Here is a 72,089-nt window from a genome sequence, read left to right as displayed (position 1 = left end):
CTCACAAGGGAAAGGATCAATACTGATCAAGATGAATTGGATTTGAACTGACTTAGATTTAATGCGATGACAGATGGATGGGCAGACAGACAGCGACTTAATGTGCTCTTCATTTTCAAGCTTTAAAATGCTAATTATTTCCAGACAGCACTTACTTATGATTTATGCTGGCAGCTCGCAAAAGGGGCTTAAATAGACCAAGTGGTTGGCTATCATCCATTTAGGATAATATTGTGAACCAACTGTTGTGACATGCTTCATTTCTAATGGGAGACCCCAAAGAGCTGAGAGTAATATTTCTCCTCGAAATCGGTCTGTCAGGCCGGCATGTCTTACACAGGTTTTAGTTTTCCTCTGTTGTCGAAAAGCGAGTTATGTTTTTGTTGATGTCGTTGGACTGCTCAGCAGTCAGAAGAAATGAAAAAATACTTGTAAAAAGTCCCTTGGGCTTCCTTGCATCCCTCCAGCCATATGTTCTAGACAAGTGGCGACAATCAAACAACCATTACTGAGTAAAATTGCTTTTTTAACGAACAGAGGTTGGTATCCTTTTGTAAATATCTGCAAGCAATAGATACTGTATTCTCTGTACTGATGTCGAAAATATCACCTCAACCACCCTCTCTATTGAACCCAGGTTGAAAGCTGTTCTGAAACGTCTTGCAAATCTGTATCTCGGTATGATAATGATTATGATGATTTGGTGATTATTTGCCATCACAAATTCCAAACCTCTCGCTGGGTGGTGGTTTTTAATTGTCTACCCAATGGAAGCTTGTCTTGGCTTGATGTCTAGATTGCTAGTTAGGTCTCAAGCTTTGAATGAGCTCAGACCCAGGTCTTGTGCTAGACAAGATTACTCTGACCTTGGCCAATCAAAGCTATAAGTAAAACCTGCAGGACCGTAACTCTTCAGCCCTGAGACCTTGAGAGGAGAATAAGTTGGCATTGTTTCCTGAAGAGTCATCAGGTGAGGAAGGGAGGCTTTCACCTGGGACAAGTTCATAAGCTCTCATCAGCCTAGCACACTCAACTCTCTTGGGCCATCTGCAGTTTCTACCTGTTCCTACTACCAAGCTAGGTGATGAGGAGGGGTTTTCCAAACCCAGTGGAGACACTTGCATTTACATTTTGATCACAGCTGCAGCTAAAACCAATTTATTGAACTCTGTTGAGGATGTAAATGGAAAGAAAATATTAATCACTACCTTAGGGAAATACTTCATCTGTATCGAAGAGGAGCAGTGGTACTTTGATACAGAGACTGCGTGCTTGCAGATCCTTCCCAGAACAGCTGGATACGTCTGCAAAGAATGTTTGATGGAACAAGATGGTTGTGGTCAAACAAGCTTTGAAGACCATTGAAAATGCCCTGAGGACAAAATACAGAATGAGACTCATTATAAATTAATACGAATCTGTGGTGAGACCAGTGAGAGATTTTTACCAGATGAAAATATGTTCTGTATATGTCAGTAGCATAGAATATATTGTGTGTGCTACTGTCACATGTAGTGTGTGTCAAAACTGTGTGCGTCGATAATAAGGCTCACAATTCTAGGGCTTTTACCCTCCAGTATGAACCTCAAGAAAGTAGTTTTCACTTCTGTGTTCTAAGGTTAAAGAAGAAATCTTTCTCAAAACACTGATAGGATTAAAGGTGTCAGATTTTTAACCTTTAACCAGTTAAACATATTTTTTTAATATGGTTGTTTGAAATGTAAACATATAGTAAATTATAAGATTAAATGTGTTGTACTGTGTGGATTCATTCCTTATACTGAAGATGCATTTGACAAAATTGGAGTTTTAGACATTTACAGTGTATGTTCCTAATTAGGATATTTCACATATGTTGTAAGTAAACTGAAAAAAGTGAAGATTGCATGAAGGTTATGATGGAAAAATCTTTTAGAATACTTTCTTATTTTACTGTAACAATATATCTCTCAGAGTCCTGCCAGAACACTGAACAGTTGCGTGTTCAGTGCAAGATATTTAGAGCCATCCAAGGCATTTCTGGATAACTAAGACAGCAGAAAGCTTCTGGTTCAATAAAAATGTGCTGTACTACACCTTCCACCCTGTCTCAAGGTCCCCTCAAGAACGATCAAATATTGACACTGGAGTCAAATTTTTATTGTCTGAACTACGCTCCTCTCTACAGGAATAAAGCTATCGGCAGCAGTTTAATTGGTTTATCTATTTGCCTATTTGCTGTGAAAAGGAGATGAAATTCAATATCTTTTATTGTGAAACCTGCAGTCTGCCTGCTTCATTTATCTGTAGAAGGGGGCCGGAAAGAAAGCTGGCTTTGTACCGCAAAGCAATTAACCCAAAACCAGAGAGCAAGAGAGAAAAGGAGGAAGCCATCTCCCTAGTTGGTGGGTTGTAATATAGCCATTGCAACACGTATTTCAATTATCAATATTGCTGTTTTTTCTGTGTTTTTGCTTCAATTACACCAACACCCACCTGAATAGGAATGCACATCGTTGCTGCGTCTGCTGCAATTACAGTAAAACACATTTTAGGCAGGGTAAGTCTAAATCTCCTGACAAATGCCATTGTTCAGCTTCTGCCTGTTTTATTCTCAGAGCAGCAGCAGGCTGTACAGAGATTTTATTATTCAGAAGAATGTCGCACTTCTGCTTAACTCTGGTGAGCTTGGTCAACCCACCTGCTATTGTTTTTAACTTATTCCATATGTATACAGACATGTAACAATATTGTATATTAACAAGTAATACATAATTTAACTATTAGCTCATATTTGAACAAACAAAAGAAACACTGTGCAGTTGTTCATATTGGTGCTAACCTGAGGTTTTTATCAGGTGAGAAGGGTATTGCTGTCTCCAGACTTTAGCACGTGCTATTTATGATATCTTAAGCTGAAGCTGAAGAGTTATCTTCAAGTGAAGGTATAGCAATAAAAACATCTGGAAAAGTTTTGCCTTGTAATCAGTCAAACATTCCTAAAAGAGGAGATCACCATTTAAACTTTGTAATAGCTCCATTCAGCAGGACTCTCTCTTTGGTGTATCCCTAACTCAGAAACATCCAGACGATTTAGACTTGGGGTGGGTTCTGCATCATCCAAACACCACTTAACATTCTGTCCAAGCAGATCGGAGAATAGGTACACAGGAGGTTTCATACAGCTGCCCATCCTTCTCATGTCACAGTACAGCTGTCCAAAAGTCATATGAGTGTTCAAGTACACCCTACCCTGCAGAAAATTACACCATTGCTACTGTGTGTGTGACAGCTTTCAGGAGAGCGGGCAGTATCTGGAAACACGGCCTTGGGTATTGTACATGGCCTGATGGAGATGCTCATACAGCAGGCCGATGTTCCTGCCACTAGGGTCAAAGAAGGGGTGAGCACCCCCTCTTTTTGATGGCTGTAAATGGTTTCTGGAGAAGTCAGTCCCTTCCCTGATCTTAATCAGACCACATGAGAGTCGTGTATGCTCCAGTCCAGGGTGGGAGCACTTTACTGGCCATGCCTGCTGGTTTTGCAACATCTATTAATACTGTATGTATATATATATTCCTCATACATACCTGTATATATTTATATAAGCCTTATAGATTATATAAACACGCAGGCCTCATATTTTATATACAGTATAGATTTATATAGGGTCATTTATTATATACAATGTATACCAGTATAGATTCATATAGGTCTCATATAGTATATGTACATACCAGAATAAATGTATATAGGCTTCATATATTATGTATTGATACCAGAATTTATTTATATAAGCCTCATACTGTATATTAAAATATTTATATGGGGCTAGAAAAATCTAGGAACCTTACTCCCTGGGTAGGTGTTCATGTAGAATATAAATGCAAAGTGTCTGCATTTCATGCACGTTTCACACCATAGGTGATGCAAGGGCAGAGTATTATTATATATGACATAGAAGAGAAGATGTGCTGCTTTGTGATGCTAGAAATGCAGAATCTCACTAATCACAGGGCAATAAATGCAACATCTATGAGTTGCATTCTCAAGATTTGAGAAGCTAAGACATCTTTGGCGAATGACCTCCTCACTAGTTTCCAGCAGTAAAGACTGTATCTGGTAGTTTATTTAGCCCCAATAGAGAAAAAGAGGTCAAGAGGACCATTTTCAAAGCATTATGATCCAGTTTCCTTGTCTCATGTTAGATTATATATCAATTTAAAAAATGCTGTTCAAGCAGTAGTCATCTACATTTTATTTCTGTGTTTCATTCATAGTCTTCATGTCTCTATTTCCTTTTTTCTTTCCACTTTGTATACTTGCTGGACCTTGTTTTAGCCTCACACAATTGCAGCTCTGTTTCTTCATCTAAATTTTAGAGGCTATCCCAGCTCAATGCCAGGAGTCCAATCTTTCAGAAATGATGGGCCAAATGGTAGAAACCGCTTAACATGAACATTTGTATCTGAATATTTTAGACTAGTGTTTCTGTTGTTTTTTTACTGTCACAGAGACTAGAAAGAATTAACCATTAATGAGCATTAATGAGCATTAATGATGTGCTGTGTTTAAGGCTTTTAACCTGGAAGGACACTAGAGGTTACACCACTGAAAGCACCCAAAAGAAATGGCAGAGTTCAAGAAAGTTTAAGAAAGCACTGTTCCCTGACGCTGATAGCAATCTCTGATCAATGCCTCCGAGTACACAAAGATGAAATGGCATTCCAAAGGCACAGGAATGATTTGCGATAGCATTTTATGGAAACAGAGTGATAATATCTTCAGAATCTACCCGATTTAATTTAGTGTACAGGGCGCTGATGATGAGTAAATTATTTCCTTTCTACTGTATAAATTGGAAAATAACGAAGGTGGCACCTTGAATCTCGGTGATGGATATGTAGAAGGATTTGTTATGGAATAAGAAGCAACAGAGCTCATTTGTAGGCAGACTGCAGCAAAATGATTTGAGATGGTTCCTATCACTCTTAGGAAATAGACTATGGATTTAGATGTCATCGCCTGTGCTGATATAAAAAAGCAGAAAAGGTGATTCCACTTCCTGTGTCACACAGACAAGGACAAGTAGGACTTGTTGATACTCACCTGCATAGGAAGAAATTCAAGAATAGGTCTGTGAAATGCAGATGTGATAAATGCAAAACGAATGACCATATTATTAAACAACATGTCTGCAAATCTGTTGGCATTACAAAATAAAATTAATTCAATGCATTATTCATTTTCTTCACAGTTTATTTCTTAAATACTAAATATTATTATATAAAAATTAAAATATACTAATGGCTGGCATGGTAGTGCAGTTGTTAGCATTGCTGCCTCGCAAGCTGGGGCCCTAGGTTATATTCCTGGGGTGCTATCTGCAAGACGTTTGTATGTTCTCCCCCTGTTTGCTTGGGTTTCCTCCAAGTGCTCTAGTTTTCTCCCACAGTATAGCGACATACTGGGAACACTGGCCCTGGTGTGAGTGTGTGCGTGTTGCTGTGTGTGCCCTGCGATGGACTTGTCTTTCATCCGGGGTGTCCCCTGCTTTTTGGGTGTTGCTCTCCGGGAGAGACTCCTGCTCCACTGCAATCCTGAAGTGATTACAAAGTGAATGGGTTGAACCCAGTGCCCCCAAGCTGAGAAGCAGCAAAGCTAACCACTGCACTAGCATAATAATGTTAATCATCATCGTCGACATCAACATCATCAGATGTGTTGTGTCAAGAAAAGGACTGAAATGAAAATAGGTAGACAAGCTGTAAGGGCTGGTTTATGTTAAAGGCAATTTCTGAAGAAACAGTGCACCTCCGTGATAAATGTTCATTATCTGCCAGTGGGTACATTTGAACATAATTGTTCTGCAAGAGGACTGAGGGCTTTCCTGTAAAGGACTGCTTTAAGACAGCTTTGAATGCATCCAGAACAACAGTTTAATGGCATTGCTGCTCTTGTGAAGAGTTGTGGAATGACTGAATTTTTCAGTATGATTTAGACTTCCAACTTCGACGTTTAACAACAGCTTTTAAAACACTAAAAAGCAATTGCAAGTTATTCTGTTTGTGTACTCATTCAGGTGCTCAAAAAGTTACAGAACTGCCGAAAGTTCCCAAAACCCCATTTCAGTCAAAATGCAAATCTTCTTAAGCAGATTGTGCAAGCTCATCTGCTTGGAAATTTGAATGGGCTGAACAGTTTGAGCACAGTCCAACATACTTTTTGTTACTGGACCATCCCAGCAGCATGCAAACAACTTTAGAAGCCATTTGAGAAGCCATTGAAAAAGTCACCCAAATATATTTCCCTGCTATCAATGTGAGAGTAAGGCAGGGCACATAAACTACCTGGGATATGTGGAAATAGGTAGAGTATGCTGTCAACTGTGAGAGAAAATAGTGGGATATCTTCCTATCAGGATTTTTACCTCCATCTAATTCATCCTAATACCAAGACAACAATAAATAAAGGTTCATTTGGAGACTAATCCGTTATAGTGTCATAGCTTTAGCTGAAGTAGATATTGATTTGTAATCTAATTCACAGCCATACTATATATTTTTTTCCTTTTCAAACAAAAGATTCCTCGCTGTGTTTTTCCCTAGTCACATTCCACAGCTTGTGGCACAAGAATCCAGTCTCTTACTGTTAACAGAAAGTTAGTTTTGCTTGAAGCTGCAATGTTCATAAGATGGGTTTTTATATAATGCTGAGATGCGGAGACTATTTTCTGTCACTTAGTCCCCAGAGACTGAGAAAGTGTCTGCCTCATACTCTGCCATCGTCATTTTTGGTAATGACGTACACCTCCTTCTCATAATCCAAGGAGTGACATCACTGTCTTTCCATCTGATTGGTCGTCCCGGACAGTCCTCTCACCCTCAACATCCATTGCCTTTTTAAAATGAGCAGCCCTTTAAAATACATGGGCAATCACAGCAGACACCTTCAGCACAACTGCACATGTTACAACAAGAAAAGAAGCATGTTACTTTATTCTTGTTCTGCTTCTTAAGTCCCTCTATCATTAATTTCTTCTAAAATCGCTTGGCGATCACAAGACACGAGATATTAATAGCCATTCCGTGGCTAGTAAGAGGAATAGTTTTGCCAGACCACACCAGGATGTCATGAAACAGCTCTGCCACAGTGAAGATTCTCGTGAGCCATCAGGTGGTCCCTCCTCTGAATTACAAAGTCCTCGTTTTGTCTCTGCGTCTATGACTGACAGCACCTGAAAGGGAATCAGTAGAACCTCCCATGCGCTCTTGTTATTTCACCGTGTGCTGTAACTCAGGGCGACAGCATCATGAAATTTTAAAGAGTGTTCCCTCCCCTCAGTCACCCCACACACGCTGCTCAGCTGTCACACCCTCTGCAGCCAGAGGGCGCTCCTACTCTGTCCTGTCCCTAGTTTCCTGTGCTCTGCTGTCCTTCCGGTGTCTCTATCTCTGGGGCTATATATTTCCGGGTCACTCTTTCACCTTCGCTCAGCATTAACGTTTGGATGTCCTGAGACCCGCCTAACACCAGGTCGCTGCTCCGTCCGTGACCTGAGGGCATTGGTTTCTATGCAGCAATTCCAGAACTCTTTGCACTGCTGAGCCCGGGCTAACTCCCTGTTCCGTCTCTTCGCATAGGGTCTTTTTCCGCTCTCCTGCCTCTCCATGGTTCGTCCTTTCCGACATCCGTGACATCAGCTACAGCACAACCATGATTGACTTCCATTGCCACGTTGAGCGCTTTGTGCCACGGCTTTCCCTTTGACACCTCTCCGCTTGCCAACCCCAACAGAACTTCTCTGTTCTCCCGGCCTCCGGTCCTCTCAGCGCTGGGTCCTGGCTCCCTCTCACGGGCCACTTGTACGTCGTCACGGGGTTGGATACATCAGCCGCAATCGGCCGTCCGTCAGCAGGAGGAAGGAATGGAAGACGTCTCTTAATCCCTTTGGTTCACAATCCCCACGGATTGACTCTGGGCCAGAAAAAGGAAGCAAAAAAAATGGCTCTAAACCACATTCTTTCAGTGCAAAAATGAACTAGTCCCGGAAAGCTGGATGAACTAATTTTTTCATAGCTAATGGCAATGCAAGTCGTTGATCATTAAACAATGACGTGCGGGTTGAACATCTGTAACAGCTTTGTGTGAGTCTTTGAGGAGGCAACCAAAGTTCATGTATCAGGAAGACACTTTTTTACCCTCTAAATTCACTGTGAAGAATGATGCCTTTGTATTTACACAGAGTGCTGTGGAAGTCTTTATGCTCTTTTTGAAGTAAATGTGCATCCAGCCGGATTTGAGAATGTGTGTGGGTTCTGGACTTTTTCATGAAGACTCTAGTTGATGTGGGAATTGTCTTTTATTTGAAGGATTTTTTATTTTGCGGTTTTTCATGATACTAGTTCATAATCGTTTCCCCTTTGCCATTAGAAACCCCAAAGAATATTACAGTGGAAGACTGCTGATTTTTCAAATGCTCACACAGAACAAAGCACCACATGGAGAGTAGGATGGACCACAATAATTACAGTAACACTTTCCTACCAGTAAATTAACGTTATTGCTGAAACACCGTTTCTAAGAACTCAGTTTATAAGAAATGTAAGAAACCTGTTATGCAAACACTTAGGTTTACATATTTATTCCAGGAATGGGATGGCACACAGAATGTAACAGAGAAGAGATGTCCATTTACCCTGGGCATGTGCCCAAACTGTAAGGTCCCCCTGTCCAGCAGAGGGCTTTATCACTCAGGGTGAAAAGAGATCTTTAAGCTTGCTGGAACAAGATCTGCTCACCCAGAAGGCTCATGTTGCACACTCATTGTCTCTCCCTTCCAGCTATGGGTGAAACTTGGCCACAGAATATCCAAAACTTCAGAGCTTGTTGGAAGTTTGGGTCATACAGTGCCCACTGTACTGTATATCCTGCATGTGTTGATGAAAATTTGCTTGATTTTAGTTCTTATACGTTTGCCAGTACAATCTTCACTAGACAACCATGTTGTTTGTCTTTTTTCTCACATTGTCTAGATGTCAGCATATGCATACATTGTCTCTTCTATCACAGTTTTCCATTTTGTGTTGATAGTTTATGTTTTTGTTACCTGGATATAAAGTCTTGCACTTGTCTATATTAAAAGTCATATGCTAGTTGTTTGCAGATGTCATCCACCTTTCCAGAACTTCTATGTTCTACTCAAACTTTACATTCTCAAAATATGATTGCAGTTCCCTGATGCCTCCCTGTTTCCTGATGGTTTGAAAAGACAAGATCTGTACAAGGATGTTTTCTTGCAGGTTCTCAGACAGACTGGGGAAGAAAGCAGTCATGAACCACATCTGTCCATTTCGGTTTCTGTTGCTGACAGCCTACAGATTTTCTCCAGTCTAAGAGGGGAAAACTGGAGTTCCCCATTAAAACAACTTCTTAATTTGAAAATAAAGTATTAATTACACACCGTTGCATTATGATCGAAATCTGTTTAGGGTGGTCTGTAGCATGTTCCTTACTCTGTACCTTCGGCATGTTTTTCTCTAATTAGTCTGATCTATGAATCGGGAACTCTTGATTTCTCTAGCTTTAGTCCCTGAGCCTAAATATTCTTTTTGAAATATAGTTAGTGTTCCCCTCCCCCTCTTTTATATTTCCTGTCTCTCGGGAACAAAGTGTATCGACTTAAATTACATTCCTCTCCATCATTCTCAGTTAGCCATGTTTCTGGGACTCCAGTAACATCATAATTGCCCGGTAATGTGGTAGTTTCTATCTCATCTCATTTGTTTCTAATAGCTGTTGCTTTTGGGTAGAAGCAATTAATTACCTGATCATTTGTTGTGTTTTTCCCTGTTGTTTTCCCTTGTTTTTTGCTCCTTGTGTAATTTCCTTTTCAGTTTTCTCTGGTTCCCCCCATTCCTTTCTCGTTTAAAGGCTTTTGGGTTTCTTTGTGGAATTTTGTGCCAAGATAACCAGTGAGAATCTCATTTAGCAGTAATCTGTCACCTTTGCTTTGGAAAGGTTTTAGTGGTCAAGAAAGCAGAAGCCTTCTTCTGCACACCATGTGCTCATCCATGTGTTGTGTTGGCAGATTAACACTTGGATGTGTTCACCTTTGCCCAGGCTGGTTGGATTCCTGAGAAAACCACTGATTCAGTCCTGTACAGTTGCTTGCCAGGTTGTGTGAATTTGTCGTGGGTGGAAAGTAAGCTGTCTAGTTGGGCTGGCAGTGTGACAGTAAATGTGGTTTGGGCACCTGTGGGTCGTGCAGTAAAAAGACAGCACATGGTTCCGACAAGTGTGTGTTTCACAAGAAAGCATGGCTATTCCTCGCCCTTCAAGGCACGAACGAGGTACGATTTCGGCTGACTTTTTAATAGACGATTCCAAATTTGCAAAGCCTGCGCATAAAAACAAACTGGCAATTCCGAATTTTAGAAAAACAAAAGTGCTTCAGAAAATACTATTTTGAAGCCTCAGTGCAACATTTATGGTGTCTCTAGAGAGATTAGTCACCCACATGCACACTTTCTAGCAATCATAATGTTGCTCTCTAGATAACTGATCTAGCTGACAAACTAGAAATTTGATGAAAGCTCTTACATCTTACACTTTATACTAAGTCTTTCTGTCTGTTCTGGCAGGCTGATGAATTCATAATCATGAAAAGCATTAGGAGCTGAAGGCAACAGTTAGCGAACAGTTGTTTGTTTACTTTTGCCAAGGGATGAACTGCGGGGTTCTTATGAAAGATTGGATTGCTAATTAAATGTGTCAGGTGCGAGGACAACATAACAGCTGTTTTTATTAAGGAAATCACACACAGGAAAAAATGAATCTGAAATAAACATATATTATATAAATTCAGTGACAGTGGGACAATGAAACAGAATATAAGTAGCAATCGCTATTTCTGAATGTTGGTACTGATTTGATGTCACTAAATTATGTATATTTAAGTCTGTATTATGAAATTCTTTACTTAGCCATTTACAATTTGAAAGAACAATAAAAAAATTAAGATCTGTATGTTTACAGGGAGCTACAAAATACCCAGTGAACAAACATCTGGAAAATGTGCTCTAATTAAGCAAACAACTCCAACTGCTCAAGCCATCGTGAAATCAAGCTGAAGCTGGAGAGGTTGGCTCTTCCGATCCCTGAGGTTGTGCCCTATTGTTTTGCCGCGACTGACTTCTCCGAAGGGACCCTGTCTGGGACAAAACGGGGAAACAGCAGGCCTCAGGCACCAAAAACGTCCCCCAGCTCAATACAACAGCTCTCCTGCAAGGTTTCTTCCCTGTGGCCAAGAAGAGAAAGCTGCCCTCCTGGCTACAATCCAAAATTTTTTTTTTTGGCGTTATTGCTATGTTTTATATTGCTAATCAAATCTCACCCAGGAAGCAATTCCCTATAGCCATGGGGCCTGCTGTAAGTTCCTGCTGTAAACAATCGCCGATAAAACGTGATTGTATGGCATGATGGCCAGGAGTGATTAAGAGAATGGGGACCATATCTGACCACAATGCAAGTACTCTGACACTGATTCTGTTCTTATGGCTCTGAGGAGCTAGAGTCCGCTTTCTGTGGGTAGAAGGAAAACATGAATAGGGACAGCTGTCATTTAGCTTCTGCCATTCGCATTCCAATATGGTCACTGGGCCAAGGTCCACCCTAGAGTGACCCCTGCAGTATGAAGGTTTTATTAGCAAAAAAAAACTGTTTTTTTTTGGATCAGCAAACATTCTGCTTCGTTAGAAGGCAATTGACAAATCTCCCTTTTGTTGTTTTTTTTTATTTATCAATACTTACATACTTTGAAGCAGAGTTTCTCTGCTCTTGAAATATTTTATTCAGACAAACGTTTCCAAAGTAACCAAGCGCAACCTGCAGATTTTGTTAAGAGTATTCAGGCAGGACACCCGGTGACGCAGTAATAGATCCGGCGGCTTTAACTCCCGGTTATTGAGAGTAAAACCCCATGAAATTCAAATATTACAAAAAAAAAAACATAACCAATCTTACAATCCCAATACGAGTGGGGCAGAGTCCGAGAAAGGTCCACCGAAACAAAAAGCACAAGTAGCCCCCGAAGCGAGAACAGATGCCGATGAGCACGGCTCCCCAGAGAGAGAATTTGGCGACGTCGAAGACGTGAGTAAAGCCTTCCGGGCGATTTACGCTATTGGGAAAAAAAAAATGATCTTAAGACGGAGATGAAGAAGGAACTAAAGGAGTTCAAAGGTGAATCCAAAAGAGACATTAAAGCAGAGCTGAACGATCTGAAAGACTAAATAAACCAGAAGCTGCAAAAAGCCATTAGTGACAGAGTAGTCAGGCGCCTTGCTCTGCTCCACAGGCGTTTTAATTCAAAGAGACTTACATTCGCACCCATTTCTCCAGCTGGGTATTCTACTGGAGCTGTGTGGCTGAAGTTCCTTGCTCAAGAGAACAGCAGCAGTGTCCCAACCAGGGTTAGAAACCACAATCCTCCATTTTTTATAACCAGAACCCTGACCACAGCTCCACACTGCCACCCTGAACAGGTGGAATATGGTCATTAAAATGTATCCACTTTTTAACTGTGGGATATTGCCTATGTGCATGAATTGCAGTGTTTATTTGCCCATCAATCTTTGTTTGGTTCGTGTGTAATTTACAGCCGTACAGTTGGGGAGTTCAGAAACATTTATTAATTCCCCAGTGGCATTTTCTCATCTCTGAGAGCACCTCTCAGGTAGTCAGAGTAACAAATTACATTAATGTATGTTTCCCAGCTGCTTATCAGTTAAGCGCCAAGCGAGGAGATTTAAACTGAGGTACTTCTCTTTCTCAGTCTCTCACCGAGAATTAGTTTGGGCTTACTTAATTAGTTTCATATCTACCCCAGTCTCTCTCTAATGTATTAATCTCTGCCTTGCAGTCAGTTTTGTTTTTATACTGTTTATTGTAATAATCACGATTTGTTTCTTTGGCAGACTGAGGGGAAATGTGTCACTCACAATTCAGAAGCCTTTCCCCCTCTCTCATCTGTAGTTTTGCAGATGGGTAGATGGTAGGACCCAGGGTTAGATGGACAAAGAAACCAAAGTTAAAATTAATATAACACCAGATTGGATTGTTTCCCAGATAAACGGGAAGAACACAAAATGTGGTTTAATTCTGTTCAGATCTTAGAGCACTGCAGGTTAAACCATTTTAGATAGCAATTTTAAAAATGTATTGCTGGCTAGAGTAACTGATTTTTTTCCTAGAACACTCTTGTGTCTTTCTGAGCAGACTAAGATAATGCAATGGGTGTCATTGTGTTTTCTGGAAGGCTGTATCACTTTATCTTGGGATGTGGTACTTATGGGGTGGTACCATTGTGGAGAGGCACAACGGTAGGAAAAGTGTAAGGATTTTCACATTGGCCACAAAAAGGGCGTAATTAATATACATTTATTCCTTCTTTGACTTATTACCGGCTACTGTCTTTCCTCATCACATGACTTCATGTTTCCTGCTTCTCTTGACTGTTTCCCGACGACAAAGGTGGAGATACAGTACAGTACTTGAAAAGGTTAGCTAGTTAGCAGGTTTGCCAGCTAGTCCACATATTTTCCATGGTTACAGGAGTTTAGTCTTTTTTTTTATTGTTTTACATTGTAGTGCTTTTTGGTCTCATTTTGCCAATAATTAGACTTTTTGGAGACACTTTGTTGAACCCATCCTTATGGGACATGTAATGACAATGAGTCCATTGTTTTCAAACGTTATGCAGGGAGAACTCCTAGTCCATGCATCACCAATGATACAAGTCACAGGTAGGATTTGTTTATTTCTCTGCACCGCTTGTTTTGTCCAGATGTGTTGCAGTGTGGCCTATGGTTTTGGTTTATTGACTTTCCTATATTGGTAGCCCGAAACCTAATGAAAATGCTTATTATTTCCTTAGTAGCCATTTTATAGAACTACCCCCAACTTTATTTTCCTTATGTAGTGGAACTAGTGGGGTGACGTCAGCGCCCTCACTGCGCGTAGGAGGGTCCTCAGCCGCCTGGGTTGAGGGAGGTCTACTTTAGCTCACCCGGCTGGTGCCCTGTTGCGTTACGCCGGAGACCTGGGTTCGCGCCCCAGGTGTGGGGGCCAGAACGGGCGGCGGGGGGCACGACCCCGCGCGGAACCGAGACTGTCACACTCTCACATAATGCCTGGAAATAGATGCTCAGATCAGCCATGGATCCTTTCTGTGGAACAATGCTCTCTGTTTCCCTATGGAAATGTGATTTTAAAACATGTTAAAAGCCCAGTTTGACAGGTATTTTATGACTGGTTTTCATTACGATGTACAGGAATTGTTCTTCATTTTCAGCTGTGAATCTGTCTCCTCCTCGGCACCTGATGGACTACAAGTCCTGTCTAGGGACACTTGATCCAAACTTGGCTCCAGGAAAGGATAGGCCGTCTGTTCAATCTGTACCATTTTGTGCAGGTAAGATCAGCCTTGTTTTATTCCTTTTTAGCTGAGAAATGTATGTTATTTATCATTACGTCTTCCTCATATGAAGGGCTCTTGTAAGGCCAGCACTTTTGGCTGTGTGGTTCTGAACAGATTCTGTGCGGAAGAACATTTTGCCATGCAAGGACTTTCGAGTTTCCGTGTGTCTCTGCTTGTCCCTAGTCATTTTCCATCTTAAAATTCCCTCTATGATGTATTTTACCTTTCTTATTGGTGATTGATTTCACTGTGTATACACTGAGTGCCTGTAGCAATGGCAAAGTGAGCAGTGTCTATAAAGAACAAATCCCCCTTTTCATTTTGCTGTCGAGACCTGAGGTTATGTTTCTATTTTGGCTTTCTGTTTTGGATTGGCTCGTGTGCTTCTCAGAGAATCGTTCCAGGCTTGTTCACTTGGCAGGGGAGTCCAAATCCCCGCAATTTAATTTATAACAAATGCAATTACAAGTACCACAAAGCAGAAGCCCCCAGTCAAGAGCAGAATGGGAAGAAAAACTGTTTAACAGTTAAACAGCATAAAGTAACAATGGACAAATAGTGCAACACAGGCAGTAAAAAATGGACAAAAACGCTAACAATATTAGCATTTTATTTATTTTGCAATGCCCCACATATAGAGACAATATTGCATCATGTAGGACTTTAAGAATTTCATGCCATTTCTTTGTGTCCAACACTGAGCATCGCCCTGGAAGAAGCAATTGACATAGATGAGTGTCATTTTTTTTCTGCAAATATAATCTCTTCCACTGTGCTCAGTGCTTTTCCTATTCTCCAAGGGTCAATATTTGACATGTGAGAAATGGCTGGCAAATGCTTGGTCTTTTATAAGGTGGTGAAGCTTAATGGCTGTTATTTTGCACCTGCAAGACATCCCATAAAATGCTATTAGGCTGCCTCAGCAGTGCAGATTCACAGTCATGATGGCACCGCCAGCCCCTCTGTCCGTGACGACAAGGCAAAACAAAACTCCTTCATGTCCTTAACGAGAAGCAGCGATAATGGAAACGCAGGGCTGGACCTCTCCACAAACGATGGCGTGCCCATGCAAGCAATCACTGCCTGTCAGAGTTCAAAGAATGGGAGTACAAAAGAAAGAAGGAAATATCTAATAGCAGGAATTCAATAAAAAGGCATCATCGGCATCATATTCCTTTTTCTTCTCGTTCCCTCTCCCCTCAGAGTCATCAGTCTTTCTTCATGCCTAATCAAGCTCTCTTGTTTGTCCTCCTCTGTTAAAGCTGCAGCTTCATAATGTGACTGTCAATTACAGTTGCAAAAGCCCACCTTAAAACATTAACCTTTTCACACCTGTATGCTATGACTGCTATCAAGCTAGGCTGGGTCTGGCCAGTTACTCTCCACCTCGATAAAGCACCACAAGCAGTTGTATTTCGCTTGATTTCTAACTCTGGACTGTCACAAATGTTGATTTGACTCACATCAAAAGGCGTGTGCTTCATTCTGCGCAATCCTCCGGCCATCGTCCAGGTGGGGCTGCACACCGGTGGTGGTGGAGGGGATCCCCATTACCTGTAAAGCGCTTTGAGTGGAGTGCCCAGAAAAGCACTATATAAGTATAAGCAATTATTGTCATTATTATTATTATTATTATTATTATGACATTATTATATCCAACACCACCCCCGCCGGTACCCTCTACCCCCTGTGGAGGACACTAGTGACATCCCTGTGGATAATCCTTCCCCAAGATGCTTTGTCCCCACTAGCGCACTGCCTCATGGGAAATGTTTAAAAGATGGGGGTGAATGGCTGTGAAGCCAAATGAACAGAAAGATCTGGCCCGCACAGTGCCCAGAAATGTGCTTCTCTAAAACATACAGCAGTCACAATGAATCAGAAGCACCGCATCCCCTCACCAACACACTCCAACCCAGCCTTCCTACAGAAAAAAAAAAATCATTTAAAAAATTCATTTAAAAATGAATATTTTGGTGATCTTTTGTCCAGGTTGTCTTTTCAACCTAACCTTGGAACACAAAATCCCAGCTGTGAGTAATAATGTATCTGTGGACTAAACAATGTAAACATTTCACACCTCAGATTATCACAGTGATGCAAAGAAAGGGACAGACAGCAATGGTCAGCACTTTGAATTTGTGTCAACTTGCAAATTGGCTTTAGTACTGAAATCAAAACCCCTGCTCTGCTGTTTTCTGTTGCTGTGGAAATATTTCTCAGAGCTGTTTTGTCTGTTCTTACCTTTAAGCAGAGTATGCTTAGCCCACACATCTTTCTTTTTAGAAAACACATAATTGTGTCTAAAGATTGACGCCTTTCTTTCGTTTTTTGTCACTTGTTTTCTGCTGATGTGTCCGTTTAACTGGTTCGCCTTGAAGCTCTGGTTTTGTGTATGTGCGAAGGGAAAAATAAATCCGTTCAGTTTGAATCACTTTTTTTGAAATCATTTCATTTTGAATCGAAGATGCCTTGTCCAATAAGTCAGTCACTTGTAACTTGCCAGACATTAAAACTCAAGCAATATCCCAGAAATACTGAAGATTCACATATTTCATGCAGTTCATTATAATGAGCTACATTCTTTGGATTCTCACAGGGAAATCATGGAATTGGCTGCACCTGGTGACTTCAGCTCCCTAAAACTGCAGTTCATGAGGCCTTTGCCACAGGACCTTTCCACAGAGTTTTTATAAAGCAGTGAGCATAGCGGGATGAGGTTACGCTAGCAGGCATCGGTTGTTTTCCTGGTTGGGGAGCTGGTAAGTCAGAAGGCGGATAATGAGCGCACCTGGCCAACCGGAATCAACCGAGAGAGGTGACTGCCGCTGCTGTCTGGGTTGAGATGCTCACGGGTTATGGAAAGATGATGTAACAGTTCATGTGGGGACCCCCTGGCCACACAACCCAATAAAAGGGGGGCTCTCCACATCTGGTGGCAGCGGTGGGATGTTCCCATTGGAAGTTACGGTTCATGTGGAAACCCCCTGGCCAAGCTACACAATAAAAAGGGGGGCTTCCACGGGCCCTTTACATATGTTGGAGGGCACCTACTTCCACTTCCGTCGAAGTGCACCAGGGAGACACACAAGTGACCATTCTGCACCAGCAGCCCCACCTGGGAGACACACAAGTGACCATTCTGCACCAGCAGCCCCACCTGGGAGACACACAAGTGGCCATTCTGCACCAGCAGCCCCACCTGGGAGACACACAAGTGACCATTCTGCACCAGCAGCCCCACCTGGGAGACACACAGTGTTCATTCTGCACCAGCAGCCCCACCTGGGAGACACACAAGTGACCATTCTGCACCAGCAGCCCCACCTGGGAGACACAAGCGGCCCCACTAGACAGCAGCAGAGGTGAGCTGTGGATAAGGGCTGCACCTTGCTCATAAAATCCCTTCGGAAGATACTTTTCAGTAGTTCAGTTAGATCCTAATGTATGTGTCAGAAGACGAATGTGTATGAAGTATTTGGAGTGTCTTGCCTAGCTCAAAGAATGGTAGTTTAATTGACTTCTGGGAAAACTGGCCTTAGGTGAGTGTATCTGTGTGTGTAAAAGTTAGAAAATGTTGGATGTCTTGGGAGTTAGAGGAAGAAACAATATTATTTACTCATTCTAAATTGATAACTTTAAATAGATAGCCTAATTTTTTTATCATTCTAATAGTGATGGTGCCGAACCTGCCTTCGTTATTTTCATAAAGTTGTTTATCTGGGGTGTGTGCATGTGTTGCTTAGTAAAAAAAAAAAGTACCTAAGAAGTAACTTTCTTATTGTTTAGAAGGTCTACTGCTAAAGGGGCTTTTAAATGTTTATGACTTCAGAACAGCTCATTAAGATTGCTGCTGCACCTTAAAAAAGTGTTGAACCTGAAACTGCTTACTTTACTACAGTAAAATGTTGAGGCACTGATCGTACAATTCTTGAATTTGAGGAATGATTGCACTTTAAAATCTTACATTTGCCACTTTTAATATGCAAATATCCTAAATTAACACATGAGGAATACTAACACCCTCTCCATCTGTACAGATGTCCTAGTAAAAGGAGGATATATTGGTCTGCCCTCACAGAAATCTCTGTATTGTAAAAGAGGGGCCAGCTGTCTGTTCTGTTATAGGCATGACACTAGGCATTACAATGAAGGAGAATAAATAAGGGGCACATTCCTCACCGTGTTTCTGAGTGGGATATTTTAGGCAGACTTTCAGACTGTAACCTACAGCTGGCCCAGTGATCGAGGCCTAGAATCCATCAGGTTTTTCTAGCTCTCTTTGATTCACCAGCAGCTGAAATCATTCGATTGGTCCGGTTCCGCTAACGATGAGCTCAGTAAGAGCAGGGGTGGAAAGAAAACCAACAGGCAGATGCTGCGCCCCTGCAGCACCGTTCTGTGCTGGTGCTCGAGGGAAGCCAGTGCACTTACACTGATGTGCCAGCGCACTCCCAGTCAAATGCCTGGCTCTCATGCTGTGTTTCTTAGGACTTGCTGATCTACAGGCCTTGCTGTGTTGATTGCAGTCTGTTGTCCATTGATTGCGCCCAGGTCCCCTTGAAATCAGAGCTTCTCTTTTGATGGATAAGCTTCTGATGATCATTAGGTGCACTGGTGATAAAGGAAGCAACTAAAGAGAAAGGTAAACATATTTCAGGCCCAGTTATTTGATTTTTAATTCCTAAAACCAGACTCACCAGTATGTTTTTTTATTTCTGCCCTCCCTCAGTTTTACTGTCATCAGCTCCGCTTTTCCAGCTCAACTCTGGTCCCAGCATGAAGGGGGAGGCATGGAGCATACCATTTGTTCCCTATTGTGAACCCCACAGGGTCCAGAGCAGACATCGAGCAATGCAATGCTACAAAGCTCATGGATGTCTCAGAAAGTCTGGTTCATCAGTAAGCCAGGAGCCAAACCCATCCCAATCTGGCTTCACCCAGCCAATCAGGAACTGGCCCTTGGGGAACCTGAATCACTGTCATCTAATGGCGTAACCTGAACCTGAACCTGCAGTGCCTGGTCTGTGAATCTCAGACAAGGTGCCTTCAATGTTTCAGACACTTGGCAGGCACTACTGAACAACTGTAAAGGCAGACAGACTGCCTAGAAACACTCACAAAATTTGAAAGGCCCTATCTATATTAAAGAAGTCCATATTCTTGGCAAGCTATTTGCAAAAGAAAGCTGTGGCAGTCTGAAGGTTTCTCCTCAAATTAATACAGTGACACACAATGAAAGTGCAGCTGTCTATGTTTTACATCAGTATCTCTTAGGGCTCATGCATAATGTTATTTTACATTTTAAATACTGAACCAACAGGCATATTAATTGTTTGAATATTACTTTGCCTAGGGATCATAATACTGAACATCGACTACGATTATTTAAAAAGGCAGATGCTCAGGGCTTGATATTTGCGTTGAAATTGCCACCAGGAGTTGAATATGAATCTGTATGAACCACCGCTCAAGAAGACATGATTTTACACAGCCTAGAACGATGTGACCGGCTTGAGTAATGACGATCACCTGGTTGCTATCAGAATGATTGAAGGCAGCCTGTCAGCAAGATGAGTTGCAAACAGAATGAGATGTTTCACTTCAATGATCAGTAGACCAGACCTAGAAAAACTAGAATCTATGAGAGACAGGCCACTGCCTGGAAGTCAGATGGTCACCTCTTAGGCCCTTGGCTTGCACATTTGTCTGAACCATTTGCATAATTGTTTTCAGAATGCAGTAACTAGAGAATGAGACATAGTAGGAAGAAATAACCTGTGCATCAGCAACATGTCCTAAGCTTGGCATGAGCATGGAACCATCTGAAGGCCCGGAGGCCAGATGAGCTTTCTGACAGACAAAATCTCTGTCTTTTGTTGGACACTGAACACCTGCGTTAGGTGCAGAGAAAGTAGTCAATTTTATTCATCAGTGAATGCTATCCTGGCCTTGGCAGACTACATATAAGACTGTGTGTGGAGACATTGTGGCCATTGCTGTGTTCGAGCCAACTGGCGGAGTTGCTGAGCTCCACCAGTCGATGAGGTAAGAAACCTCCTTTAACACAAGGAATCCTGAGACACATTGATAAAGTCCATGAGCCAACAGTTCTTCTATTGCAGCACATTAATCCGGAAGTGATCCTTTTCCAGGAGGACACTGCGAGATTGAACGACACTGAGTTTTCAATTGGACAAGGTCAAGAAGAACAAAATTAGAGGGCTTGCTATGTTCAGGATTTTCTCCTGGTCTGAGCTTAGTGTTACTTTCTGGATCCAACTTGCCAATGTAATTAACATAAGAATGGTTACAAAGCCATTAAGCCCATCTGCCACCTTGGGTATTTAGGAGCTATTTGATAGGCAGATCTCATCCGGATGTTTCTTGGAAGAAGCCAGGATATCACTTTCAACAACATGTCTGACTCCCACAAGCCTCTGAGTAAAGAAGTGCCTCCTTCTGTTAGTGTTCAGTGCCCTTCCATGTAGTTTCCACAGGAGACGGCCGAGTAGGACAGTAGAAATCCCACAGCAGTCTATCCTGAGGCAGATCAGGTCCATGTGTCAGCACATGCCAGGATTGTTATTGCACAGGGAGGTTGTATGCCTGACCTGATTTTGTTCTTATGCTCCCTCATTTTGTTGGATATCTACTACATGTTTAAAATATATTTAATCTCATTCAAATGAACACCAGTTTGTCAAGTTCAGTCTTAGAGAGTTTCAAATTAAGTTTCAATCTGCAGTAACTGCTTTATTATTTTGAGTTTATTTATTTCATTTCCATTTGAACCTGAACACCTTCAGTCAGGAAGCTATAGGAGTACCTTCACCATGTCTTGATGTGTCGCTACAGTGGCATTATGCAGAACTAAACTTATTAGTTCTGAAAAGTAATATTTTTCTGCTAAATGCATGGATTTAACTCTGTGGAAATTGTTTTGTTTTTTAATGTATCTATTGTGACTGATCTGAAATTATGTCGCACTTAATTACTCTTAATCTTCTGCTCCAATCCACAGCATTTACACCATTCCCAGGCTTGTAGTGTTGTGGAAGTAAATATCCTGAACACCAGATTTTAGGTGAAATCATAGGTAATGACATCATCACCCTTATTCAGTATAAAGATCATTTTTATTTTTTCTCTCATTGTGATTTATGCATTGAGGTGTGTGAATAAAATGAGCATACTTTGAAGCAGTTTTGAGCTCAGTAGTATGGTCCTCACCTCAAGGTCTCAGCTGAACGCTGGTGGTTCTGCTTTAATAAACTAAGACACTATAGCAGTAATGCTGAACCAGGTCAGTGCTTGGTTCAGTGTTCCAGGATGATGCTCTTGAATTGTTCAGATTGGGACTCAAAATGGTGCCTAAACTGCTAACCTCTGGTTCAAGTTAAAAATGATTCATCTAGCTTATTTGTACCTTCAACTAACTGTACATAGTCTGCATTATTGAATGAGTTTACAAGGTCTTGTAAATTGTCAACCTTTAGAAATATAAACTTGTCTTCAGGGTAAATCTATAGACTTTGTATAAGAATTAAATGAGTACAGATCAGGTAGTTAAATGTGTGTCCCTCCTGCCTCCTTCAGCAATAGAATGAGCTCTTGCTGCTTTACATCTGAAAAGGAAACAAATTATACGACTTCATGGGTCTGAATAACAATCTCGTACACATTGTGGTTTTTGCAGATACCATGCCTGGCAATGCTGTTGTAATTTCAGCAAGACATCTCCAGCTCCTGTAGTCAGAACTACAGCTACACAGGGCTTTCTCACTGCAGATTGATGGTGCAGAAAGGACACCCAACGTTTCCATTGCTGTACAGATTTAGAACAATATTGGCTGTGTGCTTGACACCTAAAATGTTCATTATCACCTGTAATTGAAATCGGAGCTGGGGGCATTTAGCTCTTCAGTTAAATATGATGTAATAGCAAGTGAGAGAAAATCATTTTCATTTGAGAAGAATCCTCAAGCTCTGCCTGCATTCTATCATTCTTGTTTCAGGATATAATATTGAATATTAACCTCACTGGCCTCCTCCAGCACAGTTTGATCATACTTACAGAGGACAGCAATGATTTCAGATAATACTTTTCTGGTCGGTTCGCCAGCAAATTTCCTGAGCCCCCGTCAGAATGCATAGAAAGGCTCATCAGTCATTCTGACATTGCTGTCAGGGTGTCTGTGAAGAAGTCATCAATGCTGCTCTGTTAGGCCAACAAATGAGAGATTTTAGCAGTGCAAAATGTAATAAAAAGACCCAGGAATTTACAGCAGGAACCAAAAGAGAAAGTGCTGGCACACGCTGGAGAGGCAGTGCAATCTCTGCATCTTACATTAAGCAATGCAGTTTACGGATCGCTCAGACTACCCCTTGGGAAGAGGCGATAAGTTTGTCATGATATAAACGGGAATGTCCATGCTTGCTGCTGTTAATTCCTATCGGCACTGTGAAAACACACAGCGTGCTCACTCTTTCTCTCAATTTCTTTTCATAAATACAGTACTCGTCAGAGAATTACGTTCTCCAGCTAGGAAGAACAATCAATGCTCTAAATATCAATTTCGTTTTAATTACAATGACTTTTTGGTGTCTCTCCCGTCTCTCTTGTTTTTAAAAATGTGGAACTCTGCTGTGTTTTTTTTTAACTCATCGCTTTTACCAGGGCAGGGGATAATGAGGACAGCAACACTGCAGGTTGATTCCCTGTGTCACACCCCACCACTTCCACAGTGCCCAGCAGGAGAGCCTGCTTTGATTCAAGGAGTCTCCCCTCTGCGGCAGAAACAATTAGCTTAAGAAATTAAAGCATCCTTATTTGTTGCATGAGGTGAATGTGTCCATCCTCTCCATCCTAGTATGGTTTTAAGTAAACCTCATGTAAAGATGAAGAAATATAATTGTGTTAACATAAGTTTCCATGTCCAGTCCCCAGTGGCTGCCCACAACTCTGCTTGCTATTTTCTGAATCAGTTCAGGTCTGGTGAAGCTTAAACTCTTGTAATAAAAAGGGTAGTTGAATTTACAAACGATACGTCAAGAAATAAAAGTCAAATGCTTTTATAGTTCTTCTCAGAGATGGAAAAAAGCCTTGCATGGCATTCCACACTGTCTGTAGGCCTGTAAAGCTTGCTTATATTAAGCACGTCTCCTCTTCTAACCCAGACATGATAGATGATTCACATTATGTCCCGGCATTGCTGCAGGAATTAGAAGACAATTCTGCCTTTGTCCGAAGAAAAGATCTTCTACATTGCGAGACAAGAAAAAGCACTTTTCTCCTTTGTGTTGTTGACCGTTGTGCTCATTTGAGAAGGTCTGCCTTGTGTCTTGGTGACTGATGCGGTTGTCTCTTTTTGCCCTTGAGTCTGGCATTACATCAAACACATCCTGAAGTGCAGCTGAAGAAAGTGTGATCACTGTATGAATATGACAGTCGCACCAGCTGAGAACCACCACAGCAATTTCCACAAGGCTTGACGAAAAGCCAGGGTATCAGCTTCCAAAACAAGGCTTGTCAGTTTGTTCTATATACTCTTACAACCTTATTTTGTAAAGAAGAGCCTCCTGTTTTTTTTTATAAAGACATTTTTACAACGAAATTAAATGTTCTAGGCCAGGGGGAGTCAAACTTGAAGTTTAGATTCTGTGCAATTACTGAATTTTGAACCTTCCACAAAGTTAAGTTCAGAATGGATTCTGAGTAACATTTGCCCAAAATGCTACAGCCACATCTTTGGTATTTGAGGATCTGCACTGATCAAGGCCTTCATCCAGCTTAAAAAAATGTATAGATTTAACCCCCTTATGTATAAATAAATGACAAGTGTTAATTTAAGATGCATACAGTCAAAAGGTACAATTCTGGAGGTTGTGGAAATCCAAACGTGCAAGTATTTAAAATGTTAAAAGAGCTGTTATCGTAGCAAAACCCGCAATGGAGCAGAATGCTTACCACCAAAAGCAAATCGGTGCTTCTCCTTCACTTTCAGCTGCTTTTCTTATGTCAGCTGTGCAGGTGTAGCGGAGCTAGTGTGATGACGTCAATGTGCCCTCAATGTGCATAGCAGGGTCCTCAGCTGCCTGGGCTGGGGGAGGTCTCCTTTAGCTCACCCGGCTGGTGCCCTGTTGCGTTATGCCGGAGACCCGAGTTCGCGCCCCAGGTGTGGGGGCCAGAACGGGCAGCGGGGGGGGCACGACCCCCGCGCGGAACCATGACGATCACAAAGTGTCCTGGTGGTGTTTAACAGACCTGTACGGCCTGCAAACCATGAGGCCCCCCCCTTACCTTTGAGTACTAGAAAGCAATTCATCATGTGGAAGCAAATAAGAAGCGGTTTAGGAAAGCGATTTCTTTCAGTCTCGTGGAAGAGTTTCAGCACTGCCGGCGCCGGTCTGACTTTCCTGAGGAAAGGGAGAGAACTGCCAGCTGCAGAATGAGATTCGCGCAGCAGTTGTTTGAAAACGCGGGCCATGATGATAGGAATGGATTCTCCCCTCCTAGGGAGCTGTACCCTGCCTGCTGGTTATTAGGACACCCCGGCCACGTGTGGTCTCTCTCGAAGCGTTTTCTGCAGCCATTTAAAACGTCACATTTTCACCACATCATGGAAGAGGTACTGTGCCCTTTGTGTCGCTGAGGTTGTGATCTCATTGTGCATTTCTGACCCTTGTGCTCAGGGCTCATAGACAAATGGGGTGAAGGACGTTTTTCTGTCGAGATTAGATCCTAACAGGCCCTCAGAAACTCCGGGTGGAATTTAAAGCAAAAAAACAGTGAAACACTAAAATGGATGTCCCCTGGAACTACCTGGAAAATCTTTTCCTTTTCAAGTTTTTTTATATTTATTTACTGAGAAGAACAAAGAGGTGTTGTTTTGGCATGCTTATCTTCAAGGCAACAGAAGGTGTGATGCGTTGCTGAAAGGTTTACATTTTAAATTCCATGTTGTTGTGCTATAAACAATCACGCAATAACAGAATGCAAGCACCTAAAATATAATTCACTGGTATAAGTGTTTTACAAATTATCCTGACTAGCAATTATATTTGATTAATCCCAGGGACAAGTACATATAGAACTATCTTTGTCTGATTTTTGCAGAATGCAGGCTTTTGCGTCAGAATGCTTGTGTCAGTTTTGTTTGGGGAAAAAATGTGCTGGTTTATGTTCTGGTTTTGTGATAGAGTGTCCTTTTGTCTTCCTTGCCAGCTATGAGCAGTGGCGTGATGTGTTTTGTGGTGGCCACGCCCATCTGTGGGGAGGTCTGGGAAAGCCACATATTAGATGACTGCCAATCAGCACAAAAGCCCCAAGTCATTCTGTTATCACAACCAGAGCCTAGACTTACATGGGGGACACTAGCTGAGCTATGAGTGTTCTGTTCTGTAGTGCCTGATGTCTGTGATCGAGTGTCTTATTTGTCAGACACCACCTCAGCACAACGCAGCATAATAGTGCTTATAAATAAATGGTATTTTTAATACATTTTTTATTTTTGTTTTCAAAAGGCACAAATATGCTTCTAGCATGTCTCTTTTTCCAGGGCTGTGACTACTGTGGTTCCCATTCCACAGTTGCTCATAACAGAAACTGAAACAGGTGCTGTAGTGATGCCAACTTTCCATACCCAATCTTAACAGTGCAAGAGAAGGGGGAGTGGTAGTTGGTATATTAAAAATAATTCCTTACACTTATAAAGCGCTATTCCGGACACTCAAAGCACTTTACAGGTAGTGGGGACTCCCCTCCACCAACACCAATGTTGACCTCATCCGAAAACGGCGTCTTTGGGGACAAGGGAGAAAGCCCAATCCTCCGGTATAGCTCGGTGTGTTAGTGTTGGAACAGAGCGCAGCTGGGTCATGTGGATCACAGCTCTTCTGGGGCTACGGATTCACTGGTGCTGCCAAAAGATCCACTCTCTGCTCCGCTCCTCTCCCAGTGAGATTTCATGATGAAGGGAGCTTTGTTTTCTGCCCATTGTGATCCCGAATTTCTCACTTCTCAGATCCTCTTCTTTTCAGAAGGCTGGCTCAGTTAATGCCCTGTGATTTCACACAGTGTGCTGACAGTGAGCATGAAATAATGGCAATGTTTTAAGCTGAGAAGATCACCTGCAGGGTTGTCAACCTGTGTTATGCTCAGATACTCGGATCTGTGCTGCCGACCTGAGACAATAATCCCACTTCCCTTGAACAGCAGGTTATTCCAAGAAATGAAATAATGCATTTTGCTCACATAACCTGAAGACACGAAATAAGTGACCAAATACGATTTTTCTAAAGTGGTATCCAGGCTGAGACTATCATTAACATTAAAGAAGAAAATCCCATGTACAGCATATTAAGTGCTCATTCTGTTTGAAAAGGCCAGTTGTATAAGGATGTTGTCAATTTAATCAGCAAAATAGGTGTATTGACTTTTAATGTCTAAAGGAGCATTTTACCTGTCAGTCAGCACCAACGTCTGGGCTTTATGAACGCTGACTGTGAACAATTATTGTCAATCAAAAATGCAGACGTTCATTTTGTCTCTGTAGCGCAATCATTTTGGCTGTTCTGCTGCTCTCTATAAACACAAAGTAAGGTGGGAGCAGCCCAACTACTTTAGAGCTCCTGAAGCACATTAGCCTGTCGGCTCTGGATTCCAGCACTCGAGAAGCAGACAGCCCTCAGATCCCAAGCTTGTGGGGAAGTCATTACAGCTCCTCCTCCTTTGTTTTTGTGTCATTAAAAATAAAACTACAGAGAAGACATGGGGACATTTTTTTCACTGAATATTGTTCTATTGTTTTATGTAACGTTCTTAGGTTTATTCTTTTTATGTCACGTTAATTGAACCCACAATAACGCCGCTGCGGGTAACCCAGAGAGGTAGTGGTTAGGATTACTGCCTCGCAGCTCTGGGCTCCTGGGTTCAGTTCCTGGGGTGCTTTCTCCTCGTGTTTGCAGGGGCTTCCTTCGGGTGGTTCAGTATGCTCCCACAGTCCAAAGACATACCGGTGAGTTAATTGGCTTCTGGGAAAATATTCCCTGATGTGAGTGTGTGCATGTCCGTGTCTGTGTGTCTGCCCTGTGATGGCATGGCGTCCCACCTTGGGGGTGCCCCACTTTGAGCCCGTTGCTTGTTGAGATAGGCTCCAGCGCCACCCGTGACACTGGACTGGATAAAGCTGTTAGAAAATAGTTAGATGTAAGCTGTGTCCTAATGATAGAGGACCATTATTTGGCAGGGAAGACATGACACTGTCAGGTGTGGGTGGGGGTGAGGAAAGGGTATGTTAATCCTGTCTGAAAAGGTACTCTGGCTTCTGTTCTTTTTCTACACCACTGCTCCAAGCCCCTGAGACAGTGTTGGCTTTTCAGATTAGCAGATGCAAAGAAAGGGTTACCACCCAGCCTGAGAACATCTTAACCCAAATCCCTTTAATGAAACCCCATGCTGCCTCTGGGGTACTCTGGTCACAGTCAGGCCAACATCTTCAAGAAAGTCCATAATGGGACTCGATACAATTATTCAAAATCCTCAAAGACAGTAAGAAGGTTTACTCAGCAGATACCAACCCAAGAACACAAGTGGAAATTACATCTTTACATTTAAATGCAGCTAAAAGTGACAAAGAGGGGCATTTCTTTACCAGAAAGGGTTGTGGGAATATGAAGCAAGCTCCTCAGCCATGGAGTTGAAGCTCATATCCTGTTATCTTTCGACAAACAGCTGAATGAGATCCTCACATCAATTTACTGCCTTCTAACTCTGTCTACCAACCCAATCCTACCCTGGGCAGCGCTCAGCAACAATGAGGTGTCCCAACCCCAGACAGCTGATGACACAAACAAGCTTAACCTAGGAATGTATCTAGGAGACTATCTCTACTGGAGTGGAGGTGCCTGGGACCAGCTGAGTTCTTCAGACGTCTTTCAACATGCACAGCCCTCTACACATTTCTTCATGTCAGTGGCGCCTTGTATAGAGAGGCACAGTCTAATTAAAGGCAATAGCCGATTATTAATCCTCCTGTAAAAACACTTTTTAACATGTGAGATAATAAAAACAAAACCGAGACTTAAATCATCCCCCGTCTTTTGCTTTTGTTCCGAGTTCCAGTGACGGGCGAGGAAGAGATGTGTCTTCACAGTCTGAATCAGACAAATGGGCAGCACGCTGTTAGTATTCATTTCTTTGTTCGTTGTTTGCATGTGGTATATTATTAGACATGTGTTTTTCTGCATCTCTTTGTTTGATATATGCGCCACTATGTTTAATTAAAGAGATTCCCTGCGTGAAACTTTGCATTCGCACTAATGAGTTTGCTCCATTATTAATCACGCTTAGCCAAACCAGTGGCGCCAGCCTCCTTTGTGATGAGACAGGTTTCCCATTGTCATAGGATGCTTGTCTCCCAGTAGAGACCGCCTTTGAGAGCAAAAAAAGAAGCTGCAGACTGACTGGAAGACAGGAAACGTAATCTTGTCGGTTTAAAGTTTTAATAAAAGATCACTTTATTGGCCATATACAATTTCTTGTATTAGGAATTTGTCTTTTCGCAGACCCCAGCTCTCCATGAGACACACAGACGGGGAGAGAAGCTGGGGGTCAGAGTGCAGGGTCAGCCATTTATACGGCGCCCCTGGAGCAGTTGGGGTGAAGGGTCTTGCTCAGGGGCCCAATGGAGTAGGATTCCTCTGCTGGCCGCAGGATTTGAACCAGCAACTTCCCAGCCACAGGCGCAGATCCTTAGCCTCAGAGCCACCGCACCTCTATATACCTCTACATAGCCACCACATTTTCCTCTATATTTGTCCATCATCAGAAAGCAGCTTATTCCAGGGAAGGGGTGTGGCCACTCTATCGTGGAAGTATATAGAGCATTGTGGGCTTACAAATAGCACAGCCAGGAGTGGACTGGAGGAAACTGGAGCACCCAGAGGAAACGCATGAGAACACGCTGAGGACATACAAACTCCTCACATTATACTTGCGAGCTAGCAATGCTTAACCACTGTGCCTCAGCACGGCCCAGGGGGTCTCCAAAATGTCTAACGTAGCAGACGTGGCTAACTACACTGTACATCAGGTTCTCCTTTGATTTCTGCAAAATGAAGCAGGGGACTGTAATAATTAGAAATTTAGTCAAATTAGATTTAGAACTCTTGTTTTTTTTATACATTGGTGTAGGAGGGCAGTATGTTCTGACAAGGTTTTGTCTGAACTGTATTTACCTGGGACTGTCCTCCCATCCTCAGTCACATGGCTGATTGATAGAAGACAATTGGTCAGGTGACATTTATAACCAGGAAGCTGAGTCTTCCCAGTTGCTAATGAACTCTGCTCTGTGGCTGCAGGGAGAAAGGAGCAGAGAATCCATTAATTCAAGAACCCATGGATGGAAAAATGTAAGTTTTGTCTCAGCAGGAGAATGTTGGAGCTGGAGAGCAGCTTAGCTGCCTGGCGGTGTATTCAGAAAGGGGAAATGAAGTCAAGTTAGTGCTAAGACAGGTGTCTGATTTTAATTAATTTGTGTTGTCTTTGTAGAAGAAGTGACACCAAAATGAATTATTTTATATCTTAAAGTGGAGTCTTTAATGTGCAAAGTTTCCTAAGGCTTGCTATTAGAAACAGGTTATAGGTTATTGCTGTTGGCCTATTATTCCCACCTCTTTTCCTCTTCAGAAATGATTTAAAATGTCATTAGCTACATGTCAGCTTCTGTGTTTGCTTTCAAGTGTGCCCTGATGCTTGTGGAGAATATCATGTCCTGGGTGACTGGCCCATGGAATGCTTTCTTCAAATTCTGATGCATCTTATGAACTAAATACCAAAGACTGACTCTCCCTCTCTGACCTCAGCTGGTTTGCATCCATACAGAAGCAGCATCTCTCAGTTGCAAACTTATAAATCATTGGGTATTGCATGTATTGCATGTTGCAAAAAGGGTGGATCACATGACAGGGTCTGAGACATTGGTAATGATATTATAGATTGGCTTTTACGGAGATTGGTAGATACGTAGTGCTATAACATTTAGGTGCTACAACAGGCTGCACGCCATACCCCCAGACTAATACAATTCAAGATTTATAAAATATGGACAGCTACCCTTTTGCTTTAATGATATGAGAAGATTCAAGCTGTTTTTCCGTTTTTCCTCATTTAATAATTGAAAGCAGTTCTGTTCATTGCCACTGTTATTGGCTATGATTGGTGCATTCTAATATGTGATTACTGAGACATGAGATACACACAAGACAGCTTGTGGATTGGAGAATTCGACTTCCATGGAAGACGTGGAACAAGAACGCAGAAAGGTTTCTTTCTGCATTCAGACACAGAAGCTACAGCTTTCTCATAAGCTGTTGAAGCAAAACATCTCCCAGATGGTACTGTGCACCTGAATCAGAATGCTATTACAGGGCGAAAAAACAAGCAATTTCTTCCTGACCTTTTTATTTTTATTTATATTTATTTCTGAATGGTCGATTATGGGAAAAACTGAAATCCATTCCAAAGCTAGATGAAACAATGCAGTGTGTGCTGGGGGGTGTCTGTGGGGGGTTGTGTGTCTTGGTACTGTAGGTGTACATGAAGAGAATGAATAGACAGGGACAGAGAGAGAGATGTACCCTCAGTAAGAGTCTGGAGTCTAGTTCATGATGCTCAGTGTGGGAAAACAAGTCACTCACACACAAAGGTCTGAGCCAGACCCCCTGTGTGTCATAATTGAAGTTCTGGTGGCAAGTGAATGAGACCTGTCCTCCCCCTGTTCTTTCTGTGATTGAATGTTTGCAAACGTGCTACTTACGGCCTCTCTCGCACGCCACAGGTGCCCTCAGACACCACTGTGTCTAACAGCAGAGACTGTTAGGAGAGGCGGGAGTATTCTAGATGAAGATTAGGGCTGATTTTTACCACTCTATGCTGTTTCAGATGTGAATTGTTTTTGTTTTAATCGGACCCTTTCCTTTGAGGTTTCTGTTTCTTCACCAATATGCCCATCTTCATCAACAAACATCTTACTGGAGCTTTAGTGCTTTCAGAAATGTCTGTCTCTACTTTCCAGATGTACTCCTTCTTTCCTTCTTGCTCTATCCCGCTGCCATGTCTCTGTTCTCAACACTCCCCTGCTCAGACAGCACCTATAGATCTACAGTCCACTGATCACCTCCACAACACTCCCCTGTAGATAGATAGATCACTGATCACCTCCTCAACACTCCCCTGCTCAGACAGCACCTATAGATCTACAGTCCACTGATCACTTCCACAACACTCCCCTGTAGATATATAAATCACTGATCACCTCCTCAACACTCCCCTGCTCAGACAGCACCTGTAGATCTACAGTCCACTGATCACTTCCACAACACTCCCCTGTAGATATATAGATCACTGATCACCTCCTCAACACTCCCCTGCTCAGACAGCACCTATAGATCTACAGTCCACTGATCACCTCCACAATACTCCCCTGTAGATATATAGCTCACTGATCACTTCCTCAACACTCCTCTGTTCAGTGTAAATCTCCTCCCCTACTTTGCATCAACTGACTACTCTATTGCTGCTCTCCCTATTTTCTATGTACTTTTGTCCCGTCATATGTAAACTCTCTAACCACACCATGTAAATTACTACATATTTTACGGACAGTGACATTTATACCTCTTCTGGGTGTTTGCTATTTTTCCTTGTATGTTGTAAGTACAATGTATGGAATCTGGTTTACTGCAGAAACTGTCTTTAACATTTGAAAAAGCTAGTCGAACAATTTAATAACGTCTTGTCTGCATCCTTATGAAAACTAGTCCCAGTTCACTTTTCCTGGTAATTTAATGGTTTTCCTGCAGTTTTCCCATGTTGTCGGGTTTTTATTTTGATACCAATCTTTTAGTTTGCAGAAAAAGAAACGTTTATAAGGATGCAGTTGCTAAATGTCGGAAAACTGAGTGATATTGTGGAGAGGCTTTTTTTTTCTTTTTGGGTTAGCAAGTACAAGCTAAATTACTGGATAGCCTCCGGCAAACCTTCGGTCTGATAACTGCACCTATTAATAATTAATTATTTCTTCCACACTTTTAAAACGCCTGTGCAATAAGTGCTTGTTCTGCTTATTGTTTCCGTCATTCCTAGCCTGCGCCGTGACACAAGGCCAGGTGAGAAGAGTGCTTCAGCGGTAATGCAAGACTTCAGCCTGAATGCTGTCGTGGAGAAGAAAAGCACAGCTGTCACATGAAGGCAATGAGCTCTCCTGGGTCTGCATGATCTTCCTGCGGTCGTGCGCCGAGCTCGGACCGTCCGGCATTATTAATCCCCCCGGTGAGCGGAGCTCCAGAATCCACTGGAATGGTCGCACTCCAGAACAGTTTAAATATGTCCAAAATAAAAAGATACCATTTGAGATCATTGGCTTCCCTGTCTCTGACCCATGTCACTGTGCTACGTCCTCTTCCTGCCTGTACAATGGTTTTAAACCGGAGGAATGCCCTTCCACACATAAAGCCCTGAATGTGTGGAAGCATTGATGGTTTGAAGTGGGATACAGACCTGCAAAGCAACGATCCCCTTCGTTAACTGTTGGACATAAGGTGACTAAATTGGCAATGACTAATGAATTTGTACTCCTTTTCAACGAATAACTCTGACTAATGCACAACTGCAAAGCAGCTTTGAGCACCTGTCCCATGATATTCAATTTCCAGGTTCCTAAAGCCGCCCATGAAACCAGCTGGGACTGAAAGGCAGGGGAAATGCGGGCCTCATATACAGTTCACAAGGAATAATGACACTCAAGAATCGGGTGCTTCGCGAATGTTGTTTATTGAGTATTTAAGGCTAATGAGTTTTGGCCTAATCCACTTAGTGTGAGGTGTGTGCAAAACTGACATGTATAGTGTTAGTCTGTTATCCCTCCAGAACTCCAGTTAAGAACTTCCTTATGATTTTGTGGTGGATGGTTCTGGGACTTCGTTGTTGGGACAAGGTGTGATCACTTATTTGTGGTTTTCAATTAAGTAAAACAAATGCACCTGGGCTTGAGGAAACTCTTGTGGAAAAGCACATTTTTTTTAGAAAGGAAACCTTACTAAAAAAAATAAATTATATATACAAATGCAGGGACAATAGAAAAGATTAATTAAAGTAATGCTCCTGAAGCAGTGCAATGAATTTGTATCTAGACTGCTGCTCATTCTCAAACCTGGGTTTGAGCAGATTTTTAAATTTCTACAATTCTGTTAAAGTCTGCAAGAGCCCATGCCATCTTTCTTGAAACAGAGTGAAGTGTTAGCAAAGATTCAAATGGGTTGTGATGTGTGTCTGTAGCAGAGTGGAGAGGGTGTATATCACTGCAAGTCAGCTGTTAAGTAGGATTTATTAAAAAGCTAATAAAGCTTGATAAGGTTTCTTTTAGTAGTTATATCTTTGTAGTAGGTCTACGATAGAACCAAAACAGAGATAACCCTTCTTAGGGATGTTAATGATAGCATGGTCCTTTCATGAAACCTAGTTTGTCTTCAGAATTGACATTTTCTGGACGTGTGTGTTTTTTTTAATTCTAATTTCCAGCAATTTGCTGTATTACAGGAGATTGAAGTTATTTTATTCCTGATTTGTTGTAGCACAGCATTGGAGAAGGGGAATTTTGCAGCTCGGGATTAGGTTGTCCTTTCTGGGTTAAGAGGTTAACCAAGTGCTATCAGGAATCAATAAGAATAAATACGTTTCCTGTTGATCTATGCTCACATGCCTCCAGATTTCAAAGCTTGATGCAGCCATTATGCTTGGGCCTTTTGTAAATACATATGCTGTGATTTGATTTATGACTAACAATTACTTTAGCCTCACCAAAATATTCCCCTGCCTCTTGACCTGATCAATAACTAGTCATTCTCCCCTTTCAGAGCTAGGATCTGAAATCAGAACACAGTGACAACAACCCTGTATCGTTGGAGTCAAACACTACTGTAAAAAAACTGTAAAAAGCAGCGTAGTGACTTTTGGGCTTCTGTCTAATTAAAATAGCAGAAAATCAAATCAGATTTTTTAGATATTATTTTTAAAAGGAGACTTCTTTTTGGGACCCTAAATGTTAAATTCTTAAACTAAAATAACAATACACCATCAATGCCTGTTGAAAAACTGCTTTCCTGACAGTTTTCACCCTGTGAATTATTTAACGTGTGTCAGGGAGCTGACTTTGATTAATTGCTTGTTGTACAGTATCTAAAATTATATCAGAGTCTGAACAGGCGTATTTCTGAAGAGGCCCACTTGAGGATCCTAACAGACAAACTGAGGCAGAATAATATATAGGGTTTTTGTGTGCGGTGGCTTAGGCTAAGGTATAAGTGGGTTTGTCTCTTTTTAGCAAGTAGAGGAACAATATGGAAATATAGTTTCTACAGGGTGCGGGTGAAATCCATTAAGAACTACAGTCTAATTTTAACCTCTACTGATTTTAATAACTGAGCAAAATGACCAAATATGGGGTCTGTGTGTGGAAGGGGTGATGTATTATCAATGTTGTTTCTCTTGTTAATAAATTAGGTTCTATTTGCTGTGTTGAAGAGGCATCTGTCCACTGCTGGACAAGAATGTGCAGAACATGCTGTTCCTAACAAATTGGCCACTACCCCTCATCCACATGAGAGTCTGTCCCCTTGCGTTTTTGCCTCTAGCAGTGTGCACAGATGCACACTGACTGACACTGTACAGGTTTGTAGGGGGCACTCTTGAAGCACAATCTTGCACTGTGGTACAGAAAGGAAGGAATCATTAATTATCTCCTGTGAGGGGTTCCTGGGCTAGAATGTTAACATAATAGTGTATGATGAATAATAGATTGTAGTTGAGCTGATGCAGGCTTATGATCTAGTTGACCGTGGCCTTTGACCTGCATAATAAAATTGCACCAGATCGTTATTTCTTTACTTTCACCGGGTGTGGAGAATTGTGGTTGGGGGAGGGGTCAGAAGACAAAGAGACGGCGGCAAAGAATTCTATTATTTAGACAGAATTGGATAAATATTTGACTGAGGCAAGCCATTAAATGTGTTTAAGCGGAGGCATGCTGGATTCCCAGAGGGAGACTGGTGCAGTTGTTAGCATTGCTGCCTCACAGCGCTGGGGCCCTGGGTTCAATTCCAGACCTGAGGTGCTGTCTGTGTGGAGTTTGTGTGTTCTCCCTGTGTAGGTGTGGGTTTCCTCCTGGTGCTCCAGTTTCCGGTCACAATCCAAAGACATGCTGGTGGGTTGATTTGGCTTTTGCGAAAATTGTCCCTGGTGTGTGTTTGTGTGTGACCTGTGATGAACTGGCGTTCTGTCAGGGTGTTCCCTGCCTTGTGCCCAATGCTTGCTGGGATAGGCTCCAGCTCCCCCGCAACCCTGTATTGGAAGAATTAGATAGAAAATGGACGGATGTTAGATTCCTTAACCACCAAAACAAAAACAAGTAGTAAAACTTCCTTGTTTTGTTGGAATTCCTGTGTTTGTCTGTTTTTTGCCATGCCTGTGCATTGCACAGACATCAGTAACGGGTTTATCATCATGTGTTAACATCTAAATATAAGAAAATAGTTACTCGGCTTTTTATATTTAAAACTCAAATTGCAGAAACTGCTTGCAAACGAGGGTGTAAGATTTTAATCATGAGGCTTGCTTCATCATGAGCCCTCCCTGTACAACAGCCTCAGGGAACCCTTCTGCATCTGTGGGAAAGGACAGCAATCCACAGGTTAGAACTCATAAATATAGGCACATTTTTATCTTAGTTTGCTTTTGAATCTTCTTGCATCTGGAACTTTTCTTTTCTCTTCTTTCCACAGCGGGTAAAAGGCCTTACCCTTTCTTGACCTTTCAGCAGAGGGCGACAGTGTGCATTTTGAGTGGACAGCCCCACTTTCTCTCTGCTGGTACATGGTAAGACACTGAGGCACGACCCCCCCTAGTTTCACCCAGTGCAGTGTTAAGGCCTGTTCCTTATCCTGGTGACTGGGACAAATGCTTACAGGTTCTCACTGGTGCCTGATTGGTCCAACTGTCATCTCAGGCACCTACTGTATCTAAGAGAGACCTGGCCAAACCCACACGCAGTCCTTGTATACAAATCTCAAGCCTCCGCCTTTTCAATTCACCTCCACCCTTTTTCCCCCCAATATTTTTTCTCTTTCTACTGATGGCTGGATTACAACAAAGAGTCCTCTTCAACATAGCTGTCCAGGATTGTGGCCCATTTGCAGGCTGACAAAGGAATCGACTGTTCATTCTAATAATAATAATAATAATAATAATTTTTTATACTGAAAGAGCTGGACACTCCACTCAAAGCGCTTTACAGGTAATGGGGACCCCCTCCACCACCCCCAGTATGTAGCCCCACCTGGATGGTGCAACAGCAGTCAGAGTGCACCAGTACTCTCCCCACACACCAGATCTCAGTGGGGAGGAGAGCAGAGTGGTGAAGCCAGTTCAGAGAGGGGGGTTATTTGGAGGCCATGATTGGTAAAGGCCAGGGTGGAAATATGGCCAGGATGCTGGGGTAACACTCCTACTCTTTTCAAGAAACGCCCTGGGATTTTTAATAACCTCAGAGTCAGGACCTCAGTTTTACATCCCATCCGAAGAGCAGCGCCTTTTTACAGTCTAGTGGTCTTTGGTTTTAGTTGTCATCTGCAGGATGGCACCATTCGTACAGTATAATATCCCTGTCCCTATACTGTGGCATTAGAACCCATACAGACTGCAGGGTGAGCGCCCCCTGCTGGCCCCACTAACACCTCTTCCAGCAGCAACCTTAGTTTTTCCCAGGAGGTCACCCGTCCAGATCCTGTCTGGGCTCATCCTGATCCCAGGGCATTTAAGAGTAAAAGAGTAGGGGTGTTACCCTGGCTTCCTGACAAAATTTGACCCCTGCCCTTTACCAATCATGGCCTCCTAATAATCCCCCTCTATGAACTGGCTTCATCACTCTGTTCTCCTCTCCACTGAGGGCTGGTGTGTGAAGAGAGTACTGGTGCATCATCCAGGTGGGGTTGCAGACTTCTGGTGGTGGAGGGGATCCCCATTATCTGTAAAGCACTTCAAGTGGAGTCACCAGAAAAGCAATATAAAAGTGTAAGCATTATCCTTTTATTATTTCCTTATTTGTGATTAAACAGCCCTGAATAGGTGATCAATTGATGATGAACAGACATTATATCAGACTCTCCCACAGTGACTCAGTGTTTTTACACTAAATGAGGGCTGTCCTGGAACTGGCTGATTAGCACAGGGTTTTGAATTACTCATTCAGTTTATTAAGAGCTGATGGCGAATTTGAATAAAGGCTTCAAACAGAAAAGTGAATAATATTAGTCTGTGGTTATGAACATGGCTGGAGCAAAAAACAGCAGATGCAAGGGTCAGCTAGGACCAGGGTTAAACCACTGTCATGCAGTATTTCTGAAACCAATCCCTAAACAGGCCAGCAGATCAGTTACAGGTACCAGTCAGTGCTGGTGATAAAATAAGGGCAGCCTGATAGCATAAAATAATAAATAGGCCAGCATTCCGTACCATTCAGACCACACACAACAGCTCATCAGGCAGAGCTCATCTCCATCTGAGAGCCCATGACTTCCCCCAGACACCACCACAGGACCCACCCCCACAGTTAGTTTGGGCCTGTTCATACAGCTGGGTGGACTGGAGCAACAGGGGTAAATCAAGGGACAACAGCAGAGGGGACAGAGGCAAAAACGCAAGGGGACAGACTCTCAGGGTGATGAGGGGTACTGGCCACTTTTTTAGGAACAGCATGTTCTGCACATTCTTGTCCAGCATTGGACAGATGCCTCTCCACAACCCTGCAATGATGAGTACAGAGACTTACCCACAAGGCTACGTGACCCCGTCAGCTAACCAATAGCTGTGATAACAGTTGAGGCCTTGCACCCCTGAAACTGCACTGGCTCACCATTATGCATAATGAGCATTAGCACACACATGCAACATTATGTCTTCCCAGAAGCTATTGAGCATCCTGCAGTGCTGGAGGGGGATTAGGACCAGCTCTTTCCCCAGGTGGGATCTTTGTGGAAAGTGGGGCAGCTCTCTTCTACCACGGGCACTGCCTGCGTGTGTTTGTGCCCGTGCTCGGCGCGTTACCGTGAAGGTGTCTTATCTGAGCCTGAAAGGGTGTCAGGAAGGTCTTCGTGGCCACGGCTCCATTCATTGTAAACAAGTTCCTCACTTTCTCCCTTTCAGGTCTGCTGCCAGTTTCCATTATTTAAACATCTTCCCCTCGAGCACGTTTTAAGCTAACCGTGGTTAATTAAAAAGGAAAGAACCCAGATAGTATCACTTAAACTGCACAATTAGGGCTGTCTGCACTTTATCTTTAATTGGCTTTCTCAAAAAAAAAACTTAAAAGAGAATGCTTGGAATTACAATCATGACGCTCTTTTCTGCAAAATGTTCACTTCAAAACGGCAGTTTTAGATGTGTGCAAAATGCAGAATTACTGCGTGAGATCTACAGCACAGCCTTTTGAAGTTGGTCTGTTTACTTGAAAAAGCTTCTCTGTTCCTCCTGTGTATTCGGTTCAGTATTAATTACTGAACACCACAATTCTTGCAGGTCTTTTTTATATATTGAAATCTGTGCATTCAGGACAAAGGTTCCCTGTGTATTCCTGCCTCACCACCCTCCGTTATGACAGTAAATCTGTAGAGTATGGTCCAGGGTTTTTTCTTCCAAAACCGAAGAGCCAGTGAAGGGATATACTGCCCTCTAGTGCGTAAGTAACACCATTGCAGAAGTTAGTGAATGAAGACCGAGGCAACGTTACACACTCATTCAAGAGGATTGTTAATTGAACCCCGTTTTCTAAGATGCATTTAAGCTCAGGAAAGTAAGAGAGGTATCGCGTGGTAATTATCAGCTATTTGATTCACAGCCATTTCTTTAAAGAAGCCAGGATATTGGCTTCAACAACTTCGCAGGTTAGTTTGCTAAATACTCCCATAACCCTCTGGGTAAAGAGCTAGTTTAGCTTTTACCTAAAAATTTCCGAACAGCCTCGAGAGTGAGTCCTATTTTGGGCTGAATAAGGGCGATATGGTTAGCGCTTGCAAGAGATCAGTTGACCGTGCTTATGGTTCAGTACTAACGAGAAAGCACATATGAGTCTTTGTGAGCTAGCGCAACACGGGCAAGGTTACAAATGACTGTCCTGTAACATTGAGGACCGGTGCATCTAGTTTCGTGGAAAACGTGAGTGCGTGTCTGAACCACGCCCGCTGCCCCCCACAGTACTTTCTTCACACCAAACTCTCCCATGGAAAGTGAAAAGATCCATCGGCTCCTGACCCACAGCCGGGTGACACGAAAGGGGCACCTGCCTCGTCGTTTGTGAAGCGTTTGCAGGAGATGAAAGTGTTACCCAACGGTTTAAAAAACCAGAACCAAGAACTCTTCAGCTGGATTCTGTGCTCCGCAGCCGGGCCTTTCTCAAGGCAACATGCCGTTTCAGGACGGAAAAAGTATTCATCATAAAACCCTCCGAAATGTCAAGTAAGTGGTTTGGAGAGGAATTCCGATTCGAGACGCCGAAACTGACTTTTGGGGATTTTTTTCCCCCCCGATGAAAGGCCTGTCTTTCAGACATTCGCCGGGTACATTTTGAGCATATGTATTTGCATTTTTCGGGAAATCTTTAATTTGCATTTAGATTGCGCTTCAGTTTGATTTATTGTGCTGGATGTGCTCGTGTAGTTTCAAGCTCTTCGAAGTCGGCACAGGGAAGAAGGGGTGGGGGGAAACAACCTGCATTTTCTTTCTCGAATTATGATGTGCTTAGCACTGCGAAAGGGGTGAGCTGACAGGGCAATACAGCTCCTCTCCCTTCTGGTGCTCAGAAGCGACTTTTTTCTGGTTTTGTGAAGTCTTAATTACTGAAGGAAACCTAAGTTCACTACTACCTACTGTATATCACTCCCACTTATAAACTGATTTTACCTCTCAAGGAGTCTGAAATCAAAGTGAACACTTTTCCAGCTGCTGGATTGCACAAAACACCCTTTTTACTGCAGAACTCAGCTGAAGAGGGCTCCTCACCCTGGCAGTGTCTAGTGCTTTATCACCCACACCTGGGTCCGACCATCATTAATAGCTCTTCAGGCAAGAGGACGGGAGAAGCTGTTTGAAGGCAGCAGCTCGTACACGTACTGTCTTTCCATCAGCCCATCCTATTTGCAGCTGAAAAGATCTCGGCAAAAGCAGTTTGCAAATGTCGTCTGCCTGCTCTTCAGTGAGGACATCTCAAGCGCTAAAACCAATATCTTGACATAAAAGATATAGAATTTTTTCAGTTAAGGGCTGAATTAGCATTTATGGGAACAGGAATTCAACAGAATTGAGACCCAAGAGACTTGGGGTGTCACCAGCACTGAGACTGGGAAGCTGCTGAAATAATGTGATAAGAATCCTTGTGAGACACACTTACGCCAAAGGGACAAACCTCTGACCTGAAACAGCAAATGAACACAGCGTTTGGGCTTGTAATTTATTTTTCTAATCCCTTGAATATCCAGGTAGCCAACTTCCCTGTGTCAAAGGTGGAGAGGAAGCATTTAAAGGGATACTGTCCGACCCAGAGCCGTTTCTGACTGTGGTGCTGGACTCACTTCTGCGTGATCGGGGGTTGTGTGGTGATCTCTAGTCTCTTGTGATGGGTGTGGTGGGCAGTCAGTCCTCTTGGGGGGGGGGGTTTATTAAACAAGCTGGTCATATATCTTTCCCTGCATTAGAAGCACACAGACGTGGAGACCAGAACCATTCCTCCACTCAGACTGCTTCGGGCCAATTGCTTGCTCTGCAAAAGGTGTAGCCCCCCCATCTTGAGTAATTATAACATGCTAATATCGCACGCGCCGACTCCAAATTTCGCATTTTGTTCCATTATCATCCTGGAAGCACAGACTAGGGATCCACGTTAAAAAAAAAAAAAAGAAAAGATCAGATAGATGAATGCAGCAGGGTGACATCTTCATTGTGAAACTGCCAGGCTCCGAATAATTTCCATGTCAGAGTTCTGCCTCCCTAATTCTTTATTTAATAAGGATGTGAAGCAGCAGTGAAGGCCCTATCAAGGCACTCTAGTATTGATTAACGACGCTGTTAACATGTGCATGTAAGCTACTTAATAAGCGTTCGTTTATTTTTACATTATAAATCGCTGTAATTTACTTGAAATTACCGCTCCGATTAATCAAGCCGGCCTTCGCGATTGCCAGCTGCAGAAGGGTAGACTTAAGGTTGTGGGCATCTGATTTAAGATAAAGAGCTCTGAAATGGTGGTCCGGGGCTTGGCATAGCTGGGGCCCTGACAGGGGCTGCTGTACTGTCCAGGGTGTACCCTGCCTTGCACCTGTTGCTTGTCAGGCCAGGCTCCCCTGTGACCCTGTATTGAAGAAAGCGGTTAGGAAGGGGATAGAAAGCATTTTCATGTGCAGGACGTACGCAATGCAGGACAGCAGAGGTGAATTCCACTCTGAAAGGCACTTGCCAACCATCTCTGCTTGCTCCTTTGGCAGCTCCTCTGTAGATCAAGCCCTGCCACAGGTGCACGTTCCAGCCTCAGACATGAGAAAGGGCTGTCAGGGGCAGAGAAATTCAGCCCCCAAGCGATGAAACCAGTAGCTCTGGGATGTCACATATGGCAGGTCCGTCAGATGGAAGAGGGAAGGTCAGAAAATTATAAGCATTTCTTCTGATTTTTCTGACAAGCATACTCTCAAAAAGCAGAATATTCGAGTGTGGTTGTAGCTGACTCAGCACTTACCTCTTTTTTCCTCTCCTGTGAGGTTTTAACGTGCTCATTATCCTTCGCCTAACGTTTAGGTGATAGGTTGTACTGAACAGAAGAAAAAAAGTTTTAAAAAAGTAAAAAGATTGACAGTATAGAATAGGTACCACACAGCAAAATGTGTGTGACGCTTTCACAAATGTAAAACTGCAGAAACATGCACTATGTTTATCATGTACTAATGTCATTTTAGACCACTGACCTATTTTTTTTCCTACTGGTAAAAAAAATAACAGTTGGGTATGAAACAAATCAATTTGCATCCTGTCATAAGTCATTCAGTTCACATAAGCATTTGTTTAATTATTCATGGAAAATTGGAACTTGAAACTTTGCCTCATTTAAGACTCCCTGAAGAAATGTAGTGAATTAAGTAGAAACTATGGATTGTGGATTTGAAGTGCATTTAAAATGGAGAACAGGAGTCACTTGTTTACATGATGAGTTGTGGGAGTCTGGAACAAGCTGTGTAGCTATGTTGTTCAAGGTGATATGTGACTTCTTTCAAAAAAAAATGTTGGATAGGATTCTTCGATTCTTAGATCAATTAGCCCCTAGCTAGCAAAATAGCTACTGTAGCCCATTAGCTAAACTCTCATTTGTTAAGTTTCTTTTGTTTAAAAGTTTTTCTTCCAACCTTTGGCCAACCCCAAACTTGAGCATACATCTTTAAGTTCTATTTTTACTGACAGTAACAAGAAACAGACCATTCAGAAGTCATCACTCCATTGCTAGTGTCTGTTAACTTGGAGAATTACAACACCTGTTTCTTTAAAATCCATGTTGTCAGATTCTGAATCATTTTTATTCAATTTTTTTTAGGCTTCCTTCCATGTTGATCACCCACACTTTCAAACATGTGTTTACAATTTCCATAAGTCTTTAAAACCCAAGCAGGTCTGCTAGCAGATGTTGGTAAATTCTGTCTCCTGACTCGTGTGAATAACCCTGCAGTTATCCGAGGGCTTTAGGAACAAAATTCAAACCGAAAGACCAGACTCACAGCCTATTTTTTTGTAATGAAGACATCAGCAATAAATACGTAATATGTGTGACAAAGTACAAAGAAACTCATTATACTATAGATTGGAGAAGAAACTGCCCCTTTGTCATTGATCTTGTGTGGTTTTAATATGTTCATATTCTTATAAATATAGGACTGCATCTGGGGATTTCATCATTTCCTGAAATAATAGTTCTGTTTACCTCTTGAAACAGAGAAGTAGACACATTGTCTGTGGCTGTGTTTAAAATAACCTGATGCTCATTCGAGCTGCGCTGACACTATGGACACGAACCAGGGCTGGGACTGGAACTGCTGCATCTCAGATCAATGCGAGGCAGTGATTACTCTGTTGACATGATTAAAGACAGAAATAAATTTCTTCCCACTCGCACGTAATGAACTGTTAACAGCAGAGACCTGAACCTACCAAGGTTCTTTTGAAGCATTTGCACTGCTGTGGTCCCTTCTTGGCAGTTTTGGAATGGGGAAATACAGACGTCTGGCACATCAAGCAAGCTTTGGAAAGGTTGTGCTGCAGTCCTGACCTCCCTGGGCCCGAGAACAATTTCCAGGGCTGTTCTGCACAAGTCAGGTTCGTTCACCCCTACTTCTTATTCATCTTTTCCATGGATTTGATCATCACGTTGTCGTAGGTGGTGTCCAGGTTCTCCTCATCTTGATCCTGGACATCCTCGTCGGACTCTTCGGTGCTGAGGACCTTTTTCGGGGGCTTGGGCACGGCGTAGTCGTCGACGGAGGGGTTGTAGGGGTACTCGTGCCCGGCGGGGTCCATGGAGGCGGCCTGAAGCTTCCACGCGTAACCCTTGACCTCCTCCGGGTCATCGTACAGCGAGGTGCCCGTCGCTGCCGCGACCGCGCAGCCCTCGGGCTCATCGTAGATGTGCTCCGCCCGGGTGTAGGCGGCAGGCTTGTGGATTTTGGCCCTGTTCATCGCCGACTCGTCGATCGAGTCGTAGAGGGGGTCAGGGGCCTCCAGGGGAACCTTACCTCTCCCCCGCTCGGAGCCCGTCTCCTCCGGGGTGGGGATGGAGAAAGTCCGGAAAGTGCTGGCCAGGTTCTTGGCGATGGTGTCGAAGGGGACGGCGTACTCCGACTCGCGGTGGCTGGACTTGCCTTGACTCTTCTGGGGCCCTCTGTCCTTCCCGTGGTCTAGGGGCTCCCCGGGAGCCATGGAGATCTGGGAGTAGGTCTGGTCCTCCTGGGAGAGTATCGGGCAGCTCGCTATGGTCTTGACCTGAGGTTTCCGCGGCGTCGATCGCGAGTCTAGCGTCAAGCTCTTGACACCGGAGAGCAGGGTCTCGCTCGGCAGGTCCATCCTCTGCCGGCTGCCCTGCTGGACTTCCCCTTGAACTTCGCTGACCATGCTGTAAGTGCCAGAGGCGCCCACTGCCTGCGATCGGGGACTCGGCAAGGCGTCCCCTTCCGTGCTGGAGAAGTGCTTCATGTGGTGGGCGAGGGTGCTCTTCTGCACGTTGATGGCCGACTCGATGGCCTGGAAGAGGCTGTTCCCTTGTCTGGTTTCGAACTCGAAGTTGCCTTCCCCCGAGGTGCACCTCCGTCCGGCCTCGAAGGAGAACGTCACCTGGAAGTGAAAGCTGATTGCGTTATCTCCGGGGTCATAAAGCCTATAGCTCATGCTCACAGCACTAATAAAAGTTAATGAAATTGTTCCAGAGTCCCTCACCCAGAGCACCGCCCCCCCACTGGAAGATCAGCCCTGATTGGAGGAGAGGCACACGCCTCACCCACAGCACCACCCCCCACTGGAAGATCAGCCTTGATTGGAGGAGAGGCACCGCCCCCCCCCGGAAGATCAGTCATGATTGGAGGAGAGACATGTCTCTCACCCACAGCATCAATAACCTGCAAGCACCCTCAGAGTGTCACTGTGTGTGCCTAAAGAGCCCCAGCCCCTACCATCAGCAGTCTCAGCCAATAGTGCACTGCCAATTGGAGTCACAGTCAGAAGTGACAAGACCCAGGCTCAAACCCGTGATGACAGAGGTCAGCCTGTGCCTCAGTGAGCATCTTCATCTGTTGATCCATTTAGAAAGCCATGAACTGTCTTAAGACTTTATGCACTACATAGCTGATAGCGATACGCAGCAGATACACATCTGCTGTGAAAATGTCTATGAATGCTACACAATATGTGCATCCACATTGTCCACAAGTACAATATCTCATGTTTTCCTATGGAGTTTCTTTTCCTACACAATATGACTTATTTCTGGCCTTCCTTATATTGAATTAACCTTTATTGCCCCTAAGGGAAATTGTCTTGCACATCAAGAACTCATAATATACAACGTATGTAACAATAGTACCATACTGCAACAGAATGTTTATATACAGTATGCATACAGGGGAATGAGAGAAGAACTGGGAAAAGAAGCTCTCCCTCTCTTACAAAAGGCCTTACCTTGTCACGGCCGAATCTCCTGAGAAACCTGTAGGGCCAGGTGTACAGAGCCTCTCCTGTCTTGGTGTCCTTGAGCACGAGGTTTTCGAAGTCCGCCCTGAGGATGTACGTGCCCCGCAGTCGACACCTCTCCGTGGCCTCAGTCTTTCGAATGGTCACTTTGAACTCCTTCACTGTTAAAGAAACAAATAAAGAAGACAAAATCCCTTCAGGAACCATTTTCTGCTTTTTATTTTACCTGGAGGCCCACACACCTGCTGTCTCTTGTTGCAGATGAGCTCTGTCACGCAGCTGAACCCTTAATTGACATTATAACAGGCTTAATTTGAACTGTTTTGATTGTCCGCAGCTCTTCAACATGTTGGGGGTCGTTAAACTATTGCATTTCAGTAGCAGGGTGGCATGGTGATGTAGTGATTATCATTGGGCGTCTTGCAGCGCTGGGGCCCTGGGTTCAATTCCTGGGGTGCTATCTGCGTGGAGTCTGTATGTTCTCTCCATGTGCATGTGGGTGTCCCCTGTCCAGGGTGTGCCCTGCTTTGTGCCAGTTGCTTGCTGGGATAGTCTGTATTGGATAAAGAGGTTGGGGCGGAGTGGTGGCTCTGTGGCTAAGGATCTGCGCCTGTGACTATAGAAGGTTGCCGGTTCAAATCCCGCAGCCAGCAGAGGAACCCCAGCTGCTCCAGGGGCGCCGTACAATGGCAGATCCTGCGCTCTGACCCCAGGCTCTTCAAGGCACTTCAATTAAGCATTTACGATTAAGATCAGCTGGAAAAGAAATCAACTGATGTGTGGAAACTCAGAACTAGGAGAACTAGGACTGGGAAACACATACTAGGTTAAAAGGTCACATACTAGAGGAGGCCACTCAGACCATCTAACCCAGTTGGTAGCTTGTGGGGTTCATGGGAAATATTGGTTTCAACTATTGGTTTCTGCATAAAGAAATGAGAAATGAAGCTCTTGATCTTTCATTAGCAAACTCCCATTATGCTGTATAGCAGCAATGTCACAAGAGAGGATTGTTCTCAATCCCACACTGCACCTGGCCAGCACAGACAGTGCTCCACCACACAAAACACACCTGTCCCACAACACACACTAGAAAAATCCTGGAGAAGAAGAAGAGAATGTTGTTTTTTTTCTTTGTCGGGCACTTTCAAACTCAGGAGGAATCTGAAAGCTCAATTAGAACAAAGCAATGTCTGAATTTCTGTTTTCTCACGTTAACTCTGAGAGAAACAAACGCGCATCTTGTGATTTTATTCTGAATAAGTAGCTGCCAGTGTTGGCTCAGATCACTGAAACCATCAACACCAGTTTTAAAGCTACATGTCTCAACCGATGCACGTCGTGTATCTTATCCAGAGATTGTTTCTTACGTCAACATCCCTTCAAGTGTCATGAATTCCCGGATATTTTTGTACTGTAATTTTCTATACAGGCCTGGGCACTCTTCACCTCCCCTCACCTACATATTAAGTGATCGTAAAGCATATAGTTGAAACAGTGACTGCAGCTGTGTCAGTACTGACTAGGAGTGAACACAAAGAGAATAACGGCCTTTTTATCTGAAGGCTGTCTCCTCCTGATGTGCGTCCTTGAGATGGTTTCAACACAAAAGCCTGGACAGCTTCTATTCTGCAGTGAAAAGTCTTGACCACCATTGTTTCAAGTGCAATTTAAAGTACAAGATGGGTGTACACTGCTCTGATTTCCTGGTGTCTAGTTACTTCCCTTTTCAAAATGAAGACTTTTTCTCCAAACAACAAGCAGTGGGGCCAGATTCTACTCAGTTTACTTGGCTCTGCTATTGACAGGCTCTGCATTTTTTGGTGCACAGATCTACAGACCCACATATGGACTCAATGATAGATATACAGTACCAATATGTGTCATCCATCCATCCACTTTCTCACTGCTTTATCCGATTCAGGGTCATGGAGGAGCTGGAGCCTATCCCAGCAAGCAACAGGCGGAAGGCAGGGTACGCCCTGGACAGGACACCAGTCCATCGCAGGCAGACAGACACAGCAACACTCACACTCACACCAGGGTCAATTTTCCCAAAAGCCACTTAACCCACCAATATGTCTTTGGACCGTGGAAGGAGACAGACGAACATACAAACAACACACAGATAGCAACCCAGAAATTGAACTCTGAGCCCCAGCAGGACAGCAATGCTGCCCACTGCAGCAACATGCTGCCCTGCTATCTATGACGTCATTTAAGAACATGCTCTACCTTTATAGTTTCTGAAACCTCATGCCACAAAACACAATTAAAATACCACGAACAGGCAGAGCCACAGTACATGCAATGTGATTGGTCCTGCTACAAAAATAGTTTGCACTTAAACCAGGGAAAGTAACTAATTTCTATTTATGGCCGGCCCTGTGCTTTGATAGTGTCAGTGTGATTACTGCAAGCCCTTTATATTTATTTTAACAAAACATCTGTAGCCGGCCAGCATAAACACCATCTGTCATTTCAGGTTTAAATAATTCCACACAGAAATATCTGCATAATTCTTCTGCAATGTATTTTGCAAGGTGCAATGTTTTGTTTTGTTTGTCTGTGTGTGCGAATGTAGAGAAAGTTTTTAAACACCACCCTCTGCAGCAGAACCTTGTCTGAGGCTTTTTCTAAGTCAAAAGCTTTGCAAAGTCAGTCAGCAAATCTCGTCTCAGGCCTCAATCTGCACATATTTTTTTTCTGCTTTTGTGTTTATGTTGATGAATATTTTAAAGGCACTATATCAAATAGTGATCACACACCCCCAAATTGCTGCAAGGCAAGGCACAGGAATTAGATTTGGAATGTGAGAGTAGAATTCCTGCTCAAAGGAACTGCAACATTTAATTTAATCGTGCAGGTACCTTAGACAACCCAACAAAGAGTTACATGATTAAAGAACTCTTACTGCCTCTCGTCTCCCACAGTGAACATCACTTGCCTGTCTTTGTTTTGCGATTTTTAAGCGTTAAATGTTTTTTAAACTTGTCAACACTAACAAGCTGTTCCGGAGGGCTTTTAAAAAAAAATCAAAACTGTACTTGTAACTGAGCAGCTCATTAGTTCAGTCTTTTTCTGTTCTGTAAAAAAAGATTAGAAAACTGAAACAAAACCGACCACGCTCCACTGAAGGTTTTAAACCTTTCGCTCAGCTCTGGTTCTCCGTGGGACACAAGAAAACATTGTTTCAGGTCTTTGTTTTCATTTTTTTTTAAATACATTTCTTGTAGCTGGAACCCAGAATCGTCCTGTCAGCTGTTCATGCTGCAGATTATATCTGTATTTTGTTTCGAATACAGACATTTTTTAGAGCAGCGTCTGTGTCTTCGGTTTTTGTAGTTGATGTTTTCTGCAGTGCGCACGCTGAGCACACTGATTATCTGTCTGGGGCAAAGAGATTCCATCAGTCGGTTAACCTTTGTGACCTGCTATGCTTTTCTGCAGTCTTTACAACAACGCAGCCGCAATAACTGATAACAGATGCATTTCTCTAAATTTGCTTGCTTTAATGTTTTATGACCCTGTTTTCACGAGGTGAATTGTTTCTGCTTTTAAAGGGTGGAAATGTCTGTTTAATTCATGAAATTGTTTGGAGATACTCCTGGCTCTTTAAACAAAAGGGAAATAATCTTACAAACATCAAACATATTGGCAAAAATCTGAGTGAATATTAAAAATTGAAAGATTTGTAAGTGCATACGTGCATGTTATTCCCAACGATAATGCGTACTGTTGCAAAAAAAAAGTTAAAAATAAAATCAAACATTCAAACACATTTCCACAGAGGCAGGCGGGAAATAATCCGGCAATACAGGACACCGCGTTATGCTGCAAGTTCGAACAGAAAGTGCCTTGATCCTCTTATAAAGTGAAACTGTGTTCAATCGTGGGTTTACGAACAAATGGAGGAAAAAACGTAAATTGTATCCGTAACATAAAACGCTGTATTTTTTATCAACGCGGTTACCCCTGTGCTCTATATACAGCATAGACTAATGAGTGGTCATGGACCCAGCCACTGCTTCGTCAGAGTGGAAATAGAGCAGGCCTAGTAATATACGATTATAGCATTTGAAATGACTTATTAAAATATTTTGTAGTTATCTCGTTGGTGTGCTATCCACTGTAGTATCTTGCAAATGTGTTGTAGGTTCGATACTTTGGTGTTATTGCGCACGTCGGTGCCGTGCACCGGCTCTCTCCTGCTGACACTGAGCTCCAGCACCTTGTCAAGTACGAGTCAAACGCCGATGGTCACTCTTGCGGTTCTGTCCAGGAGCAAATAGTGCTCCAGACAGTACCGCAGAGGACACGATCGTTAGATCCTGCATCTTCAGGAGTGTTTCATGCTGGAGTGCGGGATCTGTGTGACGTTATTTTATTTTTCTCTATGCCCCGCTCCCCACCCCCCAATAAATCAAAGCAATATTCGCAGACCGTGTCCTGCCCTGCGCGCATTGTCTGCTGGGTTAAGATCCGGCGGACCGCGGCCCTGCACCGGGCTGAGCAGGTATTGCAACCCGGTAGATCGGTGGACCTGACCGCACCATGACGGGAGGCCTCAGACAATACAACAGTATAACAACCCCAGAGCACGTCGATAACATGAAAGAAACCCAATCCTGTGTTTTGTAAGAGCGGGAGTGCTGTTTTCTGAGCTCAGTCATTTCTAGCCTGCCTACAATCCTACTAAAACAAAGTGCTAAAAAAGAAAGATGAACACTCCCTTTCCGATTCTTTTCCCCCCAGTTCACCTCTGCTAAGGGAACGCCGTGCTTCATTGCATTTACTGCACGATCGATGGATAATCTCATTCTGTGCCTCACATAGAGGGAAAGGAATAGCACCCATCCAGGGTCCTTTTATGTGAAAAGCAAAGTATTGCCTGACAGTGACACTTCTGATGAAGTATGAAAAGGAAGAATGCAAAGTCTCTAACAATGACATTATACAGTAAAATAGATCAATCACATCTAACCATCCATATTTAAACCACTTCCAGTTCAGGGTCAAGGGGGAGCCGAAAGTGGAGCCCCACCTAGGAGACACACAGCAGTCATTCTGAACCAGCAGCCCCACTTGGGAGACACACAGTGTTCATTCTGAACCAGCAGCCCCACTTGGGAGACACACAGTGTTCATTCTGCACCAGCAGCCCCACCAGGGAGACACACAAGTGACCATTCTGCACCAGCAGCCCCACCTGGGAGACACACAGTGTTCATTCTGCACCAGCAGCCCCACCAGGGAGACTCACAGTGGCCATTCAGCACCAGCAGCCCCACTGCACAGCAGATTAGGGGGAGGAATGGGGAAGTATTGCAGCAGACGACAGAAGGAGAACCTAAAAAGGATATCAGATCCCACAGATGAAAGCCCACAGAGAACTTTAGCCAGGATACCGATCTTAAAATCTCTAGTCCCATGAACAGTGCTCTGGGACCTTTGAGTCCGGACCTCAGTTTCACAACTGCTTTGGAAATTCTGGTCCAGGGGGAAGAGTGCCACCTACTGGCCCTCCAACACCAGCCTTGTGCCCCAGTTCCCAATTTGCTCTTTTGTATCTGCATATAAAGTACAACTAATTTTCCACAACTATGATCATTTAAAACATGAGTCTAGTGTTGTTTTCAAAGAACGGAGGGTACATCCTGTCAAGAGGGAGTTCCACTGTGAAACCCCCCCTGTACCTGGCGAGTCAGCAAAACAAAGGTTTCTGCAGTGTGTGGGGTGCCATCCTGAGAGACAGAGGTGACCAACGCTGATTCCAGAGAAGGCAGCAGGGATTAAAGGCAGGTTTATAAAAACCTACCTTAACTTTTCATCAGTTGAGCGCGCAGGTTTGTTTAATTGATTGGAGAGTGGCCAGCCCTGGCCCTGAAGCCTTCAAGTGTCTATTGTGAATGAGCTGGGAGGAAATGAAGTATCTGCCCTGTCTCTTAGGACACTTGACGCTTTGAGGCTGGTATGTAAAATGCCGGCAGGGACTGTGTTTGCTGTCAGGCAGTGCGTTGGAGTTAACATTGGCTTCATGCTCAGCCTCTTCGTCAGCTGCAGGCCAGAATGTCTCGATTTCAGTCAGTTTGGCCACTACCACAAATTGCTCTCTTATGTTTTTTCTTTTGAGAGCACCACTTTAACCCGCTTTCTGGCAGAGGTAATGTTGTGTGACTTCAGGTAGTGTAGTGACGACCGGCAGCTCGTTTTAAAAACCGCCACCTTCTCGTTTCTGTTCTTTCTGTTTTTCTACAGACGTATCCTGGAATTACTGTCACAATGAAATCCCTTAAAACAGTGTGCCAAGACCACCTTTTATTACTTTTCAGCTGGGAAAATATGTTTAATATAAAACCACGAAATACAATAAGGGAGTTCGTGGCACAAACCTTCTTTCACTCCCAGTCTCTCTCCTCCCTCTGTCACACGAGATCAAATACTTGATCTATTTTTAAAATCTATATATCCACTCTTCAAACACATCTCAAAAATCCCTGTCAACTGACATATCCAAAGACTGCAATCATTCCATTTCCCACAAGTCTCTTCATGGCCATTCATGTCAGTCTTGTCAACTGAATATGTTTGTTAAGCAAGATTTTAATTAAAATCGTCCATGCCACCCAACTCCGGATCTAACCCTGGCCTTTACCGGCTTCTATTTCAAGAAACTCTTTCTCATCAAGCAAATGATGAAAGACTCTTTAGAAACTCCTGCAAGACAGACTTTCAAAGCTAGTGGTACAAATACAGGTGAATCACAGTATCGTGACAGTCAGTCATTTTTAAGGTCCTTTGCCTTCTTATTAGCATGTTAGGGACTGGATAAGTAGCAACAGCAGGACGTTTGCCCAGACACCCATCAATTACCACACAGTCAGAGGTGACACAAGATGGTGTGGAGGCCTGGTACAGAACAACCGGACCTGGAACACTGTGACGCCTGGCCATCCGCACACTGTCCGTTCCTCAAGGAGCCCGATCTGTAAATTGTATTGTAAATTGCAATTGTGTAATATATTGTATCCTATTTTTTTTTTCTTTTCGTTAATCTAATCCCTATAAACTTCTGTCCTTCTACTCTTCTAGCCCTCTTTACGAGCTCGTGGACAAAGCATTTCGTTGCCAACAACACGGCTGTATGCTGTAGCGTTCGTGCATTGATAAATAAACCTTGATTGATTGATTGATTGATTGATTGATCGAACGAGCCCCCAGTTGTTTTCTCTGCCTATCTCCCACGATCCCTCAGACACTCCCACCCCTCACTCAGGTCCTGGGGTCTCCGGCCAGAAAGCGGGTATCTAAGCCTCAGCCAGTGGGGCCGAAGGTGAGGAGGAAGTTTCGTCTGCTGCTGTCTTCCCTCCTCCCCTGTGTTTGTTGTAGAGGGGGTGTATAACAGCACACATTGTTTGAGACTGACAAGTAGATGGCCTAGAGGCCAAGCACTACAGAGAATCTCTCTTTCTTCGGCGCAGGGGAAGAAGGTGTGCCAAGATACCGGACAGAGCTGATTCGGGACAGTGGTGCTGACTTTATTTTTGGTGGGGGGGGTGGGGGACTCTTGTTTTGATTACTGGGAACTAGGCCATTCGTTTGTGTGTTTGTGTGTGTGTCCCTTGTGGGTCATTTTTTGTGACTAGACAATGACATCTTCATGTATTTGTTACAGGGATAAAAACTGCAGTTATGTTGTATAGCTGACAGTGGGTGCACTGGTAGTTCTGGAGGAAGCAAAGAATTTGTGCTGGGAGCAGGGACCCTCTGAAAGCCCCTTTCACTAAAATTGCTAGGTGGGATAGTCGCTTACAGGCCCTGCATGGTGGTCACCATCTCTCTGAGACATTTTTAAGCCTGGAGGCTTTACGCTTTACATAATGGAGCCTGTTGAATGCATCCAGATCAGTATGAAATGACCCAATTGAAATAATGAAGGTTTATTCAAATTAGTTGACCACAGAATTATAACTGAACCACTAAGCACGTCTGGTTAGGCCTCGTACAAAGCAAAGCAAGTTTTTCTTACCTACAACCTTTAAAAAACAATTGGTATGGGTGTTTATATTAGACTACTGTACATGCACAAGGGAGAACAATGCCAAAAAATAATCATTTTAACCTTGAAATGTTATGAACCATTTATGAACGGGAAGGCAAACTCATTCCAATTCTTTCAAAACATTGTCTTTTGTTATATTATACTTTGGAGTAAAAAAAAGTGAACCTTTCTTCTTAAAGCCAGTGCTAATTCTGGGGTACACACTAAACATTTAGTAGTACAGCTTACCTGCAAAAGCAGTTCTCAGTTGCTGTGCATTTGTTAAAATTGTCATTGCTAATGCCTCATATGGTACAAGACTGAAAAAGCTGTAATGTTGCCCTTTAATGGGGGGAGGGTGAAAGGTCAGTCTACCACCAGGGTCACAACACTACAGTACAACAGAGTTTTAAGTGTTATCTTTCTAAAACAACACTTAACTCAGTGTGTGTCCTGCTAAACGTTGAAAGCTGTACTTGTAGGTAGGATTCCTTAATGCCAGGGAATGGGCACCATAGCAACAGCAGCACCGTCTATAACTTCACCATCGATACCAGTAAATACGCTGCCTTAAGAAACTGTTAATACACTGTTACATCACATGCACCAACTGTAGATGTCTTGTGCAGTCGAATCTGTCAGCAAAGCAGTTTTTAAACATTTGGGAGGCATCTTAACTACCCACAATAACATACGGGTCGTGACGACGAAGTCAGGCCCAAACATGTCGACCAAACTTACGGAGGTCCCGCTGTTGCGTCATGAAAGCTAGGAGCTTTTTCAAGGGCCACCGCCTTGCAAAGGGAGCTAACTGTTGACGGGTTGCGGGCGCTGTGTGTTGTCATGTCTGAGGGCACCTGTTTTTTTACGTGGCGCAGTGTTGAGAGCTGTTAGCGCGTTTTTCTTTCTACATGTGCGCAGGAAAGCCGCAAGGATCGTTTGACGGTGGATGTTTTGTCAGGCCAACGCGGGCAGGCGCCTTGAGCGCAGCTGCCGGGCTCGATATGATCTCAGCGCCTTCCCCCAAGAGGGGGGAATAAAAGAAAGAAATCGGAGAAAAGACCATTTCCTTCCTGCCGTGCTCTTGTGCTATATTAAACCTTACCGTGCAGAAAATAGATTCTACGACTTCCGTGTGCGGTTTGTGTCTCTGCTACTGGGTTTGAGCTAGAACAGGTGCAAACATTGTTTAAAAAAAAAACAACTGATCAAAATCAGCTGAGAAGTTTTATTGTTTATGGTTGCTCTTCGTATTCCGAGCCGTGAGTCTTTTTTTTTTTTACCACACGCCGCTTACTGCTACTGTATGCTCAAATGCGGCAAAGCAGCAATCTGCGTGATTTGGTAGAGACTTAATCCCAGGCAGGTGAACCCGATGCTTTGCTGCGAATTGACGGGCATCGGGCGCGGTTGAGACGTGTAACACTAGAGACGAAACAGTAAGAGTATATACCCAGCGATGAAGCGCTTCCATTTTATATGATCACAGTTTTTTTTTAATGATCTCAACCGTTACAGTAGGCTTGAAGAAATGCAGAGGTCTACTGTAGGTCTGATGGCTGGAGCGCAGTGGCGACTTCATTCCACGCTGAGAAGTGGACGGAAAAACGCGCTTGGGCTGCAGGAAGACAGCTTTAACTTGTCTTTTACTTGTCTTTAAATGTATTCATGTACAAATGTAATTACATTAACACGTGGCACCTAATTAACACAGATAACAAAACATCTCTGCTTATGATTATTTGAAGTCTTTATGAACGGCAAGAAGGTGTTCGTTCGAGTTACGCCTCTGCTTGTGGAGTTACTGAGGGCGGCTTCAGTGCCCGGCGAAACAGTTTCCCTGTGAATACAGAGCACCGAGATTTTCCTTTTCTTTGCAGAATTGATGTCCGCACACACACGCTTTGCATGTCAGTATACACTTCACCTTTCTAGAAACGCCATTCCTTAGAAACCACTGTCACAACATATAAGCGTCAAATCTCCTCTTCACAAATGCACATTCCGCCTTTGTAGACAACTTTATTCAACCCCAACCTTGTTAGTTTTTTATTTGTTTTGTGACACTTTCCGAATGAAAAAAATGTCCGTTTCTGATTTGTATAGCTCATGTTTGGCAGCGATTTTTTTTCTTCTGAAATGAAAAGGCTCGTGCTTTGGTAGCGGCAGTCCTACTTGGACACAATTTGTCACATCAAACCACAGTTACCTATAGTTCACTGATAAATCCTTAAATGATAAATCAGCTGAATTAAAATAGGACTCCAGGACAGGACACGACAGTCATTTAGCATTGTGAGGCCAGTCCTGTGGTAAATCGCCCAAATACATAAAAAACAAAGCAAAAATACATTCGGCTCTGCATTAACAGTAATATTATTTTTAAAAAATGGGTGTTCTTGAGCTCTACGGAGCACCCACGTTGATGTTGCCTAAGCGACGGGAGGGACGTTTTTAGGAGCTGCGTGGAACAGTACTTTGATGATAAGGTGGCAGACTGCGCCAGACATCTAACGAAAGAGTTGAACACAAATGCTTCCGTCTCCAATCTGATACTGTAAACCCGCTGCGCGATCCGTTTTTTTAACAGCAGTTGCACTCGGGGATTCCGAAAAATAATAAAATATCTCCTCGGCAGAATGAAAAATGTTAGTGATGCCAACGAAAAAGACAGTAATTCAGTGAATATCATAGTTTCCATACGGTAACAGACAATGTTGTTGTTGTTGTTGTTGTTGTTATTGTTGTTGTTGTTGTTGTTTACAGAAAAACAGATCAATATCTGATATTCATAAAACTACTGTCCCTCCACATCAGGAAACTCAGATCATACATGATAGATAGTTTCAGGGAATCGCGGTGCAGCTTATATCTTGTTTATATCTTGTGTGCAGATGTTTCACCCCCTGCGTTAAAGTGGAGTTGGAGAACGAGCACTCTGATGAGATACAGAACATGATTTCCACCTTACATTCCCAAATGTTACACTCCAGCATCGATCTCCAAAATTTATTGAGCTCTTGTTTTTAAAATGCGCTGATACACGTTTAGACGTCGAAACATCATTTTAAAGAATATATCACTTGTAAAGAGCAGGCACTAAATGCAAAGGTTTACTGGAATAAAACCAACTGGATGTGACAACACTGTAAACTACTGCAAAATTGCTTGGGGTTATGGGGAAAATAGTACTTCTAGAAAAATTACGAATGCCGTAGAGAAACCCCCCTACGATTCAGCATACAGATATAAAGACATAATATATTTATGATCTATAATATAAAGAATTCCTGTCCTTAAAAAGACTGCTCTTGCAAACCCAAAGGAATAAACACAGCAGAAACAGGAAGTGAAGTAGCAGTGTCCTGACTAATATAGGCCAGGCTTTTCAGGGGGAAACATGGAACAGTCACACACGCACAACATGTACATAAACCCCTGTCCTTCCCTCCAGCGCCCAGGAGTTAATGTCCCTAATATTTCCCCACTATCCAAGACAGGTTCCCATCTATCCCATCATGCACGCGCTCAGTTCCCCATCACAGCCTGATGAGGGTGCTACAATGTATTTCTCGTAGTTATAATCACATTTTATTAAAAAGCTGAGGCCTCTACATTTACTAAATACTAGTTGAGATATATAAAACCATGTAGACTTGTTTGACCTACTTTCAGTGACCAGCTGGGACTTAACGTTCAGTTCAGTTATTTCAGATTTGTTGAACAAATGACCACTCTTTTTTTTTCAGATCGTGTAGTGTTTTCATGCTGCCTTCTATAGCCAAACAAGATAGGTAATTAAGGTTTAAGAAATTAAACTGGGCTTAAGACTGGCTGAGTCTTAAAAAGATAGGTCCAATTATCAAGTGGACCCCAATGACCCTGATATTCTCGGGAATAATTCATTGTCATGAGCTAAGGTAGCTCAATGTCTGCAGTCCTGCTGGTGAGCTTGATCACACGCAAGGCCATTTCTTGAGAAGAGATCAAAGCTAGACTGATACTTTTGTGGCTCATTTAAAGATCATCAAAGGAGAGCAGCACATCGCTCCTTCATTTGCTGTCCTACAGGCTTGTAACACAATTTTTAAATGTGACACCTGAGTTTTAACGTCTCGTGCAATTATTAAAAAAAAAAGAATTCTGCTTTCGGGGACTCGGGTTTGTATCTATTCATACAAATGCAAATTTGCTCGCCTTAGAGTCTGCACTGCCGATTTGCGCTGATCTACTGATGTCATGGATTGTCAGTTCCAGCACTAACTCATATTTCTGCGAGAGAGCCCAGGAGGCAAATCCATATTCTCCAAAGAGTCTAAAACAGCACAGTGTACATACAGCCAGATAAACTAGGAGGAAGGTCGTCTTTATTCCTATTGAATGGCATAATTAGAATCACACAAGACACGCATGAAAATATTAATCTTAGCCCGCAACAATGATTTTCAGGGAGAAAGGAGTCTTGTGTTTGAAATCTGTCCTGCCTGACAGTGATAGAGCTCAAGGTCCAGTGCTTTAAGCAAATCTTGGGTTGATGCAGGTGGCTGAGAAATTGAAATCTGCCTATTTATATTAAAATTGCATTCCACAAAAGTGTTTTTCCAAGGAAACTAGAGATGTTAAACAACTGGGCTGTGTGATGTGTCCTCTGAGGCAACTGGTGTGATAACAAAACATGCATTAAATAAAATCTGCCTTCTCCACGCTCATCTAATTGAACATCCATATCTGTAATTGAAGTATGGGCAGGGGGTGTTGTCTCTTATCCATGTCGGGGTCTCCTTTCCTACTCGGGGTACCTTAACATTTTGAAATAGTTAAAGTTTGGGACAATTTAACTGCACGGATTTGCAACGGCAGAGTCGCACACACGATCTGAGCCTACTGCCTGCTCTGAAACCCAGCGCGCTAACCTCAACATCACACCCTTTTTCCGTTCGCAATTGTAGCGGAGCGCGTTTGGACTCGGTGACGTCATCGCCCTCCCTGCGCGTTGCTGGGACCTCGGCCGCGACGGTCACACCGTGTCCCTCAATTAGGAACTACTGCCTTTCCGCAATTACAGCATTAAGATGACCAGTTTGATAAATCGCTTTGTGATTCCAACAGAGATGATCGGTATGTCAATGAAATTCACCAGATGTGGAGAGGTGCTGCGTCGTAAGAGATCGGGTTTTCTATTTACCCCTTTCTAAAAATATTGCCCACTGCGGTTACAGTACCTTGAGCCCCTGAAACTTTCTTTTGAGTTGAGTTCCGTCTGCGCTGTGACGTGTCTGGCTTCGTAATGAGCTTTTTTTCCATACAAAAGTCAAACCCTCAGACAGAAACTCGCAGCTGATCGATAAAAGCCCAAGGGGGGAGAAACGGTCATATTACCTCTCCTGTAAGAAAAAACAGGGCCTTATATAATGTCTGCAAACGTTCTGCACCAGGCAGGAAGTAACACCTGACTGCACAAACCAGTATCCCGCTGGTCAGTTTGCGGAGAGCAAAGGGCTGACAGTAGCGCTAGATTGCGCAGCCACAAGACAGGAAAATAAACCACCAGAGTCTGCTAGTTTCCATTGCGTAGCCACGAGAGTTCGCGAAAAATATTTAAAAAAAACAAGTCTCCTGCCCCCTAAGAGCTGGGCTCCGAGAGTGGTGACCGAGCGTGTCAAAAACAGAGGGCGATTTCGGAGACTTGGTTTCCTAGGTTCTGCAACGTCTGCAGCCCTTAATAAGCAACAGTTTAGCAAGCCTGGAAGAAATCGGGCCCCTTTATGTGCCTTGACCTCTGCACATTGGATAATCTGCTGTAAAAGAGGAACCGAATAATAGGCCGCGGTGAGATTAAACATAAACGGGGCAGAGAAGAAATATTCGCGGCCCGTCGTCTTCCCGAATATGGGTCTTATAAGGTTCATTCCTAACGTCACGTTATAGAAAGTTTCAAAATGAACGCGACCGTTTGCCCTCTGCTTGTCTCTGCGTATCTCGACAACACTGCCTCCCTAAATCTTTTCATACCGAAACTGATTGATACTCGGAGTGTGTCGTGCAGGGTTATTAACAGTGTTAAGGGAGGGGCGCAGTCTCTCTGGAAGAGCCAGCTGGGGGTGAACGGAGACCCCAAGAAACAGCCCCGCCCCGCTCCGCACCGACGGCAGCAAGCTCGGAATAAACCTTCTGGCAGAACCGCTGAATGTCTCGCCTGTTTGTTTAAGGCCCTGAAAACAACGGCAGGCACTTTCATGCATGTTCAAAGGCATTCAAGATTCAGCAATAAATGAGTGTTGGAACCAGTGGTATTTTTTGCATTATTAATAAATCAGTTTATACAGTGAAGTACACAATGTGTACCACGCCCAAAGAAGGCACCACAGCCGAAAGGTTGTTTATTTTCTCCTATTTTCAGCATGGAATAAACCTTTACTTGTTCCTCTACAGAATAGTACCTATGAGTATTTTGCTGACTTAGCCTTATAACGGTAGGGCATGGGAATAAATTCGACCTGAGAAACGTCTCCTTTAGAACTCCCCTTGTTTATCCGGTGACAGAGCGACATTTGATTTCTAAAGTTCGGCTCGGCTCGGCTCGGCTCGGCTGCAGTTCGACTGCGGAGACCAGCGGGCTGCGTTGTGGGTGGCGGGAGAGCGACGAGACGGGCTGGCTCATTTGGGTCAGTACAGGAAACGATTATTAATAAAGCCACGTCTCTGAACGGGGGAAGGAGCGTCCGGGATGTTCCTGGCTGCTACTGTTCCAGCCTCATGAAAGATTTAATTAAATTCAGCAGCGATAAGATACGAGGCTTAATAAGCAGAGCGGCCATGGCTAGCGGGGGGTGCATCCAGTTTTAATTTCATTTCGTCTGAGTGTCTTTGAGTCACTTGTGCAAGTACCATCTGGCGCCCGCTCACGTTGGTACGATAAGCAGTGACAGCCGGTATGTGCCCACAGATTTATATGACATCAGCTCTTTCTCTCTTTTTGCCTGACAGCCCCCCTCCACGATAAAATCTGCCGTCCAGCGAAGAGCTGCGTTAACTTTCGTCCACTACTCGCCCTTAATAAGACGCACAATCACGCCCGTCCCGACGAGAGCCCTTCGGGCCCCCCCCCGCCCTGACTCGCGGTTCTGAGCTTTCAGTGCAGTCCTGCATTACAGTTAGGTAGGGAGAAAAGCGATTTGAATTAATCACCTATACAGCTGAGTGAAAATTAAAAGCTAAACTGATCCTGTGTTCGAAACAGAGCACACGAATATCGGAGACGGGCATTGTTGATGTTTTTTTTTCCGCATTTTTACTCTCACTAGTTAATGTTACTTCCCTTGGGACACAGACTCGGTTCGGAGGGTCCTTTTTTTGAGAAGATAGTTATTTTGTGGCAGGATACGATTGTACTCGCTAATAAGCCTTTTTTTGTTGTTGTTGTCAAGAAAAAGAAGATATTGGAAGATATTTTAAATACGATTCATCATTAACACCGAAGAAGACTCAAGACGAAACCTTTGACAATAACGTACCCATTGTATTTCTTTAAAATCTACCAGTTTCTTTTTCGCTGCCAGGGCTGCCCTATCCGATTAAATCTACAAGACGCTACAGTGCGCTGCAGGGCTGAGGGACCTGATTTTCGTGTTGTGGTAAAACGCAGGCAGATCATTTTTCAGCCTGAACATCTTTGCTGAAAATCCTAATGTGATAATTCCCTTTCGTTATCAATCTCAGACAGAACACATGCAATAAGTGAGATTTCGAGACCAAGAATCGGCATTAAGGTGAACCGTAGAAAAATCACCACTAGTATTACAGAGGCCTGTCCTTGTACAAAACTAACTATTGTAAATGGATTTTGGCACCTCGGGCACCAGTGCCAGCCTTCTGCAGGAACATCTGCTTCAGGCTCTGCTGGACACACAAGGCCAGGCTACAAGAGATGGTTGTGTTTGTGTCTGCTCCCTGTTGTGCTTTGTATTTTATCTGCTTTGAATTTGTGTCTTTGCCAAAGCCCTTCGTCTTAATCAGATAGTCTAATTCTTTTATGGCCATCTGATAATGCTTTAGTGGGAGTCAGCAGGGCTTTTCAATGACCTCGAAATTGGCTTGATCCCTGTTTTCCTTTTCTTCAGTCCTGTTTAGTGCCATTAAACGTTTTAAAGAATATGGACAGATTTGCTGCCGGAGTCACTTTGCCAGCACTATAACTGTCTAGATCCTGTCTTGAATGAGACGCTGTGTAACCTGGAGTTCTCCAGGGTTTGGCTTGTGGTTTCTTGTTGTGCACATGTCAATTATTGGAAGATCCCCACAGGAAATACAGTCTTGGTTTAAAATAAGATAGATAAGATCACTTTATTGGCCATTCCAAGTTCATCTTTTCACATACCCTAGCTTGCTCTCCATGAGACACAGACAGGGAGAGAAGCTTGGGGTCAGAGCACAAGGTACAGCGCCCCTGGAGCAGTTGGGGTGAAGGGCCTTGCTCAGGGGCCCAGAGGAGTAGGATTCCTCTGCCGGCCGCGGGATACGAACTGGCAACCTTCCAGCCACAGGCGCAGATCCTTAACCACAGAGCCAGCGCTCCGCCCCCTTGTGATCCCCTTAAATCTAGCAAATCTGTGCAAATCTATGCAGGCCCTTGAGCTCAGGCAGGCATTACAGTAACTCCTCCAACGGGGTGAGGAACTGCAGTTGGTTTGCCGATGGAAATAAAATTTCTGAAGCTTTTACCTTGATGGCCTCTCTTAATTGTACCAGCGAAATGAGGTTCAACAACACTTGCTGTCAATTACTACTTCACTAATCCACACATAAAAGTAAAAAGAGTACATTGACTCAGTGATTCCTCTACTTTAATTGCTGCTGTACAGAAACACTTTCATTTTTATATTTAACTTTCTATCTTTGAACCATATATCCTGAATAGTTTCGAGGACTATTGAGGAAGTTTGTATTTGTTTTTTTATCATAGGTCTGCACTTATTATTCGTATAATTGAGACTAAAGGCCGGGAAAAGAGCACTCGAGTTTCATCTGGACGTGCGGTTTGATGAAGCGGTGGTTTACATCTTAGAGGTTAATTCGCTCCACTCTAGTCAACCCGCTTCAGCGCGCAAAGCTGGCGCTCTTCATCCCGACCTTCATCACACCGGGCACCGCCCACCTACTCTGTCTCCCGCCCCGAGTCGGAGGCGATGAGTGACTGACGTTTTCAAGATGGCGCAGAACGGCAGAAGGTTCTGGCCCGAAACGTTTGTGCCTCACCGGCGCTGTGCAGCCGCCGACTGCCCGAAGAAGAGCGGCGTGGCTCGTTCAGCCTGCCGCTCCGCCGTGAAGCGGGCCGAGGCGGGAGGAGGTGAGAGGCGCCCCCAGGTGCTTACCGCTCTCCCGGGTGTTGTAGAGGGAGTTCTCCTCCATGGGCGCAGCCGACGAGTCGCCCCGGACCGAGTGCTGCAGACTGTTGCGCTTCGACAGCGACGGCCGTTCGTTCCAGTTCATCTGCGCGACAGAAGCGAATCGGGATTTGACACAGTCGAGGCTCGGTGCGCCGTCTTTTTTGGCGTAGCTAAGACGCATCATTTCGACTTTCTGCGCGTCTCCTTCTGCTTTTAATGCTCAATAATGGTTTTTGCATGTCTGAGCCACCGTTTTATTATTGTTGTTTTTCTGCTACCCCTCTTTCGTCGACACGTATTATTTGTGCAACACGTTGCGCTCGGCGGAAAGAGGACATTGCAGGACACAAAAGACGACTTGTCTATTTTCTGTATCGAGCTAGAAACAGATATTTCAGTGAGAGCTTCAACGTTATTTTGCAAGACTTAATGGGAAATGATACACACTTCGACATTTTTGCCTCCCTGTGTTCATTCATGGTGTCCATTTTGCAACACCTGCCTTGGGAAGGATGTTGTTTCCATGAATTGCTTTTAAAGCTGGGTTACTGCCTGCTGTTGTTAAAACAAAAATACATTTTTCCCAGCTGATCACCATTGAGCATGGTCTCCATCATTGAAAAGAATTGCACAGCTCCTCTTTGGGACTGTGAACTTGTTGTACAGATGGTGAATGTTGTCTGTAATAGTTTTTTTTCACATTGACCCAGTTTTCTGCTTATCATGCTTGATAATGTCAAAAAAAACATCCTTAATAATAACCTTTATTTTATATAAGGCCTTTTGTGGTGCTTCATCTCAAAACACATTTCAAAGAGCAGTGCAAGGTTATGTAAGAGGAAGATCTTTGTCATGGAAAGTCTTTGCAGCCCTTTGGGGAATCCTCTTGGTGCAGCAATGCAAAACACCCCCACAGCATTTCCTCTCCTTCCACTTTTGCAGCACTCAAAATAAAACTGGGTTTATTTCTGTTGGACCTATTTCCACGTGCCAATTCTGGCCTCTTGCACCCGTCTGTGGGGAGTTTGCATGCTCTCCCAGTGTGGGCACAGGCGTTTGAGTGGGAAGACACGGCGGTGAGGGTTCAGTAGCTGTTTAAAACCGATCCCTGGGGGAACCTGCCGTCTGTCTGATACACTTCACTTCCCTGGTGTGACTCAGCGTGGCGGCACCACAGACGGAGGCTGCTGTCGATCTCCATTTCAGGCGGCGCCGAGGCTCCGCAGTGAGGGCAGCCCTGAGTGATGAGAGCTAGCAGAGGGACCACAGAATGGCGCCTCGTTATTCTGGAGATGGGGGGGCTCAAGGCCTTTTTAATTTGTAGCGCACCAGACTCCATTATAGGTGGAGCAGAGCTGGGAAAATGGGAAACACGTACTTCGTCCCCTGGCTCTGCATTAATAACGGAAGCGAAGCGTTTCTGTGAGCTGGGGGTGATCACTTGGAGATGACTCCTTTTTACTCACCGACAGCAGTCTGGGTTTTCAGTTAGAGCTGCTCCATGTGCAGTCTGGAGAGAGACGGTTTCCGTGCTGGTGCCCACCCCAGGCACTGTTTTGCACACCTTCCTCTTCCCCATTCTCTCATCTTGACGTCTCGGCGTTTCAATTTGCAGAAGCGCTGTTGCTCCGCAAGACAGCTCGGCGTGACTTCTGGTTGGTGAAGTTGCACACAAGTGCTGTCGCCACCCAAATTAAAACTGCTCTCTTTGCCAGCAGCGGCCTCGTAGAGCTTCTTTTTCCTCGATAAGGAAGTCTTACGTGCTTCAGGACACTCAAGGCAGAACGGGGGCCTTTTTTTTTTTCAGGTGGCGTTTGTGAATGCACCTTGAATTCAGTCGCGGAGCACATAACGAAAAACCAGACGGCGTAAGATGTGCCGAATCCCAGTTTGCACTTGTAACTGGCAGGCTGGAGAATTCAATATTGCTCCTGGAATTCACAGAGAAGGCCCTCAGAAATCTCCGAACCTGTGCGAGGAACAGCACTGGTGACATGTGGCAGCAGGCTTTGTGCTTATCATCTGTGTCCCAGCTGGAGTGTGCACACACAGGGTCTCTATGGGAGAAGCACCTCTGGCTGGGCTGGAGCCTGTGTGCGGCGGTGACACAGGTGCGTAGCTCTTGTGGAATGAGAGCACTGAGCACCTGGAGGGCGTCAAACAGTCCTCTTCCCAGCGGACTGGCAGGGCTGGCGCCTTCCACCACAAAATTTCAGTTCCAAACGTCTCCATTGGCGCCGCAGGACATCTGGAGTCCAGAAGAAGGGATGCACTTCAGATTAAGTGCAATCACCCGAAACACTCCTGCACACCCCTGAGAAAATCTGTTGAACATCTGGGTCAGGAAGAAGTTGCTGTGCGGTCAAGGCTGTTGGCACTGAAGGAGAAAGATGCCGATAGTTTATGTTCATCAGGATGCCGTGTTGCTTATGAAACTGGAGTGTGCGAGGCAGACCAGCAGCGTCTGTCCGTGAGAACACAGCAGAATGGACTTCCCCACTGACAGCATGCAGACTAAACCATGTGAAAGGCTACAAGGCCACAAGAGGGGTTCAGGCTATGAAGCCCGTTTGGTTGCCAGCAGGTGATCGCCTCAAGGCTGACATCCCACTCTTTCTCGTAACAGGTCTAGTTATAGAAACAGCAAGGAGTTGTGTTATGCTTGCCCATTCATGAGTCAAACCCGAGTGTTCTATTTCATTTGAACTGCATTCGTGTCCTTTCTCTTTTCATATCATTTTGGCAATTAAAATTACGAGCAGGTGATGGAAAACGGACAAGGTGATGTTTGACGCTATTCTGGTGGAATGAACATTTTGCTTTTGCGACCTGCTCCTCACCTTCAGCTTCCTGAATGTATGTAGGAATGTGTGCCTTTAAACTCCAGCTCCAACCGAGCGAATAAATACTAAACATGCAGTGTGTATCATATTTTTGCACGTACGGAGCAAATTGTGCAGGAGAAACGAGAAATCCTTTGCTTTTGAGACCTCTGAAATTGTATGGAGAACTCAATGCTCACAAACTAGTAACATAGCGGCCAACTACAGCCACACTCTAGACTTATAACTGAAAGGCTGTTGATTCAAAGCCCAGGTGGGGCAGGGCTCTGTACTGCCGAGTGAGGTAAGTCACCCTTATTGTTGCTGCTTGGTTTAAAAGTCTACTGTGCAGTAGTGTGGCACAGTGGTTAAGGTTCTGGACTGGCAACATGAGGATTGTGGGTTCAAATCTTAGGCGAGACACAGCTCTTGTTGCCTTAAATGAGGTACGAAACTCATGAGGGGCTGTGTAGAGGGTAATCACATAAGTTGTTTTGGCATCAGCCCAGCAAATAACGAGATAAATAGCATCCACAAACACGAACGATCACAACAAGCAGAGAACCTACAGGGAAAGCTGTCTCGCACAGCTTCTGCGTCCAGTCCTCCAGCTCGGCGCTCTCGGCGGCAAACACGAACAGCTTCTCCGTGGTCTCCACCAGGAAAGGCACGCAGTCCTTGGGGCAGCCGTCCATCTCCACCTCCGACACGCGGATGCAGTCGCTCAGCTTGATCACCTTCTTGTTCTCCTGCTTGCGGAGCGCCTTGTCCGGCTTCTCCGTGTGGGCCCCGCTGTCCTTGCACTCGAAGAACTCCATGCGGGCGATGGAGCAGGTGCTCTCTCCGTAGACCGTGGACCAGACCTTCTTCCACTTCTGTGTGCGACAAGCAGAGTCAGGAATGAGCACGTGTTTTGAAGCAACAACAATAATTCTTCCATTCTCTTATATAGTGATTTTCTGGACACTTCGCTCAAAGCGCTTTACAGGTAATGGGAAATCCCACTACCGCCACCAGTGTGCAGCCCCACCTGGATGATGTGACAGCAGTCAGAGTGCACCAGTTCGCTCCCCACATGCACGCTCTCAGTGGGGAGGAGAGCAGAGTGATGAAACCAGTTCAGAGATGGGGGTTATTAGGAGGGCTTCATTGGTAAAGGCCAGTGGGAAATTTGGCCAGGACACTGGGGTAACACCCCTACCCTTTTCAAGAAACGCCCTGGGATTTTTAATGACCACAGAGAGCCAGGACCTCAGTTTTATGTCTCATCCGAAGGACGGCGCCTTTTTTTACAGTACAGTGTCCCTGTCACTAAACAGCAGGAAGAACTTAAAACAAAGCAAATTAAATTTTAAAATGTTCAACGAATGACAGAAATCTAGCCAGCCTTGCTCCTGCAGTCCTGTAACAGAAAAGAGAAATCTCATCATGAACATTGCAGCTGACAGTAATGCAATCATGCACATTTTGGTACTAACTATAATAAGCATCACAGATATGCTTCCTGGCCTGTTCCTTCCAGTTGTGACATAAACAGTCTTGATAGTAAAAATGAGTAACCCACTTTCAAGTCTGTTGATCATACAGTATGTGCTTTCAGGAACAAAAAATGTGAAATGTATTTTTAGTGTCCCAAAGAGACTCCAAAACTGTACTCTTAGTAGATTCATAGTGGGTTAAGTGGAAAAATGTGGTCAAATCCGTTTCACTTTGAGAACACGTGAATACCCCCCCAAAATAAAACAAGATTGTTTTCCTAGCTGTCTTTTCGAGTCTGTCCAACTGAATAACTTCTACCCCGTGCTGAGCTGCAATTTTTTTTTTCATTTCCATAATACAAAAGCACTAAATTAATCTTACTAAAACAGTCAATATTCTCTGCTATTGTCTGTGGCAGAGCCGGTCCTCACGTAGTTTTCAAACATGTCATTTCACAACTTTCAGGCTCGTTTCCTGAATGTTCACTTTGCGATATTAAAAGAGGAAGAAGTTATATTTAGAAGGAAAAGATAAAAAAGAGTTTCTGGCATTTCTCAGATTGTTTCCAAGTGATATTATTTTTTTTGAAAGGGCGCGCGTTTTCAGTTGAAATTGGGGTTTCAACAGCTCAGAATGGATCTTAACATTTCTTCATCAAGCATCAGCCCAAATCTCTTTTGTCACTGCTGCAAGTCATACACTTTCTTTTAAAAAAAGCCTTTTCTCTTCTTTTTCTTTACTTTCCTAGTGCCTTGACGTCGTTATTGGCAGCAAAAATGTGTCGCTGCCTCTTTCAACGCTGAAGGGTTTCATTTGGATGGGAAAAGAAAAAGAGAAAGAATCCTTTTTTTTCCCTCTGCCCTCGGCCCTTCTGTAGTCTTGCGGATAGAGATGTCTCTTCAACTGGGACCTCGTTTTCACAAGTACACGTATGCATAAATAATAAAGCCATACGTTTCCTTATAATCTATCAAAACATAAAAATTTGAACAGAAAACAGGTCATAAACGAGAGACGGCCCTTTGGCCCATCCGGTCTGTTTGGTGTTGGAGATCCCAGGATGTCCTCCAGCTACTTCCTGAAAGACGTTAAAGTATCACATGGCTGGGCAGCTCGTTCTACACTCTCACAAACCTTAAGGGGTCTTTTCAATTCAATTTATTTTTATATAGCGTCTTTCACAACAAGGTTGCCCCAAGGCGCTTAACAATACAATTGACGATACATTTTGCCAATAATACATTTTGTCTTTTCCAGCCCTGCGGCAAACAGGCCTGTTGCACAGTCTCTGTGTGTGTGTGTGTGCAGGACAGCTGTGTGTGTGTTTCATAGTCTGAAAACACGCTCAAAATAACATTGCATGACTGCTCCTAAACCTCCTGGGGCAGCACAGTGGCATGGAGGTTGACACTGGTCTCGGGTTCAATTCTAGACATAGACATCTGTCTGTGTGGAGCTTGCACGGCCTCCCTGTGTTTGTGAGTTGATCTGGGTTCCTTCAAGGCCATGTGGGTTAGGTTTCATTGGATACTCTTCTAAATTATCCCTTCCTGGGCAGGAGTTTCCAGAACAACCAATTCTTACTACGAGACCACGGAGAAGTTAAAGACAGGAGTTTACTGAACCTCCTTAATTCCTGTGTTTTCCAGGTGCACGGGGCAGTAGTCTAGTAGATGAAATGCACTGATTATTGTAACGATGGAAATAATGATTTCCATACAAGGCCGTAGATGAAAATCAAACTGTGCAAAACTAAAGACGGAAAAGGGGTTGATTTCATTACAGAATCTGTGCTGTGTTCATTCTGTGTGCAGAAGCAAAATCCACACACCCGAGGACACAAGGAGAAACTTAGGGGATGTGAGCAGGAGACACTTACTTACACTAATGGTTGTTGGGGTGTAGAACAAACTGCCAAACTATGTTGTTAAACCCGATACCTGGACTTCTTTAAAGTCATTTTTGTATTTCATGAATCATTTTTGTAATGATTCACCAAAGGAATGAATCTGTATTGCATAAATGCGAGTGCTGATTTTGCTGTTAAGAAACAGCATGTGAAAAAAACATAAATACCTAGAGTGTTAATGCCAATGTAATAAAACCTGTGTTTTTACATTTTTTCTGGTGGGTGAGGGGTAAATTGAGTAAATGATTAATGATTGACGCATGAGGAAAAAAATGATTTATTTAAACATGTTAAGTGGTGGGGTTTTTCAAAGCATTTTTGAAAAGCTGCAACTGGAAAAAATGTTGGATTTTTTTTTTTGGTGCATGAGATCATTTCATGTTACACACAACGTGAAATCCTGTGAAATACAGCCCTGTACATCGTAGCCAAAAATGACGGCTGTCAGTACAATCACATTACTATTTTGTTGTCTCCCTTGTCTTCAAAATGAAAATGGAACACAATCCCAGCAGAAAATGTTTCAATAACGTCTTATTGAAAGGCAAAGTGGGTCTTTCTGGGGTGATGGGTTGCAATAGCGCACTGTAAATGAACACGAAAGAAAGACTGCTTTAACCTGTTATCAGCATGATCATACTTTGAAATGATTTTGAAAGCATTTGTCAAGTATTATTTTGACTTCCTGCTTATAGATCTTCAAGTACAATAACAGCAGAATACAGCTTCTGTCGCTGTTTGCCCTTATTGGGAAACACCTCCAGCCCCCAGGCTTTCTGTAGACAGAACATTAAAGTGTGTTAAAGCACAACAAGTTCAAACAGTCTCTCGTTTCACAATTTCTTTGTGGTTCCAAAAGTAGCTTTTGTTTTCATTTCTTTAGCCCTTAATGGTACTGTACCATGTAAAATGTTTTTGTGCGTTCAGGTTTTACGGTTTTAGCAAACTGACGCTAGTCAGTTTACTCTGCTTTGGTCAAGTCTTGCGCCAGTTTGTGCCATACCTCTGTATGTCTTCTCTAGTCTCTTCGCATCATTTACCACCCTTTACAGGACTGAAAGTGTCCAATAATCTTCAAAAGGTTTCCCTGTCATGTAAAATACTTTCTACCATCTTATGGACTTACATATACTTGTTTTTATTGCACAAGCAAAGCACTCTTTTGCAATCCCAGAGCTCTTTTTCTTATTGCAAGCTTTCAAACAACAACATAAGAACTCGTGACTGGCCTGCATGCGACTCTTAGATCATCGATTTTCTGTTTTTCCCTTTCAACCCGTAGCACCACCCACGCAACCAGTGCGTGTGAGACTGGCTTTCTGAGCTCCAGACAGTGGCAGTCGAATGGTTTCTTGAAGACATAGAGAAGCAAATGTCAGAACGTCTCCCAAAGCTCGCTGCTGCACAAGGAGGGCACTGAGCATGCAGTTGCAAGGGCTCAGCCAATAACAGCCATGAATCTTCGCTGCTGGAAATGAAAAGCTTGCGGGGAAGCACACTTTGCACAGCTCATTTCTGCCATTGTTTGTTTTCTACCAGCTCTTCAAGCTCTTTTAAAATAGTAGGGCTCTTTACATCACCAACCAATGATGCTAGAAGGTATTAGTCCTACTTTTCAATAGTTCCAAGCACTTGGCGCAGCTTTACAAAGGGTTAAAAGACCAGACAAGGTGACAGTTATGCAGTTAACCAGGCATACTGTGGGCTCACAAGCAGTGTGGCCATGAGACTGGTTGAGGAGTTAGAGGTGGATAAGCTGACAAAGAGGAACAAGCCGCCTAAGCCCGTGTGACACAACCTCCTTCGCAGACTCGTCCTGTTGTCTCCAAAACAGCCTCGAAGACAGGAGCTGGACAGCACCCGCGGAGAAGGCCTTACCTTCCCGAATCTCTGCTGCTGAAGGTACAACACTCCCTGTTTCCTAATGGCCTCCTCCATCTTCCACCGGCGTGCCTCTCCCTCTCCCTCTCCCCGCCGCTGAAGAAAGCCGTCTGCGCTCTACAAGTGCAACGAGCTGAGCTTGTGGTTTCAGGAGGTGACGCAACTGCCCTCGAGTTCCTCATCGCTTCTGACTTCCTCTGCCCCGCTCTCTCGTTTCAGAGGCCTCTGCTGTCTCAGGAAGGCTTTGCTACTCCTCAGCAGGATGGTTCTCATGGCTGGTTTTTTTTTCGTAAACCACCGATCCCAAGCCGAGTTCCTCTGCCTCATTGTGACACACTGCAATCTTCTGTTCGTGTGGTAACTCATAAGCCACCCTGAGCTGCAGGCGTGACACGTCGATTGATCTCCAGGCCCCGCGAGCTGACGTCTCTCCTTAATATTTTGGTCTCGCAGTTCCTAGATTTGCTGCTGAAGCCGTTGGACTTTCTAATGCAGTGTGTGCACTGTGCGTATTGTGCATATGTTTTGTTCTCTTTCATGTTCAGCACGCACACACACACTAAGAGTTACCTGTCAGCAAGCAGTGAGTTCACTGTGAGGATGCGGTAAGGTCTTGTCTGGTTTGCCAGCTTTTCCTGGCACCTGAACCCCCTTGTAAATGCTGTGTCTGCCAACTGCATGCTTTTCGATAATAATGAATCTATGCAAAATCTAACCTTTGATTAACAAGTGAATTTGTCTGAAGTAACAGTTCATATCGGACAAAAAATTTGTTTTAAATGAATGTTAGAT

The 72,089-nt window shown here is 43.7% G+C and overlaps 1 protein-coding gene and 1 long non-coding RNA gene across 2 annotated transcripts; one reads left to right on the top strand and one right to left on the bottom strand.

Moving 5' to 3' along the window:
* The first annotated feature begins 28,333 nt into the window (after positions 1-28,333).
* LOC148674158 (uncharacterized) lies at positions 28,334-32,876 on the top strand. The gene is made up of 2 exons (XR_015935016.1): positions 28,334-28,642; positions 32,607-32,876. It is a non-coding gene; the product is annotated as an uncharacterized LOC148674158 (long non-coding RNA).
* Positions 32,877-43,101: 10,225 nt separating this feature from the next.
* Positions 43,102-71,545, bottom strand: dok2l (docking protein 2-like). The gene is made up of 5 exons (XM_088624024.1): positions 71,295-71,545; positions 66,598-66,903; positions 63,192-63,309; positions 45,768-45,940; positions 43,102-44,927 (listed from the first exon to the last, which is right to left on the bottom strand). Exons 1-5 carry the CDS (start codon positions 71,352-71,354, stop codon positions 43,929-43,931), a joined length of 1,656 nt encoding a protein of 551 aa, XP_088480150.1. The 5' UTR covers positions 71,355-71,545; the 3' UTR covers positions 43,102-43,928.
* Positions 71,546-72,089: the final 544 nt, after the last annotated feature.

The sequence above is a fragment of the Lepisosteus platostomus genome, chromosome 3 (genome assembly GCF_059453375.1).
Source record: "Lepisosteus platostomus isolate fLepPlt1 chromosome 3, fLepPlt1.hap1, whole genome shotgun sequence".
NCBI lineage: Eukaryota > Metazoa > Chordata > Actinopteri > Semionotiformes > Lepisosteidae > Lepisosteus > Lepisosteus platostomus.
This window is presented reverse-complemented; position numbering and strand designations above follow the sequence as displayed.

Excerpts from the sequence above, each read along its gene's own strand:
- dok2l (XM_088624024.1), bottom strand. The coding sequence starts at position 71,354 with ATGGAGGAGGCCATTAGGAAACAGGGAGTGTTGTACCTTCAGCAGCAG. Across the intron at positions 66,904-71,294 it reads AGCAGCAGAGATTCGGGAAG|AAGTGGAAGAAGGTCTGGTC; the intron begins GTAAGGCCTTCT and ends TGTCGCACACAG. Across the intron at positions 63,310-66,597 it reads TGTGCGAGACAGCTTTCCCT|ATGAACTGGAACGAACGGCC; the intron begins GTAGGTTCTCTG and ends TCTGTCGCGCAG.